This window comes from Caloenas nicobarica, chromosome 11, assembly GCF_036013445.1.
Source record: "Caloenas nicobarica isolate bCalNic1 chromosome 11, bCalNic1.hap1, whole genome shotgun sequence".
NCBI lineage: Eukaryota > Metazoa > Chordata > Aves > Columbiformes > Columbidae > Caloenas > Caloenas nicobarica.
This window is the reverse complement of record NC_088255.1, coordinates 3,317,178-3,389,266: the sequence shown is the minus strand read 5'-3', so window position 1 is coordinate 3,389,266 and position 72,089 is coordinate 3,317,178. Positions and strand designations below refer to the sequence as shown.

Here is a 72,089-nt window from a genome sequence, read left to right as displayed (position 1 = left end):
GATTGGAATTGAAAACGCTCCTGATAGAAGCGTCTAAAATCATAGACTTCAAATTCCTCATGCCGACCTCAGAAAGGAGCACAGACGTACCCGCAGCCAGCGAGGGCAGATCTGATCTGCCGCTGCGGCTCAGAACAGGCTGGGGAGGGAGGGAAGATCACAGATTTTTCTGGAAATGGGCGCAGGAGAAACTTCGATGCTTCTCAAATACAGAGGAAAAATGAAACCATCTTTTAATGGTTAGTTCGTGGGTGTTATGGACCATGTTCATGGCCTGCTGCTTTCACTATACAGCGTAAGAGAAAGGGCAAGTGCTGCACTGGAGAGGGGCAGCACGAGGGGCAAAGGATGGCAGAAGAAAAGGAACCTAGATGAAGGATATTGCGTTAGTGCTGTGATATTTCCATGTTCTCCTGGAGGAATTTTCTCTTGCTGTGCTGCAGAAATCCCGACAGCAATTCAACAAGAAAAATGCAAATAAGGTCACTTCTTCCCTCCAGGACTGCAGGATGCCTGGAGAGAAGTCCGTGTCCTTGCTCGTCAGGAGTATTAGTTCAGCTACATGTGCTTTTATTCTAAAATAACACTATGTTGCTATGGGGTTTTGGCTTGTTTGGGGTTTTTTTGGTTTGGTTTTTTTTTTTGATTGTTTTAAGCCTGATTATTTCTGTTTTGTTCTGCTCAGGCCACAATAGCATTACAATTAACCACTGAAATCACTCAGCTCGCACTGTTGGCGGGTTCTGTGCACTCGGGCGCAGCCCCCTCGGCCTCACCTTGGCCTGGACACACGCGCAGGCAGCAGCTCCCGCTGCCACCACCCTCCGTACTCACCACCACATCTGGCAGCCACCTCCGGACCCGCCTGGGAGCAGCAGAAGCGGGTGGCACTAAAACACTCGGACATTCGCATCTTGGTCCCTTTCGCTTCTAGGAAAGATTCCCACGGAAGAGGAAACTGAAGGCCATTGTACAGACACGGACAGACAGACGGCGTGAGGGGAGCAGCACCACCAGGAACCAAACTGATGGAGCTGAGATTGAGCTGCAGCGGCCACCAAAGATGCTGCTCTCAGCTCAGTGTTTGTGAGTCTACCAAACCACCACAAATTCACCAGTTTCACTGCAAGAAGAAAGGATTTGTATTCTAAAGGTGGTCTTTACGGTTTGTTTTTGGGGTTGTTGGTTGGTTTGGTTTGGTTTGTTAGTTTTGTTGTTTTGTTTGGGTTTTTTTTCTTTACACTTCTTTTCCAGCTTCTCACACTGCTCAGAATCATAATCTAGTAAAAAATCCAAACCAAACCAAACACCACCACCAAAACCAAACCCTGCCCCCCTCCAACCCCCCCCCCAAAAAAAAAAAACCCACCAAACAACCACAAACAGAAGACACCAACCCAAAAAAAAACCCCCTCTCACATGCTACAGATAGATACATACGGCCAGTTATTCCTCATGTCCAGAGAGGGCCCTGAAGGAACAGTGGCAACTTCTGCAGTACCTTCCGATCATCACCCTTGTCCTCACCGTTTCTTCCTCCCCTCTCCTGGCCCCACGGTGTGACAGCGGCAGGTGTCACTCAGATCTTCTCCAGGCAAAGCAGCCCCTCAGCACCCGCATGGACAGACGGTGATGACGAGGAAGATGAACAGCGGTGAAGATCTTCATGACAAGTGGCGCTGACTGAACAGAAAGATGTTTAGAACAGATAAGAATGGGGTGGGATGGAGTGGTTTACCTACATGCTATTTTACTTGTTTTTTCCAGTCTAAATATGCCCTACTGAAATTAAAAAAAAAAAAAAATTAGAGCACGAAGGGGAATTAAACAAGGTAAAGATAGTATTAGTCCCTCCACTAAGCTGAGTTTTCTTATGCAGCTGATCTAAGTATTGCTGCTTCTCATTCCTGCCTCTACATGTTCAGGCCAGTCAATAATTTTGCCACTCTTGCCTGCCGACAATTTCTGGACAAAGAGCGATTTTCCTCTATTTTCACAGCAATCCAATCGATTTTTAGGGCTACAGAGCTGGACCGTTGCATTTTGTTCTATCCTTCTGCCCAAAAAGGTAAATCACTAACTCAAGCAGCCCCACAGCTCCAGAGCTCGCTGTACAATGGGAGGTTACAGCAGAGGGAACCAGAAATCCCCAAGCGCTGACCCCCATGCATGTGGATAGATAGAGTCTCACACACACACACACTTTACAAGTGCATTCACTCAAGACTTGTCCTCTATTTTAAAATCTACAGATTGGAGTGGGAGAACATCCTTACACTATTTTGCACCCTAACATTATTTTTTCCCCCGGTTTGCAAATGGTCTCACATTAAAATTAGCAGCAAATATTCAGTTATTATTTTTGAATGTCAAACAGGCTGAAGTAATCTGGTGAGCTGTGAGTCATAAGTACATGATGGCGCTAAATGTGTCCAACACCGCCTCGGAGAAGGACGGGATGGATCAACCATTGTCACATGGAGAAAAATTAATGTGTTTTGCCAGCAATGGTGCTTCAGTCCTATTGGAATAGCTGCCTCATATGTCTCTTGAGATAAGTAGCTGAGAGGTGTTTATAAACATTTTCAAGTAACAGTGAGTAGAAAATAGCCAAATTGCACACGTTAAATTTGTGTTTGGAGTCTCCTCTACACATGATCAAACTGCACACCCACTTCGCACTGGAAGGGGAATAAACATGAACAGAACAAGCCACTGCCTTATTACATCAACGCAATTTCTGTTCATTATCATTATTCTAAAGCAACCTGGGAACATCTAAACAAGTCCAACATAAAAACACCCAAGCGGCTACTTTTAGTCCGCAAAAGGTTTTCCACATCCCTGCCACCACCTGATGCAAACACACAGCCGCTGTCACAGCCCAGACCAGCCTGTCCCTGAGTAGCTGTCCCCACACGCAATCAATCGACATTAACTGCGGCCGCTGCAGGCAGGACGGTGACCCCTGCTCAGCACCCGGCACCGCGGCAGGAGCGCTTAACCGCGGCAGAGCCGGGCTGTGCCAGAGCTTCTGCTGTCGCCAGGGCTGATTCCTGGGAACCAGCTGCAATTCCTGCTGCTGGGGCTCTGGCAACGTCCCACAGGGCTGCCCTGGAGCTTCACAGCCAAAACTTCTGTCCCAACACACTCAGTTCCTGAAGCAGGAAGCCACTAAGCATTTGCTGGTATATATAAAGCCACTTGGTATCGCAGGAATGGAAGCAGCTACCCTGGAATGACTGAGGAGCGTTTTGATGAAGATCTTCTATGAGTAAAACAATAAATCTCTCTCTGAATATAAGCCAGAGCGTCAGGTTGTGTTAGGGAATTCTTTCTAGGTCATTTCAGTTCACTGCTCTGCATCGCAAATGTTTCACTGAATGAATGACCAAAATAATTAATCAAAACACTGGAGAGAAACACCAACTTGCACTGTAGGCAACTAACTTTGCCCTAAAAGTGCCAGAGCTCAGCGGTTTTTAACCTGCTCTTTACCCGCTGTCGCACGCCAGCAACACACGACCTTTCCTGCTGATCCTTGCCTAGAGTTAGTCTTGGTCTAGGAGGGATAAGGCTGACCTTTCCCAGCCTGCTCGCTCCGGCTGTTGGCAAGCTGTATCGTGACAGAACTTGCCTGTCAGGATCTGCTTCAAAATTGCAAAATTAGGCTCGGATTTTGGTTAAAAACCACTCTACCTCCATCGTCCCACACTACTGCTGTTATGGTTGGACTCAATGATCCCGAGGGTCTTTTCCAACTGAAATGATTCTGTGATTCTACTCGTGGTAAAGGAATCCCTCCTTCTGTGCCACTTGTCACTGAGGACTCTGACCTTCCAACAACTGACCCCAAGGACCGATCAGGTCCAGTGTCCCCTGTGAAATAAGAAAGACCAAGTTGGGAACCAGCCAGAGAGGAAAGATTTGTTCTTGCACAGCTGATTCTTCACAGTTACAGCCTATTTGTGGGCAAGGTTTGCAGGGAGGTCACTGAGATCCATCCACACAGGTGTTCCACAGGGTGAAGTGGTGCCCACCGGGGAATTACTCCATCATCTATGTTGAATTGTTTCATTTCCATTTTTAACTTACAGAATAACCACCCGACATGTGGCTTTAACATTAAATATTACATTACACTGCGGGCACACCAAGGTAAGATTGCCAGTAATTAAGACATACCAACAACATGCACTGGGTTTTATTTCTGCCAGTGTCTCCATCAGCCAAGGCCACAAACCAAAAAGCATAGATTGGAATGTCTGCAGTTAAATGATAAAATGCAAGCTTATAAGCAGATGGTAAAAAAAACCCCAAGTCTAGAGAACATTAAGGTACCACTCTACTGGGTTTTGCTGTTGGAGAATTGTAATTGTATTCAGTTCTATCATTCAATGTTATTCAACTGTCAGCATGAAACACTGTGTGTGTGTTGCTTTTCAGTTTCTCACTTTCACAAAAAGCTTCCACAAATCTACACAGAAAGGTTTTTTTCCTAGTCCTACATACGATTTATCACTTAATATTCAATATTTTATTATATGTTATGGTTTTGGCTCATCTTTTTCCTAAGTCACAGGCTTCTCCAGGAGTTTCTGGTGTCTTATTTTGTATTTCCACATTGTGCTTTATATTATGAAACTGAATTCTCCAAGATTATGAAACCAGGGCTAGTGAATGGGTGTTATTTTTATTTACCACTGGCTTTTCAGGAAACATCTAACTTAAATTTTTCTAAGGTAAATTATTGCTATAGGAATAGCCTCATTGGCAGTGTACATTAACATAAATCAACAGAATGCTATCGCACCATCATCCCGCTGTGTCAAAATGTTATCCCTTTGCAAAGACCCTTTTGGCTCCAGGAATGCACATGCACGTGGCCTGCCCCGTCCGGCCTTTTACTGGCTCTTTTTTAGCATGCTTAGTAGCATAATTTCTGCAAAATCCACCTTTTCTCTTCTAACCCCGTGTGCTGCCAGATGCAGATTTCCTTTGGCAAAGCAGCCTCAGAACTGACCCGAGCTCCTCGCGCTGCCGGGGGTCAGCACAGGGAGGCGAGAGGAGGAGGAGGAGGAGAAAGAGGAGGAGGAGGCTGCAACTGCAGCCCACGGTACATTAACCAGGAAAGTTTGGAAATGTAAAACTCATTGGGCTGTCAGAACAATGTTCCGCCAGTGCTCTGCACGGACCAGCATTTTGTCAGTGCAAGTACAAATGCCAAAACGGGCTAAGTCTTCAAACAAACCATGTACATTTTTTTAGGGACTGATGTAAAAGAGGAGGGAAAATTCATTTTCCTTAAAATCACTAATAAACACATATGCTAGAAAGCTGGCTGACCCACAGCCTGTAGCTTGTAACTATGGGCCAGCTTGTCCCTCCCGTGAGGTGAGATTCACCGTCTCAGATCCACGGGACAATGTTCACCAGTTTCTGGCAGACGCTGCCCTCACAGGCCCTGGCAACATTCTCATGAATTTTAACTCGTGTGGTTGGATTAGAGCTCAATTAGTCATACATATTTTAACTTTGCAATCATTTCTTGTTACTAAGGCAGTTGTCTCTATCTGCTCAATGCAGTTTATCATTATTTCTTACTGTTACTGGAGCAGCCCTGAGGGCCTCGGTTCAGCCAAAATCTCATTATTTTGAACACTGCAGGAACATAAAACCAAGCGGAATACCTTTTGCATTACCTTCGCTTTCAAGACAGGGCAAAAGGTTAATTCACCAATCTCTATTTATCTATTTGTTGTTGCTATGAATAACAAATCCAAGTCCAAGGTGCGGCAGTGGCCAGCGGATTCCCACAGCCACACACATCCCAGTCCGCAGGAGGAAAGGTTAAGGTGACATTTAATTTCACAACATCTTGCCCAAGAAAACTCATCTTAAAAATGAAACCCTCACTTAAAACATTCAGTGTAGGTCAGTGATTAAACCCACTATCCACGATCGCCTGCTTCTCTAGATTAGACTCCAGGACAACGTTCCCTTAACTGCAGACATTGCAAGGAAAGCAGAGCTGGGAATCAACCCCCCGACTGCACCTCCTGGAAAACCACATCCTACCTGGAAAGGACAAGAAGACCCATAACATAGGAGGTGCTCAGCATCTATCAACAACGAGCTCCACCAGATCCAGCTTCCACGCCTGGTTTTCAGTGGAAACTTCCCCATAATTTTTCTTCTCCCTTCAAACTGTCACTTCTGGACAATCTTGCAATTTGCAGACAAGAAATCATCTTCACACACACCCTCCAAGAAATCTTGTAAAATCCACAGGATTTACGGTAACGGTGGGCGGTGAACACTCGGCACTAGGGCACTGCTCCCAGGCTCAGGGTAACGTGTCCTTTCCAGGACAGCTGTGAAGCACACCTGTGACAGCTGAACTTGGATCAGCTCCTTTTCCCTTCCTACGATCACTCTGAAAGGAGTATCAGTTCTTTCTGCAGAAGCAGCCATTTACCCACTAAGGCTGCCTGGCAGACTTTCTCAAAAAGCCACCAACCTCTGGCCTCTAAATTCAGCAATTAGTAGCGACTCTACAGTGACTCTACATTTTACAAACAACGCACAAAAAAATTGGCTTTAGGAAGAGCAACAGGAATTCTGCTAAAGGAAACAGCAGGTGTAGCCTGTCTGTTTGAATAATGTTGGTGTCCTCCAGCAAAGATGATTTACAGGTGGTCTTATTGATTAGATAACAGCTAAAATACTTCTCTCAACACCAAAGCCTAGTGTAACCACTCTATCCATTCCCTCTTCAAAAAATACAACATGAAAAGGTTTGGTAGCAGCAGAAGATACCTTAATTTTTAAGACAGATAATGCTTTGTTTCTGGGGAAGCTGAGAAACAGAAGAAAAGAAAGTATCCACACTAGAAGTTGTCAAGAAAGCTACGGTAAATAAATTAAGAGCATGTTGTTTTCCCATCAAACAGGCAACTAAAACTATTAACAAATGCTAAAACCCTTACTATGACTTCTAGCATGTTTTACGCTGTCTCCCATCTGTCACATGCCAGCTATACCTGACTGAGATGATTTTTAACATGTTTAATTTACTTTGCTGATGAACATTAAGCACAATCGCCTTGGGACACAAGCTTATGTTCAAAGAAACATTATATGGTCATTAAAAAAGTTAATAGGCTAAAGAAAGCCTTTTTAGAGTTGAAAGACATCCATTTAGGCTCCCTTTTTAGGGTCCAAGATTTGTTATTTTTTTTAGTAGCGTTTGAACTCTTTCTGTCCATAGCCCATCATAACTGCATTTATTTATTTTATTTGTTTTTAAAAACTGCTTGGCCATGCTTTTAATCACCAAGTGCAGGGAACAAAATTCAGCTGGTATAAACTTCCATACAAAGCTAACAGTAAAGCTACATGAAATGCAGGACATTAGATTTATATTAGCCAAGACACATGTGTATTGAAATTCTTGAAAGAATAGGCAGTAAAGAAAGGCAGACATCACATAACAGATCTCCAAACATCAGTTATACTTCCTAACATTTGTGAACCCATCTTGTTCGACTTCTTTATTTGCCTGCATGCCAGAGACCTGGCAAGGTTGAAAATCCCGGTGTCCCCTCCTGTGACGCTGTCACTCCCCGACACTGTCCACCCCCGTCACCTGCCGCAGAAGGATGCGGAGCAGCGATGCCAAAGGCAGCGGGAGAAGCGCTGCTGCACTCATGTCCAGACGATCTCACCGCCTTTCCCGCTGCAGGTGCAGGAGTTTTGGCCGGGCCTTTGCTGAGAGAACAAAGAAGTGATGTGTCTTCCTTCTCCCAAGGCTGAGCACATCCCCCTAGGCAGCCTGACGTAAATTGTAATTATTTAAGAGCTAAGAATGGCAGTATTTATGATTAAAAATGAAAGTTAGTTTGATACAGAAGAATGAGTATTAGATCACTTTGTACTTCTCACTAATTATTACATGATGAATGGGTGATTTGATTTCTAAAGAAGTCAAAACTACAGAGATTTTCTTATGCAAATATTTCCTAACACTTTAGAAATTAATTAGAATGAAAATATTGTGAATAAATTATTGCAGATGACATACTTTTCATGGTTAAAAACACATATTTTCTCTTGAAGAACAAGAGCAAAACATGCTTTGATCCACACGAACTGATTGCAAAGTTGAAAATGGCTTCAGGTACAAAGGAACCCTCTGACTGCCGAACATGCCAGTGGGACACGGCCTGTGACTAAGCTTTGCTCCCCGGCTCCCCGCTTTCACAGGGGTGTGTGTGAGAAGAAAAGATTGTGCTCTGAGGCAACTGTAGGTTCCAATGTTCCTTCAATAAAAGCAAACTGTTAAGGCCTTTCAAAAAAAAAAAAAAGGAAAAAAAAAAAGAGAACCTGCTAATGCTTTGCAAGGATCTCTACTGCGCACGGTATGATCCACTTAGACATCAGATCTAGTGACGCTTGGCTCCTCCACATCACCCAGAGAGTGTTGAGTGCGCCTGGCAATGCTCATCGTGAGAGCGGTTTCTATCTCTATTGCACTCTGAACGTGTGCTGGGGACAAAAATGGCCCGGTAGTCTGCAGATGTGATGGAGCAGTGGGATCTTCCTCTCCACTTAGAAATGAGGAGCATTGTGAAACTGTTAATTAAAAAGTGTATTCGCAATTTCAAGCGCTGTCTAATAGAGCACAGTGTCGCTCTGGGGATACGAAATATCTTACTCATGTTCAAAGAAAAGAGGCTAAAGGAAAAATGCCGTTACAGATTGGAGAGAAAGAGGCAGGGCTTAGTTTAGAAGTTCGTGGCAACGTTTCTCTTGGCAAAGCTGAAATCAGCAATTTTCACCTGTGCTAAACAGAGCTGCTGAGGGGAGAGCAAGGAGCAGCAATTCAAACGGGCCTTCAACCAAAAATCACCCCGTGCGGGGTAAGAGTTCTTTCTCTGCTAAATGAAAAGATCCATTGTGTGGGCAGGTGATGACAGCTAAATACAAACACAGGGGAGTACCACCTCTTAAAAAAACACTTGAAAAACAAGAAAGCAATCGCGTAGGAGGAAAATCTGCTCAAGGATTCTACTGTCTAGCAGTAACACCGAGGAAGAGTTACTCATTCATATAAACAATCTGGTACCTAGAGACCACATGCAAGCAATATTCTGTTACGGGTTTCCTTAGGATGAATTTTGTCTAATTAAAGAAGATCGCTCTGACTTTTTTTTCCTTGATCCACCTTTCCTCCGAATTTCAAAAGAAACAGTTTTGTTTCCTTCTGGTCTCGGTTCACACCAAAAGCAGTGGCATGTGACAGGACATTGCTCACTCAAATATACAGGTAGGAGCCAAGGGCTTGCTTGAGGTTTCTGGGCCATTTCCTTGTTGGAATCGACACACGGATGTTCCAATTTTGATTGCTAACGGTGAGACCACACTGTTTGATGCATCTTCTTCAAGTGTGAACACCCCTAAAACATATGTACAAATGCAGCATGCACATGAGGAATATGAGGAATGTGTACCTGCAAAATGCCTAGGTACAAAAAGCCTCTGTTAGATCTGATTTAAAAGAAACTTGTGAAAATACACTGGCAGTCTTGCCCATCTAACTTGTGGTCATTTCCAGCAGCAGGAAGAGGGCTTAGGAACTGCATTTTTGGGTCGTTAGCTGTGCTAGAAACAGGCCGTAAGCTTTGCACAGGGTTTGCAAGGCCTCAGAGCTGCACTCTGGCTGGGATGCTCTGGCTGAACTTCTGTTGACCTGCCCCCAGCTTTGTTTTACTTGGTTTAAATGTGACAGCAATTTCTCCAAACAACCAGTTATCTATGGATAATCTGTTTAACTTTTGTTATCTTTGTATGCTCTAAGCATAGTTTTACAGAGACAGCAGTAACAAGCAGTAATTCTATGTAAAATGGGATTTTTAATGACTGTAACACCATGTAATGTAGAGAAACATAGGCCTGGTACAGCAGCAGAGACATTGAGAACTGAACATGGGATGAGGCAGGCAAGAACACAGACATGGGATGGTAGGTGTGGGGCACAAGACGCCCCCTAGGCCATCGACAGCTCATCAATGGTGAGTTAGAGAAATGCAGACTTAGAGATGGACAAAAATGATTTTAAGGAAAACAGAGAACAAAGAAATACCAGTTAAAATATGTGAAAGGCACCATATATAGCAAATTCAGATGTAATGTGGAGCTACAGAGAAAGGGAGAGAAAGGGAGAGAGGGAGGGCGAGAGGGAGGAGAGGAAAGGGGAGGAAAGGGGAGGAAAGGGGAGGAAAGGGGAGGAAAGGGGAGGAAAGGGGAGGAAAGGGGAGGAAAGGGGAGGAAAGGGGAGGAAAGGGGAGGAAAGGGGAGGAAAGGGGAGGAAAGGGGAGGAAAGGGGAGGAAAGGAAGGAAAGAAGGAAGAAAGGAAGAAAGGAAGAAAACATATAAAAAATTACCTCGAATGACTCCTAGAATGAAGAAGAAATCATCAAGATCAACCCCATCTAGACTACTAATGAATCTTGAATTAGATCATTAAGATTTCAACTACACCAAGAGTACATTCCTGGCTTTCTAGACAAGGTATGTTTCCTTTGTGGCCATCAACAAGATTGACAGTGCAACAGTTCCACCAGCTCCCTCTCACCACTGCAAAATTGCAAACCAAGGCCAGCACTTCACAGGTATGGACGTCCCCAAGGATCACGTTATGCTTTGTGACCCCCTGCTCAGTTCCCAGGACAGCACGGTAACCACAACCTGTCACTGCCTGAGGGACATGGATGAAAAGTTCCTTCCCTCAAAGCGCAGTGAGCAGACAAAGGACCAAGATATTCCTTTCCATGCTCACCCTTCCTAATGAAAAATGAGGGGTGCCTGGATTTATTATTTCAAAATGTATTACACATTCCAATGGGATTAAGTTCAGAACAAATTTGGGGGGTTGAAGGGTGGGAATTTAAGGAAAGTATAGATCTTTTCACACCACAGTCCTCTCCAGATACTACGTGAATCCATTGCCCATAAAGTACATTTAACTAGCCCCTGCAACATCATAAGTTACTTCATTAATCTGAGAGTCATCTTGTTTTGCCTACCAATCAAGCTAATAAACACATCATATGAGCTTTGCAGCTGGGACAAATTTGAGGTCTTGGGAACCAGCTGGAGTTGAAAGCCAAACACTACAAAAGGTTCCTTAGAGTATACGGCTCCATCAGTTTCGTCCCAGAGTTTAAAAGGAGTCCAAAGGGTAAAGAATTTCCATTTCCTCGTAATTTCTCCCAGACTGCTACAGATGGTTACTATATGCAGTTGCATTCATCTCATGCTCTTGCATGGGAACAGAGAATTGTGCTTTGACCATCAGATATTTTCTGGAATTCCAGTCAGCCATATAATATTTTCCCCCAGTCCTTTCTGCCTTAGATCAAAGATAAGAGGCTGAATTAAAATACCTGCTGAGTAAGGTATTATAATCAGCTCCAGCAGCACATCTAGGCTTCAGAATTTGAGAGATACAAAGGTATATTCCACAACAATATTTTGGTGCAAGCTTTCTCAGATGCACCAGTGATATTGCTTTACAGTTTTCCACAACAAGCGCTTGCCCAGAGCTCAAACAAGGTGTAGCTCTAATACACCAAGGAGCAGCCACTCGTCTATTATCTTGGCTCTATCTGCCTCTCCATCAAAAGCCGTCACGTTTTTCATAAATTAGCTACTCTTTTTTCCTAGAGGAGCCGCAGTTATTCAGATAGATAACATTGCTTTGCTCTGTTGCACTGCATTTCATATTCATACAGCTGAGCAATGCACAATACAAATAAGAAACATAAAACCAATTTTCTGAGAACGGTCAAAACTACTGAGGTGCTTAAGGATCAACTTTAGATATACAAGCCAGATTTCTGTCTATATGAATAGGTGTTTTGCACGAGCTTCTGAGAGCAAATATGAAACGAGGCCATCACTAAAGTGAAGCAGTGGCAATTAATTTCGCTTACATAAATATTTTCTTCGCTGCTTCTTCAAAGCACCTCCCTCTTCTCATTGAAGTGTGGTCACGAGGACTTGGGATCCCGCTTCTCTTCAGAAATTCTTTTTGTTTCTCTTCAGAGACTTTTACTTGCTGGGCTTGACACTGAGAAAGTAGAAATAACCAGCTGGCATTGTGCTTTATGCTGGATCTGTAAAACTACATTAATTTAACTCCATTTGAAAGAAAACTCAGGTTTGAAATTAGCATTCATATACAGGAAAGCACAGACTACTTTCAAAAGTTCATGAACCCTATTAAAATATGAAATTTTTAAACTCCTAACAAAACATGGCACAAGCAAGTATAACAGGGAAGTCTAAGGCTCCCTGGTTCATTCATGCGATGTCACAGAGCACGTAGTAATGTTTTGTGTAAAATACTCAGCTTATGGTGACCTGATGCAAGGGTACATGGAGGAAGCCACTGCAGCTACGTGACTCTTCAGACATTGTCTGAATTCCACTAATGTTTTTATACTTGTTAACATTCATTTTTTTCAACAATATTTCCCTATGCTTTTGAAAACATCAACTCGATACTTTCAGAGCACATGACTGAGACCACAATAATTACCCATTGTGCTACCCTATACAGAAATTCTTGTAGTGCACCCATACAGGACTAATCCAGTGTACAGAAGACCCATCTCCTTGCCAAATCCACTGTGCATAATGGCGCAACACTGCGAACTCAGAAATCTATCACAGCATCACAGAAAAAATTAGGCTGGACAGGACATCTACAGAACAGTTAGTCCAGCTTTCTCAAGGCAGGGCTGACTGCAAAGTTAGATCATTGCCTGGGTCTTACCTAGTTTTGAACATCCCCAAGGATGGAGATGCCACAACACTGGATGACGGGCTCCAGGGTCACCCACTCTCGTGGTGAAGACTCAAGCAGATACCAGGACAAGCTTAACCTTAAATTTCACAACTTACTTAAAGCTTTCAGACTTTGGGCTGGTGTTCCTAATTACACAGACTAGCTGCTCAGCTACACAGACTGAGGCAATGTCCCACCAGAATATAGTCCATTTATATAGAATCATAGAATCATTTTGGTTAGAAAAGACCCTCAGGATCATTGAGTCCAACCATTAACCTAGCACTGGCACTAAATCACGTCCCTAAGAACCTCATCTACACGTCTTTTAAACTCCTCCAGGGATGGTGACTCCAGCACTGCCCTGGGCAGCCTGTTCCAATGCCCGACAGCCCTTTGGGGAAGAAATTGTTCCTCATATCCAGTCTCAACCTAGCATAACTTGAGGCCATTTCTTCTGGTCCTGGTGCTTGTTTCTGGGGAGCAGAGCCCGACCCCCCCTGGCTCCAAGCTCCTTTCAGGCAGGTCAGAGATCAGAAGGTCTCCCCTCAGCTCCTGTTCTCCAGCTGAACCCCCAGCTCCCTCAGCCGCTCCCATCACACTTGTGCTCCAGCCCCTTCCCCAGCTCCGTTCCCTTCTCTCAACTCGCTCCAGCACCTCAAGGTCTTCCTTGGCACGAGGGGCCCAAAACTGCCCCCAGGATTTGTGGTTTGGCCTCCCCAGTGCCCAGCACAGGACGGTCACTGCCCTGGGCCTGCTGGCCACACCAGTGCTGGTACCAGCCAGGATGCTGGTGGCCTCTTGGCCACCTGGGCACACGCTGGCTCACGTTCAGCTGCTGTCGATCAATACCCCCGGGTTCTTTTCTGACAGGCAGCTTTCCAGCTGCTCTTCCCTGAGCCTGGAGCCTTCATGGGGTTGTTGTGACCCAAGTGCAGGACCTGGCACTTGGCCTTGTTGAACCTCAGACAATGTGGTACATTTAAAGCCAGTTTTCCCCATTACAAAGCTCGCTACCATTGCAGTCAGTGTAAAGTAGACTATGGAATGAATTTCATGGAAAATAATTTTACAAAGCATCATCTGGGACCTGCCGCTCAGGTCCCAGGGCCTTAGTTTGACAGCAGGGTTCCTTTCCTCCCCACAGGAACAGGTTTCTGCTTCAGCTGCAAAGCTTACACCCAACACACTGAACCGTCTGTATCTGCACCACATCATTGCTCCGCACCTGAGCAGCATGTCCAAGCGATATGCCAGAAAGATGACTTTAAATCATTTGTGCTGTGAGTTTCTCTGTGCCCTGAGCACCCATTCTTTGTGCAATAGCCCTGGAATTACACCCATAAACAGACTGTGTTTGCTTGTGCTGGTATCCAGGGCAGCAAAAGTGCCTGTTGTAAAAAATCTTGTTTTCTATTCAGTTTGCTGCTTTTGCCAAATCTGCAAAATTCAGACATAAAAAAAAAAAAAATCATTCTCACTGTCATTTGTGGTCTTTGCTCATGAAGACATAACTCCACACAGTTCACAAAAATTAAGGTTTTCACATTATCAGAATTTGTCTGGGTGTTGAAAGGAAAGCAATTTGGCAATTCAGGAGCACCTCAGCAGAAGTGAAACCATGGAGTCAAGCATTAAAAAGCACAACCTTCATTTAAACTAAAAGGAAATTTCCTAAAAATTTCCTAGAATGCTTAAGACACGAAGGATACTGCCCATGTAACTGATCTCTAAAGGATGATAAATTCCACCTGATCACAGACCACAGGCAGCTTTCATGTGGAATTTATAAAATCTACTGACTTACGGCTTATGTTCATGCCTTTGGTTTCAAACCAAATCATGCTATTTTCCCTGACGACCCTTTTGTTTTAGGTAGAAACCTTAATATGACAACATGACATGTATTTAAATAAATGACAGATTTAATTAATCCAAGATAGGTTTATGAACAGAGCAGATCACACTTTTTAGCTCTCATTATTTGATCAGTCAACTTAATCTCAAATAATAACCCTGGCAGCTTCTTACTGCATCTCTTTTCATCTTTAAAAAAAAAAAAAAAAATTACAAGCCTTTTGTATTTTACACCCTCTTCTGCTAAGTAAATCATAAATACATTGGAGAGTAATTTCTAATCCTTCCTTACCAATCTTTACTCTCACTGCTCCCATTTTGTCACTGATTTTCTTCTTCCCCTCTAAAAGAAACCAAAATCCAAACCCCAGCAATGGAAATTTTTGTTCTTATCACAAATGAACATTTTTCAGAAAGTCTTTCAGAGCAAAATACACTAAGTGTTCTTCACCTTGCAAGCCTTCTGGCACGGAGCTGACAAGGTACATACACGGGGTTTTTCGCTGAGATGAGCCTCCAAGCAACTCAACGTCATTGCCAGCAAAGCTTAAGGACACACCAAGGTCAAAACAAAGAAAAAAACTCCAAGCAAAATAGTACCAGTGAGGTCTCTTTGTTAAAGGATTTAACTGTAGACACACAATTCTAAAACCTGGACTAAAATAAAATATATCTGGATATTATCAGATGCAGTATGCCCTCTGAGAAAAAAAATCTGTGCTTAATTATTTAAAATGAAAAAGGCAGTTTAGATAAAGCAGAGCATGACATCACTCATCTAAATCTTACAATAATATCAGCTTCAACTTAAAAAACATGATATTTTTAAATAGAACATACTGGGGATTAAGCTGGTAATTATTTCTGAAAACACACTAGTTGAATTTAAATCTAAATTGTTTATATGTAAATCTGGAAAAAATATCTTAACAAACATTTGCAACATTAGATGCAGAAAGCCCAGAGTTCGTGACTGTGCCCTTATGCACGTGCTGCTTCGTGATTTGTGTTGAGATAACAGTTTGCAAAAAAACCCCAAAAATCTGCTCTGGTACTCACCACAGCTCTCCCAGAGCAGGAGGGAGCTTCTTATATCCCACCATCTTCGTGTCCAAGTATTCCAGCACCAAAGCAGAGGTAGAGCTGCCTCAGTAAAGTCTAGATTTATCATTTAGCACAATATCATCCTAATCTTCCTTTCCCTGTAGTTGTGAGACATTATTCACAATGTTGGAATTCCACCCCCACCCTCCACACCAAAAAAGTACAATGGAAGCAACTCCAGCAGTTGTCTTCTCAGGATGTGGAGCTTTGCACAAAATTATATTCTTTGAAATATTTTGGTGTGGATTTTGCCTCATTTTGGGGCCATCTACCCAAACACTAGCCTCTCTGTTTAGAAGCCCTTCTAAGCTTCTCACAAAAGCTAGCACAGAGCTTTCCACACGCGAAGACGACTTTAAAATAACATGCAGCCCATCTTTATAATTGCAGGACTATTTCAATATTTATGCATAGCAATGGACACTGCTTTGTTACGTCTCATATCATGGAATCATAGGATGGTTTGGGTTGAAGGGACCTTCCCAGCTCCCCCAGTGCCACCCCTGCCCTGAGTAGGGACATCTGCACCAGCTCAGGTTGCTCAGAGCCCTGTCCAGCCTGGCCTGGGATGTCTCCAGGGATGGGGCATCCACCACCTCTCTGGGCAACCTGGGCCAGTGTGTTATCCACCCTCATTGCAAAAAATTTCTTCCTCATCTCTAGCCTGAACCTCCCCTCTTTTAGTCTAAACCCATCACCCTTAGAGCAGCACAAACGTTACATACCCGTAGCTTGTCATCGGTCTTCATTAGCTCATCCACACCCAGCTACTGCTGTGCTGTCACTCCAGGGACTGACACTTCTGAGGGCAAAGGAGAATTGGGACTCACTGGCTTCTGCAGTCCCTCAGGAATTGCAGTTTCTCTCCATTTCCACACGAGTCAGCAACCCAAGACACTGATTACACTCTATATTTTAAAGATGCAGGGTGAAAGGCTCTCTCCACTCCACATGGCAGAGTCCATTGAACCACAGTTGTTGGCACCTACACAGTACACATAATGAATCTATGATTTAGGAGGACCTGTAAGAATATCCACTGGGCACTTCAAATACCCAAAGTCACAAATTCCCCCAGGACCCAATAACAAAGGTAAGGTTTCCACATGCCCTTTGCAGAGCTGCCAGCAGAAGGTTCTTTGGCTCAGATCACCAGAATTACAGAGGTGCCCAATCTCTATTGGAATCAAGGAGAATCAGGAAACTAGATATTTTTGTGGATCTAAATCTTAAAAATCCAGTGGGAGAAAAACTCGTCTGGCTGCTTACTGGGCAGTGATCCCTGGATAAAATACCTGATACTAGCAAGTTACAACTTTCCTCTGTATTTGATATAATATTTTGGTGTCAGTTCACTTCAGATTTGATTCACAAAGCCACCATGCGAATCTGCTTTAGGAATCATTGCCTCCCCATTTCCCACCTGAACACTGGAGTTCAGCAAGGACTTGGGGATCCAAGGCTGGAGTACCTCCGCTCCGGAGCACACACCCCTGGCATCTCACATTGCTCAACCTTGTTACGTTTTCCAGACTTACTAGAAAAAGACAAGCATTTATTCTGACATTTTCTGGCAGGCCAGAAAGTAATGTGGCAAAAGCCATGGGCTGGTTAAGTATTTTGATCTCGGCACTAGGTCATCTTGCTTTACATCCCTGACATGCACAGCCAGAGCTAATTGTTAATCTGCTCAGTGCTCTATCACAAGCTCTGCCTGCATTAAGCATTTTGCATACAAATATTATTTGCAGCCTCTTCTTCCATCTCTCATTTCTGTGTATTGAAGTAGAGGATCTCTATATTCAGCATTTAAAAATGGACACGAATTGCAAACAGCGCTGTATGGGCTGTGCTTCATGGACTGCACTGCCCACATAGCCCGTTGACAAGAATCCGTTTTACAACTATTTTTTCAGAGTTTTTCATACAGTCAGTGGCATTCTGTGAAATCAGAGGCCAACTTAAATCTAGTGTTTTTCCTTGCACTTGCAGAAAAAAAATTAAGTAGATAGAATTTGTTGCTTTGAGTCTGTTTCAGATGGCCTCGGATGTGATTCTACAGTTAAAGGTACCTGATGATAAGACGCCTGGAACAGATACCTTCCCTGGCTGTTCTCCTAGAATTCGTAAGAGGTGAGCCAAATTTTTCATCTGCCCAGAGAATCTGGCAGAGTGACACACCATCCCTCTTCTTAGCTCTTAACACAAACCAGAACGGATGGATGAAAATAATTTCACAAAAACCAGACTTTTAATATGAGACTTAAAAAGCTCCATCTCCTCTAACGTGTGCAGCCATTAGAAGGACTTGTTCCAAAGTACATCAGTCCATGTTTTGATGAGAGGCATCTCCTTCCCTCATTACCCCGATTCATTCCAGACTTTGCAGAGTTCGACCCAAGCAACTTAACCTTTTGCATTCCAGCAACCAAAATTTCCTCCAGTGCATTTTATTCACTCTGGGGATCCTGGATTTTTATGATTTCCAGATGACCGCACTCCTTTGCCACAATAATAAATCAGCTGAGACATCCTGCTCAGCAAGAAAGGTAGAGAAGGCACTTGTTTGGGAAAGAAATGCAGAAGAAAAGAGCTTCAGCAAAAGATTTCCTGCCTCATTTCTAAAACGAGCAATTGAAATAAGGGCCATATATATTCATGCTCCCTCCTCTTCCCCTGCTGTTACTTCTCTGCGCAGGTTGTTCACCTCCAGTTGCTAAGCAACGTGCTTGTCTTACATGCTCTACATCCTAGTGCACGGAAAAAAAAGGGGAAAAAAAAGATGCTGCAGGGGCAAAATTATGCTGACAAGTAGGGAGCGTAAACTTTTTCCTCTCCTCCCTCCCTTTTCTCCCATGCTCAATGTCTTTCACACTACATTACATCTCATCTCACCGTTCTCCAGTACAGCAAGCAGCACAATCCTTGGTTAACCGGAGCATACTCCCAGGATGACTATTAAAAAAAAGCAGAAGAAAGGAGATCAGTTCATGAACCATATTCTTTTCTGCTGAAAGTATTGAGATTTCCTCCGAACAAACAGCAAGACTCCCAAAGAAATGTTGCCGCTACAGATGTTTAAATCCTGCACATGCCACAGCAATCTAGGACAGGTTATAGACACACAACATTATGTATTCTGCAGCAATGCAAAATCCATTGTCTTTACTTTTCTTATTATCAAAGGCTTTAAAATTTGACCATAAAGTGTAACTCCTCCAGGCTGCAATTTATTTCTAATGCAAAGTCTTAGTGCTGCCTGAACGTCTTTTTTCTCCTGTTATCCACCCACACAGACTATGAACATTTTGAAGAAATAATAAAAATAAAATTCACTCAAGCTATTCAGCAAATTTGAAGTTAATATTTTTATACGCTACACTATTCCTACGCAATCGAATTATTTGAGAGGAATCTCACCTTACTACATTTTGAAAAGCATAAGTTTACAACCTTATACATAGAGATACGCTTGTTTACAGCAAAAACTGTAACTCTAGTAGGTCAACTGCAATGTTCTGCTTTCCTTTATCCATACTGATTCCCACCCTTTTTGGTCAACAGCTACTCTCAACCCTCAGCATTTCCCGTGAACCCCCATAGTGTCAAGGTTTCATAAAACACACCATACAACGCAATATAGTCCTGTACTTTAGTTCGTACCTTAGTTTATAGCACAATACTTTTCCTTGCCTCATAGACCAACAGTGGTAAACTCATCCCAGTTCTGGTTCTGAGCCTCAGTTTACCATCAGCAAAATAGACAGAGTCCTTTACTTCCCTACTTTATCTATTTAAATATACAGTGTTCAGCACAGATGGTGACTTTCGCTACTCCAACAACAGCTACACTTCCAACAGATAATACATACTCACCATCCAAACTATTTATAAAAGAGTCAAATTTGGTGACAAGTTTCTGCCAAATCAAAAAGAAGACGCGGAAGACCCAGACATTTCATTTCAGAATGAAACCAAGTGCGCATACTTCTGAAACAAAGCATCAGAGACAAATTTATCTAATTCAAACTGTAATTTTCTAATTCAACGGAAAGATTTTCTAATCTTCTGAAAATTCAAGGCCAAGGAATTCATGGTCGAATGAAACCTTTTGTTTGGCTCTAAATGATTTCCTGAAGAAAGTAGAAGAGGGCACAGCACAGCCATGGCAGTCAATATACCAATGGATGTGTGTGATGCTGCAAGGATTAGACACAATTACTAATGCAGAATTTGAAACAAAAGACACGTCCCACACTCTGAGCCCTTCCCTATGACCCAGCATGACCATGGCACACACTCTATTGGCCTTGGTTCTTCCTACAACTAACTGTAAGATTTCCCCGCTCCCATGGCATCATCACATCAAAACAGAGTAAATATTACCTTGTATTGATTCATAGTATTTAAAATAAGTATCTAAGTAATAGGAAATAATGTTGTGCAGAAAATGCACAACTGTGGCTGAATCATAGCAGACATTTGATTTTATGTGTGACATGAACAATGGGGAAAACAGAAAAAGATTTAGGGTGTTTTGCCCACAGTCATAAAAATAACATATTTTGTTTTCAGTTCCAGATAGTGGTCTCAGCCTGCAGGCCCAGAGAAACATTCAGCTCTGCAGTAGTCATTGTTCTTCAGTACAACACTATTCTGTTTCACCTGCTCATTCAGTGAGAGAGTAACATAAATCTTACCTAAGAGGACAGAAATAGGCATTCAGTTCTGACAGTTTAGTGGTTAAAATTGATGTTTTCAGGAAAAATGTATTTTCACAGCCAGTCTTTCAAAACAGGAGTGCAATCCATTGTGCACTCTTGTTAGAATGCTCTTTAAAAGCGTCAAAAGAGCTCGGTGGAGAAACAAGACCTTTAGAGCTGATTTAAGGTGATTAGAGGATTAGTGGGTTTAGGTTGAGAGAACTGTGAAATACAAACATCAGATTTTGAGGAGGCAAAAGTATATCTTAAAACTATCAGCCATATGAGCATAATGAAAAATTAAAATCTTTCTGAACTATTCTATAAATTCTTTGAGAGACGTGTTCCTCGCACAGACCTCTTACTAGCAATGAAAGAAACTTAGAAGGCAAAACTGCTCACTGCTGAATTCCTTAGGTAAAGCCACTCCTATAGCATCTGACCTCTACAAGACTTTCCTATAGGGGTACATCTTCTGTAAGAACCATGCCGGAAATAAATTATCCAAAAGGAGACAAGCAGGGCTGCTGTCATTATCCACATCACAAGATAGTTGTTTTACATACCAAAGAAGTCAAGTGAGAAGGTGTCTTCTCTCTTGTATTCCATTTAAAAAAAAAATAAAATAAATAAAGGACGGCACCTTTGCTCACATCTGAAATTGCCTCCTCGCCGTTTAATTCTATGGCACTGTCCATTTTAACCATGTCTTGCTTAGCCAAGCACCTATTGTGCTCAGAATCTGCAATATCTAATTGAAGCCAAGAGTTCTTGTACCCACCAATCCATAGTTGCTGGGCACAAGCCAGTAAGCCAAACAGAAACAGAAGAAAACCAGTACCAACCAAGCCTTCCAAACCGCAGACCTGCAGTTTCACACCTGGGAAAAGCAGTGGAGGGCACAGCGGGACGCTCTGAGCGCAGGGTGCGGGGAGGCGTGCTCGCGGCAGCACCCAACGACCATCTCGTTAGCAAGTGGTTCTGCTGCTCCAGCGCTTGCAGCCAGCACCAGGAGACTGGAGACAAGAATAGAAAAGGTATCTAAAAAACCTTTTGTTTTTTTTTTTAGCAGGGAAAAAAAGCAGTAGCGGGTCAAAGTCTGCCGTGCAGGACACACAGATGTGGGTGCTGCATAGTGCTACAACCCTAACCCTGCTGTTTGAATGTCAGCCTCCCAGCCCATTCCAGCTGTAACCAATTCTGCTTCTAAAGCCAAAGTCCCTTCAGTCACCCAAGATGCCAAACGTGGGGCCGCGCAGCAGCAGGGCTCAGAAAAGCACAGGTAATGCACACAGCCAGGCAATGCTCATTACTTAAGTACATTGGGGTTTAAGATCAGAATTGTCAGGACCTTTGAGGTTAAGCCTTTAACGAGCTAAGATTATTACTATACTCAGACAATTTTAGTGCAGGGATATATTTGAATTCTCTATCGTAGAATCATAGAATTATTTTGGTTGGAAGAGACTCTCAGGATCATCAAGTCCAACCATAACCTAACCTAACTCTAGCACTAAACCATGTCCTTAAGAACCTCGTCTAAATGCCTTTTAAACCCCTTCAGGGATGGTGACTCCACCACTGCCCTGGGCAGCCTGTTCCAGTGCCCGACAGCCCTTTCCGGGAAGAATTTTTCCCTAATATCCAATCTACACCTCCCCTGGCACAACTTGAGGCCATTTCCTCTTGTCTTATCACTTGCTACTTGAGAGAAGAGACCAACACCCTTCACGCTATTTTACTGTTGTATCCATTAATGGATTTACTGCATTACACAGGGACAAAGAGTGACAGACTGTGTGCATATATGTATTAAAAAAAGACATATATTGTCTCGTAAGGACTGCCAAGCAATGAATGGAGACAAGGCAAAACTTTCACCAGAAAGCTTGCTAACAGAAGAATACCCAGATATAACATGGAAGGTAAAAATGCTCTAAAAATAATTAAAGCTTGGCAAGATCACCAAGACAATTAGCTGGCAAAATACCCACTGGCCTTTGACATACCAGTCTGTGTTTTTTAAGATTCTCTTTTAGCTCGTCTTCTTACCTTCCCTGTACTCACATTCCAGTGTAAGGAAAATGAAAAAGTATGGGATGCTGCTAAGCAGCTTGTCAGCACGTGTGTGTCTCTCCTGTCCTACAACCTGGCAATGCTGACCAAGGCACAAAGACAATGAAGAAAAAAAAACCTTTGGAACAAAATCTGGTAACAATCAACACAAGCTCCAAGCATTAACATGCTTTCCTCTCCAGACGGTATTTTAAATCAGAGCTTTCATTGTTCCAGTGAGAGACGGCACAGCCCAGTCAAGGCTGGGTAACGGTGGTGTAGTACCTAATGGGCAAGGGTTCACTGATGACACTTGATTTAACACCAGCTATTAATACATTATGGCATTTTCTATCACGGGCGTCATAAAAAGGTCAGATTCCATTACTGCAACTTGGACATACGAGGACAGGCTCAACCCTTAAGCAACACTAATTTTCTACTACTCCCAGCCAGCTCACTCCACGTGCAGCTCCCTTCTGCCAGGGTCCGCGCCCAGGCACGTTGACGTCCCCAGCCTCGCAGGTCTGAAAGCAACAGCAAGATGGAGACGTCGGGATCACTCACCCACCAGGAGTCACCCACAGACGAGATTGTTCTGACAGCATTTTCTTCTTTCTTTAACCCCTTTTTCTGTAAATAAACACTTGCAATCATGGTACATCTCGTATTTCCAGAGTAGGTCCAGATGATCTAGATATCAAGGTCAGGCAAACTGCTCCTTAGGACTGCTGGTTATCACAGACTCCTCTTACGTATAGGATTGTTGAATGGCTCCTGATTTTGTTATATTGATCTGAAAATTGTTTAGACGACCAATTCTCGGCCTAACAGTTGTGTACTCTGTGTTTTTTAATCTCCTCATTTACTATGAGCCGTTCAGCTGGTCATTTAAATCCCACTGTATTAGTCTTGTTCTCTTGGTGGAATGCTAGCTTTCAAACAGCAACCTGAAATACTCAAAAATGGTTGAAATTAATAGGTTTTTAGGGCTATTATACATACTAAATTTAACAAAACATAATCGATCGTGAGTAGCAAGTATGTCTTAATATGCAAATCAGATAACTGTAGAACAGAAATTCAATTCAACCCTTCCATGCATATAAATATCCACTAATTCTTTTATATTTAATTAAGCTATTCCATTTGTCGATAAATATAATTTATACCTCTTTTGACACTTTCCATATTCTTCTGTGAGCTCCACAGTTTTCTTCTCAGCTCATTCCTATTCATTGATTAACTAATTTCAGTTTCCCACTTTGATTCTCTGTGATGAGGTCCCGCTGAGAAAAGACAATTTTGTACATACACTGGACTAAATAACAGAGCCAAGAAATTGTGGTGTTTTTTTAATATTTAGAGAGCAACTGGAAAACCAAGAACCCACTAAAGCGAAATAAAGCACTCAGATGTTGATATGCACTAAGTTGCAATTAATTTCATCCATTTCTGTTGGTAAATGTATTGGTTCTTCAGCCAGCATGGCAGCCACATCTATTTCCTAGAGCATCACTACAAAGCTACTTTTCCCCCTCCAACCCAGCCCCCAGAACAGGGATCCGAACCAGCCCCTGGGCAGCAGCAGAGTGGAACCGTGGCAGCTTTCCCTCTTCAGGGGCAGCGATGAACTGGGACAGGCTCGCACCATCTCTGGCATTTCAGTGCAAAACTCAGGATCCGGATGGCACTGCTCCCTCTGCGCTCGCGAGTGACACCCAGCAAAATTATCGTCTCCACCCTGCACGAGAAGGACGGTCCTCCCTCAGCCCTGCCTGAAGCAGCTTCATTTTCATCACTGCTGAACCCCTTGCAGAAATAGTTGAGCACCACTGCCTCTTAGGAAACTAAAACAAATGGATAACAAACAAGCATTAAGCAAACTAATTACTCAGAAAGACTGGCTAACGAGTTCCATACATCGTCAAGTTCATCAAGTAGCTAATATATTTAGAGTTGAAAAAGCAACCCACAATAAAGGATTGTTTCACGCAATGCAGTGGCACATGGAACTTAAGCACTGTGCTGAGGCCAGGCATTCATTCTCTAGCAAACTAAAATCCATAGGCAGATTTTTTTTTTTCCTAAAGATGTCCTGGTTTGAACTCTTCAAAAGAGGAGGAGAAGGGCTCGGCAGTTCCATACCAGCTCAACCAGACATAAAGAAAGCGGCATGTGCCACTTTGAAGGGCGACGCTGGGAGAAGGGCTGGGCACTCGGCTGCTGCAAAGGGAGACGTGACAGCACTTCATTTCTCCTGGCCCGGGTGCTCTGCCCTCCTCTGTCAATGACACTCAGCCAGGCAATGAAAGGGAAAAAACCACAAGCAAACAAACTGCCTATTCGACTCTAAAAAGACATTACACTGGTGAGATGGCAGCTGCACCAACAGGTGAAAATGAGCTCCATTTGCTGCATTAAAGCTCTAATTTAATTTGGCAGAAAATCACTTGCAAATCAAGCAAATGTGACACAAGAATTTTCCCTTGTGTTTGGACATGTCCAGAAACTACAGCCACAGCTGTTTTGTTTGCCATACATTGCTCTAATGCAGCATCAGTGAAAAATAAAATACATTTGCCATTGCTACTCTAGCTTCCCCTTAAGACTTATTTTGAATTTTTTTTTCCATTCACGCTCAATCTCATAACAGTAATCCTGATCAGCATCTTCACTACAAAATCTGAAATTACTGCATGATCTTCCTGTACAACACAAACTCCATGTTCTTTACAAGCTGTTATTTCATTTTAAGCAGTGCTCATTTGCAAAGACTCCAATTTGCATGACCTGTGACTATAGTACACTGGGAAACGCTGCCACAACCGCTGTCCTCTGCTCATGTTTAAGGAATGATTTTTGAAGTGAAGGCTCACAAAGGATTCTTGTAGCTTCTCAGGTTTCAGTAAAATCCTTGACACCTGACGGAGTCTGACACTGAGATGTACACATGACATGCAAACTGACTGATGTCCCCCAAATGACACACCAGATACAAGCTGTAGCAAGATGATTTTAAAACCTAGGGCAGATTTACCCATAAGTATTGATTTTATATGTATTTACATTTAAAATAAATGTGTTTTAAATATCAACCCTCATCTGGATTCTTCTAGTTTGTGTGTTACCTTGTCTTTGAACTCTCTTCCGTACTGCTCTTGCTTAGCTCAATGCTGGAAGTTGACCTCTTCTTGCAATGAGAAACAAGGTCTTGGGCAAGGGAAGTACAAAATAAATGGACCAAAGTAAAATCTGATGGATTGCTTGAGTTATAACATCAAACTGCTAATGCAAACGTTATTCCTTATAGATCACTTTACTTCCCTAAACTTCCTCCACATGAAACTAGCCTTTGTATGTCATAGCATTATATTCACTGACAATTTACACATTCTAAAATACAATTCCAACCTGAGTCTTCTCAGGGATGGTTTAATTCTTCCAGAGAAACTGTGAAAGTGTTAAATTCTTTTCTTCAGATAGATGCTATGTCCTCCTTCCATGACACTAGAAAAACAACTTGGAGCTACATGTCGCTGATGTGCATGCACGAGGGTTGAGCTACTAAGCAGCCTCTTCAAACTGGGTATTGTTGAATGCTGCTAACTGGGCAGTTCCTCCAAAAATTTTTAATAAAAAGGGAAGAGAGGGCAGGAAATACATCACTGTTATGCAGAGAGTCCTACATAATTCCCCACAGGCAATGCAGCAAACTTGAAAAAGCTTCAAGGGGAGCATCCCCCAGGTCAGGTCTATATTCTATTGAAATCGCAATTTTAATCATGCTAAAGAAAAAAGCATTGAAGGAGTTCTATGAACAGGAATCTTCAGAAAGCTTAGCTCTCCAGAGGACACTCTGCTCAATTCCCTCTGCAGGATTTAACAGAAATGAATTTGGAACCTCCTTACAGGACCACAACAGCTCCTTGTGTAGCCAGCAGAATTTCTCAGCTGGGAACCTTTGAGTTAAAGCAGCAGCTCTGTAATACAGCATCGCAAGACTGGATCTTCTGGATCTCAGGAGAGACACTAACAATTAAATCCATTCTATGTGTGTAAAAAAATTTAATCAGCAGTACCACTGCTGATGCACACTGATCAGGCTCCTGTCTCAAAGACTTCGCTATTTACATGGGGAACAGCAGTTTTCCTCTAATACCACATGGACTTTGTTCCTACAGGCCAGATTCTTGTTCTGAACAACTTTGTTTGAGTTGTCTTGTTCCCGTGATATAAAAGCTGGTGTAAGCGGCTACTCATAATAGGGTTTTCCCTGGCAGCATGATGATGGGAAAACAGGCACGATCCCTTCCAGCCCAAGCTGTTCTATGATTCTGTGATTCTCCTGTCCTTTTAGGGCCCTTGGAGTTAGTGGCAATGTGTTCGGAGAGACAAGCAAACACAGCCAGTGCTCCCTCGCACCTCCGTGGGGGCCGTTTGAGCCATCACTGCGCGGCATCAACTGCTGTGCTGGAGAAAAACCAGTTTTCTAACAGTTCTGGGCGTTATTACGCAACAGGCTTCTACACTCTGATAGCCATGATAATCATCATATACACCCAGGAGAAGTGGAGTTGTTTATGAGCTGTGGAAGGTAATTGCAGCATCATAATTGTTCTTTCTCTAAATCTGCTCTGAACAATGAAGACACTAATGGTGTCTCATTAACCTAATCTTTCCTTTATGCCTTTGTTATGTTTTTTGGCAGATCATGCTTACTTTACTTACTCAATTGACCCTCTTTCTATCACATACAGACAGCTTCTTGCTTGCCACCACATTATCAGTTCTTGGAAAACCACTGTTGAACCATATGGAAAAAAACCTTCTAATTAATTGGTCAAAAACCCTAGTAAGTTGGAGAGTCAGACTACCACAAAAATCTGACCCATTTTTTTTCTGGGTTACTAGTCAAACAAAGTTCCCTAATTATATTTGAATTAGCGTCTCTCTCTCTACCTATGAAGATGCATATGCATAAATCTAAGGTGTGCTCACAGGTAGGCACAGACTAGAATATTCACTCCAAAGTTTTAAGGGATTGAATTGACACAGTGAACAAGCAAAAGACAGAAAATGGCCTGGAAATCAGTTATGGGGAGTAAATAGGTAACTGAGTGCTTACTTACAGGTACAATTCAGTGAAGTGTGAAATAACTAATTTACAGAAACTTTGAATTATTAGCTGATGCCACAGTTGGTAGCTTAGGTAAAAAAACTTTAAAAACTCCAGCTGGTTCTCAGTTGACGCAGAGTCAGTAAGTTTCTACCGATAATTAGATAAATTGAAGCAATTCACTTCACCAGTAATTAGATAAAGAACAATTTAGTTTGTTTTAGTTTTTAGCCTTTTTTTAATTGCTGTTTTAGAGCAACTACTCAAAATCAGACTGATAACATGTGATCTCCTTCTGTAGAAAGCCCATAATGCTGATACAACAAAGTTGTTTAATCCATGATGATTTAAGGGTTTAAGGAAAGCAAGGATTTTAGGGAGAGGTGCAATACGTACTTTTTTGTTTGTTTTTAGACCAATAGAGTTGAGATAAAGCAAAATGCTCATTTTGTACTTCTAAAGCCTTCTTTAAGACTGTCATAAAGAAGTCTTCCAAGTTAAATGCAAATTGAGAACGGTTGCTGAAACCGGTAACAGCCAAAACAATTAACGCTCTTCTTATAAAACAACCCCCTTATTTTCCTACTGAAAAGAAGACGGTAAGGCACATGTGATGCAGCTACTAAATGAGGGTTGGGGTTATTCGTTGGTCTCAACTAGGTCTTCAAATAAAAGATAATCAATTTCCCCAGGAACCACCAGAGACAGTTTCTCTTCTCCTATACTTACAAAGCTAGGAAATAAAAGAAAAAAAAAATCTTACTGGTTGTTAATTCTTTCAGGATTACTGCATGAAACCTAAAAGGCTGAAGTGTCCTGCAAGATGTCGCTCTTTCTGCTGTTCAGTCCCAGGCCTGCTGCATGAGTTTCATGAGATTTTCTTCTCTTAGTGCTATTTAATGGATAGATTCTTTCAGTAAACTACTTTTACATGCTCTTCCAACTTCCACATCATTCTAAGCATGTCTCAGACTATTTCCATCTTTTTTCTGGATAGTTTTGGACTCTGACAAGTCCTGGCATATACAATAAATTTATTTCCTGTAATATTGGAAATTTTCCTGAAGCAACTACTTCCAAAGGCATTCAGTTGTCTGTCTGTATCTTTGGTGAATTCTTATCTTATTATATTAAGGTAGAAATACATGTGAGCTGCTGTCAGGGAACAGCAAAGTTGAGCCTCCCTTTAAATTGCGGATTTTCAATGGCCAGAGTCTATTTAGCTGCTGAACTGATTTGCCACTTGTGTACCGTACTGCTGCCGAGCAGAACCCTGTGAATTGAAAGGAGAATTGTCCTCCTGGGAAGCTTTACCTTGTAAAGTACTGCTGCACTTCAGGCTTTAGAGATCTGAATAGATTTCTCCCCACCCACCCCCCGCAAGTGATTATAATTATCATTTTCCAAGTGCTTAATAATATTGCTGCTCACTGTATTTTGTTTAAGCTGTGACGATAAGAGCTACGTTGTCCGAAAAATCTGTCTGCTGGCAATTCCCAGGAGGGTCACGCAAAGCAGGGACGGAACATTCCTCCCCTGGGCCTCGTGTGGAGTCCATTCAACGCCCAGACGGGACAAGTGAGAAGATTCCTACGCCAATTCCTACGTCAACATCAGTACAGGCCGAATATGTGTTTTAACTGGGAAAGCCGCCCCTTTATATACAAACCCCGATGAAATCTGATTTTGTTGTCATTCCCTAACTTCTCAGAATGTCCCAGAATTAATGGCAGCAGATATTGTCAAAACTTCTTGATGTCTACAAAGGTCATTACAAAACTTCTTTTGCCATCCAAAAATGTTTTGATTATGCTTCTCAAAGGAAAATAAATGTTCTACAAGCATTCTGGACCGAAATCCAGCCTGTTTTGCTCCCTTGGCTTCACCTGACTCTCTTCTTCCCCTGCTCCTCAAGCAAAGGCTTCCATTTCATCTGCTACCAGATACCACGTTCTGCCATTTTTCATGGCATACAAAACGCCTTTTTTGACAAATGAAAATGACAAGAGACCACAAAATATCACCTAGTCATAATTACCCAATTAAACACAAAAGCAATATACTCGATACATTACTTTCAATCACCTATAAATAGTACTTAATTATTTGTGAAACTAAATTATTATCATGCAATGATTACTTTACAGCATATACCTCAATGCCTTAAATTCCCCCTGGCCAAACCATATTAATTTATCATTTGTCTTCACCTGTAAATGTATCACCTTACCTTCTTAGACGGATAGTTATTCTAGAGGTAGGCTTGCTTATAACCCAGTTTATATATACCAACGAATTCCTGAAAGAGGACTGAGAAAGTAGGTGAGACACATGATTTCTCGATTAAGGTATAAAACCAGAGTTCAGGAAACCTGCCGTCTACTCTTCCTCCTATAGGATCTCCAGGCAGGAGCTTGTACGTACTCATGATTGTACACACGGTCAGCACAGGCACAACAGCACAGCTACACCTATATGTACCCATAGCAATGAGAAATCCAATCTACTTTTACTACAAAACAAAAGCATAGTATAAGTTATGTAAAACCCAGCCATTATTTGAACATCTCAATAAAACCAAAACCAAACTAAAAGAGTGCAATTTGACAACTAACAAAGGGTAAAACACGTTTAATTTCAAACGGGCAAGAAAGATCTGGACAGAGTTTTACTATTATTTCTAGCTACAGTCTCCTACTATTTGCTAGTTTTGTAACTGCATTACAACCCATCCAACAATCGCCTCAGGTAGTCTCCAATAACTACAGAGAAGAAGGATGCTTTAAGCAAAAAATTGGAAGTGCTTGTAAATTGAAATGATATATGAGAGCTTGTGATCCGCGTTCTTACCTTTCCTGCTATCTTTTCTAAGGCAAGAGAAGCAAAAGTGCTCCTGCTCCTCCTCTAGTTGTCCTTCCCCACTGGTTTTTTTGCATTATGTTTTATTATGTTCAATGTTTTCAATTCTTTTTCAATTTCCTATGACTCTTAATTACATTTCTACTGTGCTAGAGTAAGTCTCTTCATCCTAAAAAAGATTCTAGAGGAGAGAATCCCAGGAAACTCTGCCAAGCACATTCTTAAAAGCAGAATATGCAGACGAACCCTTTGGGTTGTTGCACTCTAAGGGAGTCTCAGGAGTGGGGATGTGCTGCCCTGTACTAAGACACAAGAATCAGTCTGAGGATCAACATCACCAAGCACCAGGTCCTAACCAGAATGTTTCAGGGAGTAGTAGAAGAGAGATTGATGACTGGCATTGTGTAATTATATTTATATATGTTCTTTCCCCAGAAACCCATGTGCACATACTACAATGGTTTTCAGATCTCCAGTAGGATGATGTTCAAGTAATTTGCATGGACGAATAACCACCGCACACAACTTCAGGCTTTCAGAACTATCAGGTTCGTTCAATTTTTTCTTTTCTCTGGTCCTCAGACCTCAACTTTATGGCCTTCATTTTCAAAAAGCCTCCAAGCACCTAATTAGTCATACAACGTAATCAGCCACAATTTCAAAAAAGCCACACATGCTTAAGTCCTGAGCTTCTGAAAATCAACCCATCAGCTTCACGCTATCAGCCACTGAGTCCTTAGGATTTTTTTTTCTAAAATCTAGTCCTTATTTTAGTAGCAAAATACTAATATCATTGGACAACAGATCTACTGTGATCTTTCAGGTATTTGTGCAAATGTGTGCATGAACTTTATGATATCTAGGTACGGTTTTATTCTACCTACATCTTCTTTCATACCATTAACTTTAAAGACTGAACTTAAAACTCTCTGCTGAAGCACCAGAGTTAAAGCTGTGTGCAATAATCGCTCCTGGGCTAACATAAATGTATGCTTGTCAACAGACAAAGTATGGAGACGTTTGGAGAGAGAAAGACCAATAATTAGACTTTAACTAAGAGTGCAGAATATGTGAAAAAAAACAAGACATCTGCTTGAAGCAAAGAAGGAACATAATAATGAGAAGTCTTCTGTGAGAGAGGGATAATCAGAAAGCTAAAAAAAAAAAAAGAGGATTATATTGCTCTACTAGATTTTAACGTCACTTCAGAAGAATTCATTGTAACCTAAGAACCAAATACCATATACTAGTCGACTGATAAATCCTGGTTTGCTTTGATAAGGAAGACGTGTCACTGCAGTATCTGTTTCTTGAAAAAAAATGGCTAAATTAAGAAAGTTACAAAAGACACGGTATTATTTTTTTCTAGTTAATGAGCTATGGAGTGATGCAGTAGCACTGATTCAGTGCCCACTTCTGGGTAACAGAGAAGGAAACTTCTTTGAGTATACTAGGACTGCACAGAAATGCACACTGCATGGCTCCAAACAGGAACAAAAAGCAAATTCACATCTAAATGGAATGTTTGCTGTGCACTATATCACTACAAAAAACATATGCAGAGTGCTCCCTTGCAAAATAAGAAGTAAGTTCACCAGTAAGGCAGGTGAACCATTTACTGCACAGCAGGTCTACAGTGTAATAAAAAAATCCAAAGATGGATATTTCACAAACAACTGCATTTTGCAGTATTTATACAGGAAAAAGACCAACTGCTATTGCTCATGTGGGGTGTAACAAGAGGATGCTCGAGGTTTGGATGGCTTAGCCGCAGAAGCCAGATGAGATGTGGTGGGTGATGACTTCATGCTGGTCCTGAGGTATCGTGGAGACAGAACAAACAGCCTGGTTGACGTCCGATAACACAGACGCGTCTCGTCGCAGAACACCCCTGCAGAGCTAATAGTCCACTATTGCTTCATTAGACTGGATCTCTGTGGAGAAGGAATTGCTGCCTGTGAGATTTATCAGTGCTAGACAGCCACCACTGGATGTGCTTGAAATTAATGTATCAATGCAGGGCAGATTAATTAGTAGTTTGGGGCTTCAGCTGGGAAAAGGAGGTTGACCTCACTGGAGCCAGTTAGAATTTGCTGTTCTGCTGGGAGGGCAACATGATGTGACAGATCAGGAAAAGCTCAGGCCCTGGGGAAGCAGATCTCGGACACGCTCCTGAACTTGCCAGTGGTCATTCAAAACAAACAAACGAACAGAATCAGGACAACTGTATTCTGTTTATCTGTCTCCCACCTACACAGGTTACACTAATCCATTTCCACTTTGTATTCCCTGTCTATCAAACAAGAATAATTCCTACCCACTGGTGAATAGGAAACTTTAATTAACATTTATAAACCACCGCCTAATATGCATGTGGAATTAAGCAGAGAAAGAGCTAATACTGAAGAGAATATACAATTCAAAACAAAGCTGAATGTAAAATGTAGGGCATATATACATGAATCTCATTTTCCACTTCTGCGTGGTACAATTTAAAGTACATTTTTGGCCTGCTATTTGTGTGGAGGAGGACAATGCAGCTTTAGATAAATATGAGGTTTTAATATAGGTATCTGTGACACCAGTTGTCCTGTTATCCAAGAGAGAATAACAGTGGCCCTCTCCCATCTTCCACGTCATTCTCTTTCTCCATCTTCTGTTTCCGTGCCACTTTTTCTGTTTATTTTTCCCACAGTCCGTATGGTATATCTGCTTGACCAGCTCCGAGAGCTTTGCCCAAGTCCACCCCGTTCCAGAGGGCCGGGCCAAATGGATGTGACTGTTTCTGGTGACCTCCTGGGAGAAACACGCACGAGGACTCACCAGCCTTCCCGGTTCTGACCATGAGCGCGTCGGGATGGATACAAACCACAAAATCAAAGGCACTAAATGTGGGATGCGAGTCGCTCACTGTTGCTTAGCAACACGACACTGATGTCACACAAATCGTGACCTTCGCATCAGCGTCAACACCGTTCAGGCAGATATCTGCAAACAGATCATCGGATATGGCAGAAAACAAACAAAACCCCACGCAGCCATTTTATGCTGCTCGAACGTGCACTGGAGATGCTCTAATGCCACTTACGGGCAAAGAGCACGTTTGCCTCTTGATAAGCTCTAAGACTGCAAATGGTAATTAAAGGAATAATCTTCTTAAATTAATAAATTCTGGCCTCAAAGAAAGAAACAGCAGCTAGAATGAAATAATTAGGCCATGACTCAATCAGATTTGCATGGCAGATATTAGAGTCCTATTGAGAAGGAAACTTGGACAAGGTAGACAATAAACTGTCGCCTTATGGATCAAGCCTAGTTTTTTCTATTACTCATATTCTATAATTTTACCCTTTAATTATGTTTATGAACATATAAAGTTACAAAGTGCAAACATTTTTTATTTTCTGTCAAGAGAATTTCATAGCCTCTTTCCTTCATTAAATAGCAATACTCAAAAGCATTTGAGATATAAAATCCAAACTAAACGTTTGAGATATAAAATCCAAATTAAATTTCTTAGTAAGACAAAAAAGCTTAAATATTTCATATCATATGTTCTACATATATAATGTTCCATTTTAAAAAATCACATTAGATTTTCTCTTTTTTCTCTTTAGCTGAAAATAACATTTCATTCAATGTCAAGTTTTTATTTGGCGTGAAAAAGAAAACAGGAGGCCAAATTTCATCCTTTATTGCAGACATCTGAGTGTGGAAAACACTTGAAAAAGTTGTAAAAAAAATTCTGCTCAAGGCACCCACCCAACCAGAGTGTTCTTGTCATTAGGCCAAAGCAATTCCAGGATGCTGCTGAACAGACCTTAACACAACAAGCTGTGGAAGATTCATGAATGTAAAATGCTCTCCACCTCTGTGTTTTTTCTAAATCAAACCCCTACCTTTCTTCTCCATAACCTTCAGGGATGTATACCAAAAACTGAAAGTCTGTCCTCTTCCCACTGACCTGCGCCCACTCATAGTTAAAAAAAAAAAAGAAAAAAAAAGAAAAAAAATACAGTTCCTGGTTCCCTAAATACTAAAAAACTAAGCCAAAGCCACTAGCCCAAGCTAATCCTAAGCTTCAGTGTAGCCATCTGCAGCCAAAAACTTACAGCAAAAAAAATGGTCTTTCATTCTTCTTTTGACAAGTCCTGGTGCTGATACAGATATTAGTGTACCTCGCTGCAGAGTTTACACATGGAACCTAAATGATCCCTTCTGGCCTTGGTGTCATGGAGGCACCCCAAAATAAGTTTAGGCGGACAACAAGGTCCAAAACAAACTTTATTCTGGCTGGAAAAGTACCGCAAATAAACCGTTTAGAAACAGGGTTTATACAATTAGCACTCCGATAACATAAGATACAGGTTCAGATATTAGGTTAGGAGATTATTTGGGGTGCAGCGAAATAAGAATAATGAGGATCCACAGCGTGCATACACGCACTCACAAGAAAGCAAACCAGAGCCCTCTCTGCCCCGTTTTGCCCATAAAAGATAAACATTTGCCTGTCTCAGGCAAGGAAGTTACACTTGCCTGTCTCGGCAAGGACTTATTAAAGCATATATCCAGTAATTTATCACTCACCCACACGCGGAGGGGAGGTGCTCCCCATCCCGGGAAGTTACCTCAGACGGCTTCTCCGTCTAAGGGGAGGAACTCGGGCAGCACGGCAGAGCCGCAGCTCCGAGGAGACCACACACAGGGGGTCTCCGGCAGGAACCCCATTTACAGTCTGCTCAGATCTGGCTGTGGCCATTCCAGAAGCTTCTCGGCTTCTCTACAGCCCACCCCCTCGAGCGTGGGGGCATTCGAGAAGCTTCTTGGCTTCTCTGGGCTGTGGGCGCTCTTGGCCCCTCCTCTGCTAACGACCCTGCCCAGCGACTCTGGGTCTCCACAAAGAGCCGTCAGCTGCCCCACTGAAGGCCCCAGTTCTGAGAGGAGGATGTGCAACTGCCACACCAGTTCTCAGGGCGTAGCGGGGGGAAATGCAACTGCCACACTTGGTATTTCTCCTAGTTTTCCAATCCATGTAGTATCTGACACTAAAGTAATCCGATAAATGCTTCCTTACATATTTATTTCCCAGCCTTAAATACTGTCCCAGCACAAGTCTTCCGTTAGACATACTTCAACTATGCAAAAGCAGCAAATTAAGAATCCATCTCCAATAAAGCGCGTGGCAGAAGTCAACTATTTAGTTGCTGTAATATATAAAAAGGAAAAATTGGAGCGCCTGCTCCATAGCTAGCACACAGGCTTCAGCAGATACTAATGACTAAATGGCAATTCTTTAGTGGTAGCTAGAGTCTGCCAAATGTAAAAAGCTAGCCCAAGGATGGCAGCTTAGGAGAAAAGGAGCTCTGCATGACAGTCTTGCAACAGGAAAAATACTATAAACTTGATGTATATTTCTATTAGAATAATTATTTGAGCATAATGGTTTTATGGGATTTTCATGGAGCCTACTGCCAAAAAGACACATTAAGGTTTGCCAGACTATCATAATAAGTCTCTAATTTGCATGTTTCACTTTAACCTTTTGTAAAAGTCCCTGTTGAACAACTTCCTCTGAATCTTTCAGAAAAAAAAAAAAATCTGATCAAATAAAGGGAGGTTCTACACCAAAAATCTGAATCATGTTTTCAAAGGAAAAAAGCCCACAAGAGGCAATTAGACTGTACACAGCCTAGTCACAAAGGTAAAAATGAGTGTTGCCAATACCAACAGTTCTACGGTGGCTCACATAGCACCTGGTGGGTTTCGGAAAGTTCAGGTTTCTGAAGTCAGGATTCTAATAAAAGCAAATTACCTTGAAACAAGGTTTTGCTTCACGCCAGTGATGTGGAGCGAGCCTGAAAATGTCATCTGAGCATATCTTGATGGCTTAAACCCAGGAATAAGTAAAAAATATGATCATTTTAATAAGAACCTCAGGATTGATTCTGAAGTCATGTTATTAACAATTGGAATTGGAAACTGTTAAGCTATTTTTTATATACTATTCATATGAATATAAAGGTTTACATATCACTGCTGCCTTACTCAAAACACTACAGAAAGGAAACCTGACTGTGCACTGAAAAGCACCTTTCAGAGGCCTTATACTTTTATGGTTAGCTACTGTACCTCAGACAATCAGCTCATACCAACAGTTCTGGCTCTTCATAAATCTCAGGAAAATTAAGTTTGCTGACAGCATAATTTGTGGGCCTGGCTTCCTACTGCTGCTATCTCCTCCTTTCTGACCCCACTGCCTATCTGAGCTGCCTGCTTAATTGCTGATTTTCTATTCTGTGGCTCTTTCCGATTAATTCATCTCTGTTACCTTCTATGTCACCCTGGCTTAATGTCCTGGAGACTGATCTTACCCCTGAAGGTCTGGCATCCCTTCTTATAACTTCATGAGTTCTATGACACTCTGATTGTTTTTCCTTCCTCACCTTTCCCTATTCATTACATCTTCTTGCAGCCTTGGATTCTGCAGGTAGTCAGAGTAGCCTTACTGCTTTTATTATCACATCACTGCCCTCACAAGCGTCCATTGCATACTGAAACAGGTAGAAGCCAGTATCAGTGAGGAATTTATCCAAAAGCACTACTGGTATTAAACACACTGCTGCTGCAAGACTGAAAACACACACAGTCTCTTGCCTCGACAGTAAAATTCTAAATAAGACAAGAACAAACTCTGGAGGATTGTACAGTCTCTGATCAAATTTAAAACAGATTGCTGTGATAAATACTGGAGGCAGTTATGGGACTTTAAATCATCAAACCATCAAAGCGATCTAAAAATAACCAACTGCAGCTTGCAGCCACTTGATTTCAATTTATAGTTTAAATAAAGAGGCTTCCAAATATTTCCAGGTTGCATGTTTGATTTCCTCCTTTTTACACTATTGTAGTTCTTGTGAGGTTTTTATACCAGAAAAAAGGAACACTGCCCACCTGTTATTTTTTCTAAAGGACCAGTAAAATGAGAGCTTCAGATGTTTGAAACTACAGAAAGTCAGGGCTTGTTCTGCTGTAGCAGTCAGAGATTTGAGGAAAGGGGCAGGGAAAAAGGATTCTTCCATTCTCTGCTAGCTGCCTTTTTTTTTCCTACAACGGCTCAGCTTTGCAGTGGGAAGTGCTGGGCTTTGACAACAGGACATTACAGATTTTTGAGTTCTGCTTCAACAGCTCCAGCATTTTAAAAGGGAAGACAAGCAGTGGTCAAAGCGCACAGGCTGCTGTCCCACACAGCTCTGCTGAGTCCTAGGGCACATCTACATTAACAACCCGCAGAAGCAACTGGGTTACTAGTGAATAATGCATAAGCATCCACACCAATAAAACAAATAATATGAGTTCACAGCCTCTGTCCCTAGCACACTAAACCACCATCAACTAATCCTACTGAGGAAAATATTTTACCTCATATACAGAAGTTCCACTATTTGTAAAGCAGTTTGTCCACTACTTGCTTTTTAAGAAAGAAAGAAAATCTTTGAACAGCATCTCCCTGCAGGCCCACCTAAGTGTTCTTTTCATTTTCCCCAGAGCTACAGTGTTATAACAAAGCTGATGCCAGGTAGACACTGCAGAATGCCAGCAAAGATTTTGGATGCAACAGATGGAATGTGATGCATTCCAAAGTTTTTTGCATGTTCTATATTGCACATAATGCATCCCATGGGTACTGCTTTTTATTCTTTTTAGCAACAGGGTAGGGTTTTCCTCATCACTTATTCCCGACAGTGATGTTTTCCAAGCTAACGTGTGTCTCATCTGTCATAATCAGAGAGTAGAACTTGCTCAACCCAGTTGCCTGCCCTTGAACAGGAACGGCAGCCACAGCCTCATCAGGAATTCAGCTGAAGAACTGAACATCTCTCTTATCAGTACTCTTGACAGCTACTGATCAGCCGGCTTGTTCCCTTGTTGTCTACAGCACAGCTCTTGGTATTGGATTATTTTTTCTTCCCTGTACTATCAAGTACAAAGAACTTCTTTCTGAGCTTTCAGTTGTGCCTTTTGGTATCCTGCTGGCTGGGGGTCAGTCACTGAAACAGGCTCCCCAGGGAAGTGGTCACAGCACAAAACCTGTCAGAGTTCACAGAGCGTCTGGACGATGCTCTCAGTCATATGGTTTAGCTTTAGGAAGTCCTGTGAGGAGCAGGGAGTTGGGCTCAATGACCCTTATAAGAGCCCCTTCCAACCTAAGATATTCTATGATTCATTCCATGCCAGAAGGCAGACACTTGGGTAGATCACAGGTCGCTGTGATTCTGCTGTGCGCAGTGTTACGAACGCACCGACCCAGGAGTCCTCAGATTTGAGTTTTGCCATAATGGCTAAACACACCACTTGTGCCGACAGCTGTCACACACAGACCTCAGTTTTGTTTCCAGTATTTTCACAATTTGCCATTTAAGAGAGACTATCCTATTTAACACTTCTTGGTGGGATATAGAGCCTTCCTGTCACCCTAGGATTTTCACACTCAGAAAGCAAGAGCAAGTGGCTGAAAAGGTTACCTAGAATCTTAACAGCTTTGGACTGATCACTGTTGTGCTGGTGACTCTCCTCCTTGCTCCTGCAAGTTTTCAAAGAAGCTGGGTTCAGACTGCCACTTGCTCATTCTATATTCAGTAAAGAAACTGATTTACGCCCCAGCTAAAATACTGCAACCCCTTTCTACAGACCTTTAAGTCAATCCTTTAGTGTGGATTCTTTTCCACACTTCAGCAATTCCGCAAGAACTTCTACATCTTCCAGTTAAGGCAGTACCAAAGCCATCAATTCTCTGGTTTTTTTCTGGAATATAGCACAGCATATCTGTTGCAACATTCAAGTCAGAACATCTCCCTAGAGTGGTATACCCATCATTGTCCTATACCTTCCCAATTTATTATCATCATTTTACCAACTCTGCTCTTCCCTTTGCGTGCAGAACTCATACTAATGCAGTATGTCACATTGCACAGCTGTGGTTTTGTACGCTTAGTATCTGCACAAATAAGAAATGTACCAAGAAGGCAGTGAATCGGGACACAGCTGCGGGGCCGACATCGATGTGGTTCGTATCCACCATCCTGTCAGGGACTGCAGGAACATTAAGGACACGGCTCACATTAACAGCAGTGGACAAGCCATTTTCCAGTGGCTCCTTAAGCCATCCATCATTGCGCTGTTTGTGTCATAACGCAATCAAACCTGATCTTACCAAGATTTTTAGCCCTCTGAATTATTAGAATCTCTAACACATGCAAATTGTACATTGGATAGCAAGTGTTGGGGCTGGGATTTTTCTTTTTTAAAGGTGAGGGTGAATGAACACAACCCCAGGGCATAGTTGCAATAGATGTCTAAGTACAGGCAAATCTGACTTTGCCTTCAGCTGCACCTGCCTTTATGTGTTCCAAAAATACCTTGATTTGACAAGTCCATCCCAAAAGCTTTGCCTCAAGGAAAAACAGTCTTCCAAGAACTCCAAATTCTGACACGAACTCCTAGAAATTACGTCTTCAGGAATGATCCTTCTGGGAGTAGCGGCGAGGGGACGGCACTTGCATTAGGTCTGGCCCATCAGCAAGAGCAAGACAGGAACAGTGAGAACTTTGTTTCTCGGGTCTAGCAAGCGTGTTGCTCCAGCAAGCAGAAGGACTGAAATATTTGTCATTTTCTTCTTGGTTTTCTCCCTCACCCCACCTTTTAGACTTTAAAAATTCAAGTTCTCATTTGTGCAATGCTTACATCTGTGTAAATATCTCTGCTAATTACTTATTAGTGTCTAAACAGAGCCCATTAGCTCTACAAAGTGCTGTCAGGCACCGAGATAACGCACTTCAGAAGAGGCTGATTAATGGAGAAGTTATACTTGTTTTTTTCAGACAGGTAAGTTACAGACTAGTTGTTTAGGTTACTGCCTCATTCATGATACCACAAGACATTCGACCAGTCAGAATATATGACATGGATGTGCTGAACAATGCCTACTTTTGTAGTGTCTGACAATTATAATGCTCCACCAAAGAACGCAACAGTGATTTCTGTACAATATTGTGGGCCTAGTGCAGAGTCTGCTGGGACAGATTCACTTCAGAATCAAACTTTCAATGGCCAGATGGATTGGAACAGGTCAGACTCCACAACTATAAAATATCAAATTAACATATACCACTTAGAAAGATTCTTCTGAGCAACTGAAGCATGGATCTCCATCAGGAAAAAAAAATTAGAAAGGAAGGAAAGAAGGAAAGAAGGAAAAAGAAGGGGAGAGGGAAGGAAAGGGGAAAAGAAAAAGGAAAGGGGAAAAGAAAAAGGAAAGGGGAAAAGAAAAAGGAAAGGGGAAAAGAAAAAGGAAAGGGAAAGAGAAAGGGAAAGAGAAAGGGAAAGGGAAAGGGAAAGGGAAAGGGAAAGGGAAAGGGAAAGGGAAAGGGAAAGGGAAAGGGAAAGGAAAGAGAAAGGAAAAAGGGAAAGGAAGCAAAAAAATGTATTATCCAGACAAAAGGTTTAATATAGTATGCAAGAATGAGAACTCTGTCTCATAACTGTTAATTGGAGATGAAAATGTAGAAAAATGTATTTGAAGGACAAAATTAGTGGCAAGACTAATCCTTCCTGAAAGTCTTTTTCCTGATGCTCTAGCTGTCATTTTCTGGGTCATATTTCCCTCTCCTCTTCAGTAGCTCTTCCCCAACAGCACCATTTTTGGAGAGGATACAAGATTTTTAAAAGCTATATTTGACTTACAGAAGAACAAAAGTAGCTACGCATCCTTGAAAATGTGCCACTCATTTGGATACAGGTTTGTTTTCAGGTCCCCATTTGCAGCAGCAGCATAAGTGCCTGTGACCCAAAGCAGTCTCCGTCTCAGCCCCGAGGTGCTCAAGCGCTCAACTGGAAAAACACCAAGTAGCAATTCTTTGCCTTCCTTTATGAAAAAGATTGTGATTTCAACCCATTTAAAAATGTGCCCTGTTAAAAACTGTCTCCAGAAACAGCATGTAGAGTTGTTCCCAGTGGAAAGCTAAACATACGTGTCAGAGAAAATCAGTCTACGGGACGAAGTGTCTCCTGCTGGAGGAAGTCATCGTGACACAGAAGGACTCGGCCAAGCTGCTTCATGCCATTTGTGCATTCACTTGCAGTGAGTGATGTAACCCACTTGGGTGCAGTGAAAGAGAAATGAAGGGGCTGGAGGAATATTACACTTGAAAAAAACGGTTTTATGGATGGAAGTTGTACAGTAATTTACCGAGTCTTCACAAATGGAAAGAAAAGAGTAAAGTGAAAACCATGGAAAAGTTCCCCCAGAACTTTCTTCAGGGCAAATAACAGGTTGCTGATTGTCCAAAGGTGTTTGGCTGTTCTTCTGAGGGAAAAGTCATCCTAGCACGGGTGGTGAAAGAAAGTGTAGGTGAATTGGGGAAGCTGCTCGAGCTCAGATGCTGCCACTTACCATGAGGCACTTTGGATCTGCAGCTGGATGCAGCAGTGAACTACAACAAAGGCGGCGATGGCGGAGACTGGAGGGGTCAGACCAGGGACTCAGAGACAGGACTGTGTCCTGTCGGCAAGACGCTGTCAGGTACCAAGCACTTTAGGAATCTGCCCCTTCAGCAAGTGTCTGAGTAGAAGCTGAGGCCTCTGGAAAATAAGGTCTTTGGGGTCCAAATTCAAAGGAGCAGGAACTTGTTCTGCTGTTGCACACCAGGTGGCTGCCACTTCAGAACAAACATAAAATATCCATGAATTTCAGGTACTACTGGCAAATCTGTGCCCAAACGCTTACACACTGTCCTACAGAGACTTGGGGCACACTTCAAATTATTATTGGACTTGCATTCACCCTTTTGCTTGTTCTTATGTTTGCATGCCCCAGTTTTGTTTGCATCCATAGTCCCCAAAGGATCACTCTGTACACAGTGAATACACCTGGAGGAACTGAATTTTTCTGGCAGCAAGCAGGCAGACATCATAAAAAGGTAACGTTTCATAATTATTATTTAATTGCTACTTTCAATTCTAGTCCTCTCCCGACTGTAGAAGTGATTCTTATCCAACCAGGCAGCACGCAACTCCTCTAGCCAATTACTGTTCACCAATAGACTTGATTATCAAATAGAGATCATCAGATGCTCTTTGGGTAGCATTCATCCCCATGGAAAAAGAGCAAGCCCATCACAGCTGAAACAGAGGCAAAATTCAAGCAAGTTATTTGCTGCTGATGGGTTCTACAACAATTTGGTCAAATCCAGTACCCACTTTTGCCTTTGAAGTTAGGACTCTAGTAACACTGACACAGATTCATGAAGTCACGCACAAGGAAGGAAGAGGAAAAATAAATGCCAACACCTTCCCCCACATCTTTGCAAAGGCACTTTCCAACACCAAGATGATCAAAACCAAATCCCTAGCGAAGCCACAGTCTGCCAAAAGAGTACCTAGCCCCAAGGCTCTCAGTGATTAATAATTACATATTTTATGGAAAGTGGAATGGCTTTACCAAGAGAGACTAGCCTGTTGGCTAAGGCACTTCCAAGGAAGCTAAGAGATACTGACTGGTTGACATGCCTTCAGACAGAAATAGGAGCTGAACCCACATCTCCTACATCACAGAAAAGATGAACCAAGAGTTAGATTAGTCCAAAAATATGAGGGGAAAAAATTAGAGATGAAGAACTACTACTCAGTTTTGTAAATTATATTGAAATCTACCTTGTTCATTTCCTTTCCTTGTTCCTCCTCAGATGGAAATGGAAATGGTCATTTCAGTATTTCATTGCGGGGGAGGATTAATTCCCTCCCTCCAGTGTTTTCGATTCAGCTCTGAACTGTGGAAAAAAAAAAAAATCAACAATTATTCACACACTATGCTTATAGATGAAGGCCAACACTGCTGCTGGGTGGGAACTGCACTCAGCTCAGAGGATACAACACCAAAGCATTCCTGGATGACACATTAACCCAATAAAGCGTTATTTTAGAGGCAGGAATCACCCCATGGAGATGGAACATCCCAACAATAGGTCTGCATTCTTTTAGCGTTTAAAGGCTAGATGAAGTGACTTTCATTAACAAAACCAAGGTGCGTTGAGCTGCCATCAAGCTCAGCAGCTGCTAGAGGGTCCCCAGCCCTGTCCCTCCCCACCACCAAGGCAGCATTTTCTTCAGCCGTGCGCTGCACACTAACTGCAAACACCGCCATTCCTTCCACCTCACTATTATGGGCTGTCTTTCTGCTCTCTGCCACGTCTGTTGTGCAAGACTACAAGCTACAGGCAAGTCACAGCAGCAGTACTGGATACCCCCCCGCAAGAAATTCTGTATTTCACAAACAAACGATTTGTACCATTTTGAAATGGGAGAGGCGATGGCAGAACAGAGAGAGGTTCTGGCAGAACAGCCCTGGAGGAGAGTGGGCTCCTCTGATCAGAACTTGGCACCCCTGCAGTCCTGCCCACAGGACACTTTGTCCAGCCTCACCGCAATCCAGGAAAGCCAAGGTCTCCCCGTCTTTCTTCCAGTGAAGAAGAGCGAATTAAGTGCTTTTTCAGAACCTCAGAGATGTTTTACTGCAAGGCTGAGTAGCAAATCTGTTGACCCTAACGATAACACTCCTCTGGTGATGGGCATGCGGGGAGGGAAAAGGGACTGAAAGGTCCAGGACCAAAATACACTTCACCCTCACGTTGATCAGGGTATGTACGGCAGCAGCACGGAGGAGTGACCTGCAGACACATTAGTGTCAGCTCTTCAGGGACACCAATTAATTTGAAAGGAAAATGGATTTCCTGAAACATCTTAAGTGCTGGTATATTATATTTGAAATGAAGCAAGCCAACATTCACTTCTTTGCTAGCTGCTAACACTGGGTTAGCAGGTAGGCCTCACATACACACGTGGTGTAACAAATGATGACCCTACCCTAAAATACCAGCATTTACAGCAGTATTCACACACAGGACCGTATGAAACAGCACAGTCAGACTGTCAGGACTACATGCATATCATAAGGCCATATTAACATATTATTTGTATGGCTAACCTTTTGCTATCCAACAAATATAAAGTCACCAGATTAGGCCTTATTTTCCAATCATTAATTTTCTTAAAACTCTTTAAAAATCATTCTTATTTTTCTGTAAGAATATGTTTCTTTAAAAATAGGCACTTACTTATTCTCAGGCATCAGTTCACTCCCTAGAAATACCACACCACGTCACCCACTAGTCAGGACTGCAAACTGATGTCTTTTTATTCCAGTATATTAAGGAAACCCAGTAATCTAGAAGATAACATTTCATGTCTCTTCCTGTATGCTTTCAATCTTCAGAGGTAATTCTGCACCTTCTAAGAGGTATCTCTCGAGTGACAAAGGGGTAATTTTATGAATAAATAAGTGACAAGGTCCAAAAAGAGCTCAAAAGACCCCATCACAGCCAAATTTAACCGCTGAATCTTTCCATTAAAACATTCTTTCAGTTTTTGGAAACAGAAGGTCACATTTTGTTCTCAGTTAACCAGTATTAACTTGCAGAAGAGGCATCTATGGTAGGAGATTTTTTTTTTTTCTTTTTTTCTTTTTTTTCCTTTTTTTTTTCCATTTTTTCCTCCTTTTCTTACCTTCCCCTTATGTACTCAGAAGCCAAACAAATTTCAGGAATCTGGAAGGAAAGATAAGAGACTTGCCTCTCCAGATTGACACACCCAGATACGATTCAATTGCAGTTCAAATCTACATTTCCTTGGGGAAATTATTAGCCAGGTGAGTTAACTGATCTAAAAAACCTCCAACTCCCCCCAAAAAACCCACACACAAACCACCAAACCTATTCAGATAACTTAGTAATTTGGTTTTTAATGGCAATCGTATCCCTCACAACAGCTACGCCAACAGCACAGCAACCAACACGGAGGGACAGCAGTCAAAGGAACAGCCTCCTAAGCCCGGCTTTGCTGCCAAGCGCTGCTTTGCATAGAATGATAGCTTGGAACAGTCAGACACAACACAACCAGTTATGTAGCACTGACACCTCGCTTTTCCACCGAAATGCATACCCTGGAAGTGCATTCAACACGTGATTTACATTGCCCAGAACATCTATCGTCGCACAAAGGCACCCATCAGCACGCACTCTTTGCGACATCTCGTTAGTCACCCTATCAGCCAGCCACTAGAGATTTTCATCAGGGGTTGCAGAATTCCCAAGGTATTATCCACGGGGGCCTGCAAATACAACTGGACTGCCAGCTGCAAGATAGCACAGTCTCCATCCAGCATTTGACGCAGGAGTGAAGGGACCTCACTGCTGCTCTTGGCACCGATGGTGTCACTGTGTGAAACCCAAAGCCATTCTGAGCCAGACCGCCCTGCCCAGACATCACCTGCAGCCCCAGTTTGCCTCCCGTGTGAGCTGGGATTTCACTGGTTTCACTGCAAGTGACGACAAAAGCAGATAAAGCAAACTTTCCTCAAGAGCCTCGCTGTTCAGATTTAAACATCACTATCATATTGAAATATAAAGGTGCAGATTCTGCTAGAGCTCCACTAAGTCCACAAAGTTATGTTCTTTATCTAAAATAACAACTTTCCCTAAATACTTTCAAGATGAATGCCTTCTAAAAAAGATCAGGAGGAGGCAGGAACTGCTGATGGAGCCCAGTTTTGATTCGACATTAGTGGAATCTAAAGCAAAAGAGAGAAGTTTCAGAAAGAGGATTGATTCATTAAGTTTTAATGCAAAACTGTCAGAAGCCAGTTTTGGAATATAATTTCCTGCTGCTTTACTCATCTAGTAAAGTTCAATAATTGCAAATGTAAATCTAGTTTGTCTTAGTAATATTGTTGTGATATTGGTATAAGCAGCTCTCTTTAAATAAATTAATTAACCAAGTAAAATTAAAATCCTTCCCCTAAACCAGGAAGATATGCCAGATATTTTAACATATCGGTTTGCAACACAGAGCATGATTGCCAAGAGAAACAGTCCCAAACATCTTCTGTTAAATCAGCCTAATTTATTCATTTATTCTATGAAAGGCACACACAGTGTAGGACCTGCCCGACCTCCAGTGCAGCAGAGACTATATACACCAACCGGTTACATCCATGTAGAACCCCAAAATTTCCATGCCTGATACCTAATTTGTATTCATCTGGATTCAGTGTCTCTCTATTGACTTAAACATTTTTCAGTAAAGAGTCTTAATATTGTCTCCTTTACATCATTGTAAATTCTTTTCTCTGCAGCATTTTATATCAGAGTAAATTACAGGATTAGCACTGAAACCCAGAGGTTTGGGTTTTTTTATTTTGCATGCATGCTTGAAGTTACTGCAGTCCAGGTGATCCTGTGTGCTTCAGCAGGCAATGAGTTTGTAAAATAAGGTATATGTTTTTTGGCAGGGTCAGAGCCACAGAATTCCTTAGCAGTAGAAGCAGAACACACATTTTCCGTGATCTTGCATGAAATGTAAATATTTCTGGTTTTTGCACTTTGCTGAATAATAGCTCCTTTTTTTATTTTTTTATTTTTTTTTTTATTTTTTTCTTTTTTTTTAAACTGGATGAGATAGCATGTGCATGAAGAAAGATGTGGACATTAGGATATAATAATCAAGCTACAATAGGAGAAAAAAAGTTAATCTGAAGGAGCGGATTTCCTCTAGGCAATTTTGGAAGCTGAAAGACTATTTGCAATGTCAGTTCTTGAACAGCCAAAGCCTTTCAGCTCAGCATTATCGAGATATATTTTAATCAAGAAGAAATAAGTGACCAAAAAATAAATCTGAAAATTAAGCAATAGCAGTGGATCTAAAAGTAAGACTATTTCAGGAAGGTTAATTAATTTCAGTTTGCTAGGTGTCTTTCAGCATGAACTTATGGGTTTTAGAGGTCTTTTGATAAATGCACGAAAGGCTTTATTTTAGGTAAAGCAGCCTGGTAAATATAGCGGGCATATTTTTGTGGTTCTATTTATGATCACTTAATTAAAAAGTAATAATGCGTGTTACTTGTAATTAATAAGTATTATCTTTATTATTCTGAAGTTCAGGGTGAAATTAAACGGAAAGGTAGATGACAGAATCAAATTGACTGTACTCCGTTTCTAGACCACACTGTGGACACCCCAAGACAAAGCACAGGGCTGGCTCGGCACCTTTGGACAGGAGCGGCCTGTTCCACGGCACGAAAACACGCATTTGACATTATACTCATGCTCACATAAAGCCAGTTTGGTACAGAACGCTCAAACTCACAGCAGAAGTCGTAGCAGAAATTATGCAGAACGAGCCACTGTGAACGTTTCCTCTATTCGTATCTCAGATTTGAAAACTAGCCCCCTTAAAAATTCATTTGTCTTCTCAAAATGAAATACAAAATTTAGAAAACTAAGTACTAACCTGTAACTCTGAATCCTTTTAAAAATTATTTCATAGGCTAGGATCACTACAGAAGACAAAAAATATTATGGTGCATTTTATATCCATACTATAAGAAGACAAATGACAATTGTTGTTTTGATGTATGTGTAAAATACAACATAAGCATTATGCAACAGAAGTTATCTAGTTAGTGAGAGGTGTGAAACCATGTAAGTAACTTTATCACATGGGTGAGCTTACTAGTGTCTTTTGGTAGATGCAGGTACTAAGTAACTGTAATTCTCTCACTTTAATTTGAATATTAAAATCGGTCAGATATGCCATTCATCTCTGCTCAGTTTTCAGAAAGATTCAACAGAGGAAAATGATCCAGTAGGAGATATCAACAAGTTAATGACAGGAAATCCCAAGGCACCACTACTTTCTATTTCTTTACCTCAGTTACAAACACCACCTTGTTGAATTTCTTCAATGCTTGTAACATTAGCAGAGTTTTGCTCTCAACCCAAGCTGTATATTATTGAGTAACAGAGGATTTTGTTATCACAGAGAATAGTATGATGGAGCAGATAAACATAAAAGGAGGCACATGCTAGTAAAGAGCCTTTGATATTCAGCAGGTTCTCAAATTTTTCTGAGACAGAAATACTTAAAAAAAAAAAAAAAAAGGAAGAGGAAATAAATTTACAAAAAGCACTGTTAACCAGTGCTCTCCACACTGTATAATTATCTGAAGCAAATAATAATTCTGTCATTGCTTGAATTAAAGCAATGATGAGTGCATGCAACTACAATACACAACGTGAGAGCTGCAGAAAGAGTTGGAGCAACCTTTGATTGAAGGAACGGGTAATGGATGCTCCATCTCGTTTTTAAAAGTAGTTCTCCACCGCAACTGTCATGTATCTTTGAGGTTCAGTGGCATATATGAAACTAGCTAGAGGATCCCCTCCGATTCCCTAGTAGAAATAGCAAGTTGTGTTAGATTTTTTCAAAAACATCTCTACAAGTCTTGGCTTGTCTCAGCTTTCAACAGGGCTCCATATGGCTCGACATTCCTGCAACTGCCAAGCAAAATACATTCATCAAAACCACTGTAACTCTACAGTCAAAACACTGCATCGAAATGATGGTAACACTGGAAAATGAATTGTGCTTATGAAGTTTTATGTTCAATATGCAGCACAAGAAACCCTACAGAAGCTTTAGCAGTTGCTTACACATGAAAGAAGAGATGTTAAAATATATTAAATATCTTCAATTCACTTCACCAAGAGCAAGGAGGCAAACCAGGGCTAAGACTCCTGAGAATATGAAGCTTATGTTGGAAGAGCTAGTAATCCAGGAGCTGAAATTCATTATTTTTTCCCATAAACTTTCCTTTTCAAAAAACTTCTAACACCTTTTTTTAAATAAATACAAATCCCACAAGCAACATAGCCACTGGTCTAGTTTTCATATGCCTTGGGGAAGTCCAACTCTTTTTCTGAAGACTTCAAAATCTACAAGGTACAAAACTGTTAAAAAAAATTAGTAGACAGAAAAATTCAGCCAGGAAGAAGGGGGGGTCCTATATCCAGAAACTCTAGGAGTGCAAGACTAATATATACAACAGAGATCTTATTCATCATATAGTGCTGTGGAAGCAGGTAGACAGAAAACTATCCGCCGTCCTTGTCTTGCTATGGAATATACTGGTCCAACTGGGTCTGTTCAGGGCCTGATCTCTATGCCAGGCCATATTCCCTTTGCCTTACCCGCACAGAAAGGCAAAGTCTTCCCTCAGGCATTTGGAAGAAATAAAGTACATGGAGTAGAAGGAGCAATTAGATACATCTGTTGAGTGTTTTCCTCTCTCTTTGTGCTAAATGGGAAAATGCTGCTTGCATTTGTAAAGCTGTAACACTTGTACCATTTCAAATGTCTTTTCTTTTGCCAAGTGAACTCTCAAAAATTAGATATTATTGTAGAAAGCACTGCCTAATGAGCCAGTGTCATTTAGAATATTCAGATTTATATTACTACCATCCAGTTTTCAAGCCCTAAAAATGCCATTAATAGGCTTCAGAAATACACGAGATGGTCACAAGGACAATAGACCTGGGTTACAGCTGTTCCTGCAGCTGCCAGAAGCTTCGCATGCTCCCGAGATGACAGTGATTGATAGGCAAATTACATTGCCAGTGCTTTTCTGTGGCAGGCTCATTATTAGACACAATGCCTTGGTTGCTCTTGGGAATTTGCTCCATTTAGCTGTTCCCAAGACAAATTCTCCCACCTCCAGAAAATAAGTTCAGATAGTAGAATAAGTATATATATGTATATATATATCAGAAATAAACACTTGATGTGGTGTGAACAATGCAACCAATAATATTTGACAACGAACGAACGAAATATGAGGAGTTGCAACCATTTATATAATTAAAGAATTTATTTGTAGCTTGGCAAAACTTTTCATGAGACACCTTTTTGCATTGCTATGGTTTCACCTTCTAAATAGGACTTTAATTATGTTCACAGTACATTTAACAGTGGGGCTTTTTTGTAATAGATTCTTACATTCACACTAATATTCCAAATATCCTTAGTCAATGTTTCTCATTGCACATATAACGGAAACAAAATTCTGTTCTCATACCACCAATCAAGACCAATACAGACTTCAGCCAGGCTGATGATCAATATGCACTCGTGCAACTAAGAAGCTGATCAAAGAAATATAACATTTTCACAGCATCCTCCCTTCAGATTTTTCCATGTGTACAGTCATAAAGACTGTGTTTGGTATTTACAGATCGCTAGTTTCAGGTTATTTGTAACATCAGTAAATCCTCACTGTGCAGCTGTGACATAAACACTGTAGGAATAGCAAGTAGTGACACCTACAGAGATTTCCTAATTATTTTCATGCCAGCTGTTTAGTGATTTCTTCATTTTATTTCTCTTGTCTGAAATTAAACAAATTGAGCCTTTGCTTAGGAAGGTTTCTTTAAAAAAGTTTCTGATTTTCTTTTCTCCTCAGGAACAGAGATCAGAATTAGCAAATTCTGCCTCTTAGGAAAAAAAAAAAGGCAGGGGGGGAGAGGACGGAAGGAGCAGAAATTTTCCCGCAACCATAGAATCATTTTGGTTCGAAGGGACCTTCAAGATCATTGAGTCCAACCATTAACCTGGCACTAAACCATGTCTTTAAGAACCTCATGTCTGTGTCTGCCCAACACCTCCAGGGATGGTGACTCCACCACTGCCCTGGGCAGCCTGTTCCAATGCCCAACAGCCCTTTGGGGAAGAAATTGTTCCCAAGATCCAATCTGAACCTCTCCTGGTGCAACTTGAGGCAGTTTCCTCTCATCCCATCACTTGTTCCTGGGGAGCAGAGCCCGACCCCCCCTGGCTCCAAGCTCCTTTCAGGCAGTTCAGAGATCAGAAGGTCTCCCCTCAGCTCCTGTTCTCCAGCTGAACCCCCAGCTCCCTCAGCCGCTCCCATCACACTTGTGCTCCAGCCCCTTCCCCAGCTCCGTTCCCTTCTCTCAACTCACTCCAGCACCTCAAGGTCTTCCTTGGCACGAGGGGCCCAAAACTGCCCCCAGGATTTGTGGTTTGGCCTCCCCAGTGCCCAGCACAGGGACGGTCGCTGCCCTGGGCCTGCTGGCCACACCAGTGCTGGTACCAGCCAGGATGCTGGTGGCCTCTTGGCCACCTGGGCACACGCTGGCTCATGTTCAGCTGCTGTCGATCAATACCCCCGGGTTCTTTTCTGACAGGCAGCTTTCCAGCTGCTCTGGTTTGGAGAAATGACCTACAATTGTTATATTGCTCTGGAGCAGAAACCCAGCACTAGTGTGCACATGACGAACTTTGCCTTCTGGGTGACCGCAGATTCTGGTATCACCATTACCCATACCAAGAATATTTCCGTAGGTTAGAAGCCTGTACTGTTGCTCAAACTAGGAAGCAACTGGTCCCAACTCTGCTGGGGGGAAAAAAAAAAATATATATATATATATATATATATATATATATATATATATTTGGCAGAAAAACTTACACAAAGACATAGCACTGTCACAAGCACTACTTCAGCATGGAAAAAGTTTTCTGATCCTGCCTCTTCCATTTCTCCGTCTCATCTAGCACTACAAACAAGTTTGCCAGTGCTTCCCCTACACCTCGCGTCTCCCACATCTACAGCCAAAATGCAGTTACGGCTTAGGTACACTGCCAAGAAGAACAGATAAAACAAAACGGTCTCTGTATTACCTTGGCACCAAGGAAGGGATGCACACAGGCTCCAGGTAACCTGACCTTAAAAATGACAGTTCATAGCACAGCAAGCAACATCTAAACAAGAGTAACATTCTGTAAATGCTGTAGCACTTTGATCTGGACAAGCAGGAAAAACAAACAAATAAAACAAAACACACACACAAACCAAAACCAACCAACCAACCAAAAACAACGAAACAAAAAACCCCACCGAGAACAAAACAAACAGATTAAAATAAATCCGAAGGAATAACAGTCCTCTGATCTCCATTAGTCAAACTATAATTAGAACTTAGAAGTAGTCTTCTCTTCCTTGCTTCATAATTGCAGTAATCTTTGAAAATCCTATTGAAATGTCTTCAAAAGTTTCTCTTTGCAGTGTGAATGCTTGCGAACTTTAAATGGAAATATAAAGGGACCTAATTTCCCACCAAGTAAACAAAAAGGCCCCCATAAACCTACGATATTTTACCAAGTATATTATTGCTGCAAAGGACACAGATGTAGATGTATGTGGATAAATATGACGAAGTTTCTAGATACAGTATCTGTCAATCACTTAAAACAATTTTAAAAAAAGACAAATCACAAAATCAGTGTTATTATCCTTCATGTTATACCTTTTCTTTTTCTATTCTTTTCCTGCTCCAAACACCTCTGATTTCAAACACAACTATCGCCTTGGTGTCACAGCAGGTAGCAAATGAAAATTGTACCACTCGCCCTTGCTTTTCTTTCAGTTCCCTGCTCAGTATCTCAGTAACTGCCCAAGTGCTGAGAGAGGCAAATGAAAGCAGCCCCTGGCACATGTACGTTGGATCGTGCTCAGCACACATGAGATTTTTAAGATAATTTAGCTGTCCAAACCTCCCCGTCTCTACTGAGACTCATAATTCAGCCATATTTGAGGAGATTATTGCAAGGATGTGGAAAGCCCCTGGCATTAAGGCAGCATTTTAAAGGAACTACAAGTTCTTGCACCAAAGCATTAAGATGCTGTAACTTCTCTGTGAAAACAGTCGTACAATTATTTTATGCAGACAATATATTTCCCTCAGTGGAAGTCAGACTTGCAAATGAGTCAATTACCCTATTTTACTTGAGTCCATATTCTACAGGAAATTGCAGCCTCAAGCTTTTTCTTTTTTCTTTTGTTTCTTTTCCCTACTAAATTCGAAGTGATCAACTTGCGATGGAAAACATGGAACCAGCTCGAGTATATAGAGCATTTTCTACTACATATTACTCTTAGCGGCCAGGTAACATACTGATCTGTTTGCTTTAGCACTTGTTTCATTCCTCTGTATTTCCCCCACCAACCTGAATCAGTTTTATCTGGACCTACCTCACTGCTGTTTCTCCAGTTGTGCCACCACTTCTGCAGAAGTGCCCTGCAGGCACCAGCTCAGGGATCACAGCCACTCTTGGCAGCTTGCTGTCTTTCCAAGTTGAGATTTAGTGACAAAAAGTTTTTTCCTAAATCGGTCTTTGACACACTACTATGCACAGAGGGGGGCAAGAAAAATCTGCTGTTTGTTTGAATGAAAGAGAAAAAAATACTTCCATTTTAGAGAGAGAAACAATGTCTAAATCTGAACCAAAGACTCCAGACACTGAATATGTTTCTATCAAACTGGCTGACATCTCTGCCAGATTACATCAGGTTACATAGTACTAAACCATCAGGACTGAGGAAAACAGAATGTCAGAAAAGCCATTTGCAGAAAGAAATTAAAAACAATCAACAAAATCTAACTTGCTGCTGGTGGTGCGTGTTTATCAAAGCAGCTCTATTGGATACCTCTTCTTCAGCAAAATACAGCGCAGAGGAGTGCTAAGAAATGCTGAAGAGACAGCATGCTTGGGACAGAAAAACATCGCACGTGAGGGCTCCAGTGACCTGATCTAACATCAGTTCTTGCAGTGAGTCAGCAGCTGTTCTGGGTTCTACTGTAGAAGACAGGAGTTCCCAAGTGAGCTTTAAATGAGGACGTCGGTGTCTCAATGCCCTCCCGTATTACAGAACATCGCATGTGGTTGGAACACAACCTCAGCCTGTAAGCTGTTACCAACACCTTACAGACCTGGCCCTTTCAAAAGTATGAGCTAAGTGAGGATTTATTCAATGAAACATATTTTTATAATGCATAAACATTTGACAGAAGTGTTTGGATGCTGGCCAACTGAAGTAGAGCAAGATGGCATCTGAGAAACAGGATGGGAGGCACAGCGTTATCAACCATCAAATACAGTGCATGGTCCAGCACGAGCAGAGGGTCTGCACTCTGCCAGCTCTCCAGACTTGAAAGCTTTCAACGATAAATACATTGAAAATTAATCTTAGGCTTGCAGATCAAAGTCAGGAATAAAATGCCGTAAGATTCAAAGCATCAAGTAAGAAAGAAAGAACCCAGTGTTTATTTGCAAAGTGTCTTTTGGCGTCCTGCAGAGCTAGACTGGATTTTTAATTTTTTTCTTTAAACGTCTGTAACCGGTAATTTTGTGCATACAAAGGCTTAGACAGTCATTCCAGACAGTTTTGGAAAACCTGTCAAGTTTTACTGTCTGGAGATTTTTGAAAAAACAATGGCTGTAGAATGATCTTCATAGATCTTTCATATCTCTCTTTCTCCATAGCAATCAAGTATATTATACTTTAAAGATTCATAAATTACAGATTTCTCACATGTACTTATTGCCACCTAGTCCTCCAGTTTATAATCTCTGTTGCCTCTTTCTTTTTTTGGATTCTTACATTATGTCTGTGCTCACTGATACAGTTTCCATTCTTCAGTGAGTACAGTCATGATGTGAAGCAATCTGTTATAGAATAGCAAGAAATAAAAGAAAAAAAAGAAGAAAAAGAAAAAAGGCACATCTTGTTCCCCATTACATTCTAGATTATTTCACAAAAGTAAATGCAGCCAGCAGAAACAGAGAGAGGGGAAGCAAAATTCGTGGTTTGCAACCATGTTTGCAGTAGGTCAGCATGGCTCAGAACCATAGCTCAGGATTTCTGAAACACCATTTCCAAGCTCTCCATTGTGGCACCTCTGCTAACTCAGACTTCTGCCATAACTCAGTTTGTAACTGTACAGTTAGAGTTTATATCTGGTTAAGAGAAAGGAATCTTGGAAAAGTCAAGCTTTCAATGCTTTTATGGTGCAGCATAAATCTTAAATCATCCCGACTGTTTACTTCGAGGGAGAAAGGAATTCTGTCCTTGACTAAGATAAGATTAGCCTTAAATTAATTAGACAAGAACTATTTTAATGAAGAACAAGGCTCTTGGTGCTTTATCTGGAAGCTGCATTGTGACTGCCAGGGTTGGTACGTGCGTGTTTGTGCACAACCAGCGGTGACTTCCAGCAGCAGGACACCCACCGGGGACCCATCGTCAGGAGCCGGGCTGGGTGGCTCACATTTCATCTTTGGAAATAAACCCACTATGTCCAGTTACTGGCTTTGCTGAGAGCATTGGTAAAGAGGTCCTCTCTTCAGAACTAAAGTACCTATTAATTAACCTCATAATCTACTCGGTCAGTTAGTTATGTGCCCTCTTAACTCTTGCCTCGCCCTTCATGTCCAGTCTCCCACGTTTATCATGCAAATGAGCATTGGTCAGATGGAATAACAAACCTTTTCATTCTATCTCCACTGCAATTCACTTTTTCCCTCCACACTGACCATTTTCAGATAAACCAAACAAAATGGGTTCCTGAGCAACCACTGACTTAGCACAAAGCTTGATAAAAGTCCATAGAAATTCTGGCTGATGGCAGAGCAGGACTACAAAGACCGCGATTTTTCTAAGGTTCTGACATGCAGGTCCAAAACCCCAATGAAGTGAGGTATTTACATAAAATGTAATAAAGCTATGAACTCCTCTCTGCAAGATATTCAGTAGTTAAAAAAACCAAACCAAACCAAACAAACCAACCAAACAACTCCAAACCCCCCCCCCCCACAAACATGAACAACCAACAAATAAATCTGTGGAAGAAGTTATTTCAAAAGAGGAGACCTATCTTGTTTACCTAATTCTTACATTCTTTCCTAATCATCTGCCACTGGCCCCTCCTGGAGATACAGTATTAAGTTAAATGCTCCCTTTGTCTCACCCAATGAAACATGTTGTAAGTTCCAGTCATAAATTATACATTCAAAATTTAAACAGGAATAGTTCTATTAACCTATATCTTTTTCACTCAAAAAATCAATCTTTTCTGACAAACAACACTTGTCACGTTCCGTGATGTAAAGGAGTGGCTTAGGATTGAATGTACCTGTGTGATATGAAGCATAAATATTCACTGTAGCAAAATTCATATCCACCAATGACTGGATTGTTTGTCACAGCAAGAAGTGGGCGCTGAGATCTGTGCTTTCCAGATTGCTAAACTCACAGAGAACTGTCCACAACCAACAATGACATAAAGCAACTGAGGTCAAAGTGTAACAAATATATTATTTTCACGCACACAGGGCATCATGTATGACTGTGTTCAAGAAGAGATTACTTCATATCCGAGGCTTATTAGTTGAACAAAAAGCTGTGAAATGTGCTCTGATCTAATAGTAATATTATTTATTTGCCAGTTGCCATAGTTGGCTGAATCAGTACCTGGATTACAAAGTGCAACACCCAGAGCTGCTTGCAGGTGAACAGAGCAGCCACAGGTGTTTCAGGTGTCTCATTTCAATTTTCATTCTAACTCTAAGAAAACACCTCACCAATGTCATCTTCACAATTAAAATTAATGTGCTGGTATATAGTTATATCACAGTCAACATTACGTATAAACTTTTGCTTCTTTTTTACAGCTTGGTACATTTTAAAATACACACCAAACCAACCAACCAAAACCCACAACAACACCACCACCACCACCAGAAAACCTTGCTCAGATTTGGAGTCTAACATCCATAATCTTAAAAGAAGGTGCTTCTTAAGTGAGCTTGGATACAGTGGAAGTTACTCAATTCTTGTAGGCACCAAATGACTTACATCCATTTTCTTAGCATCTAACACACTGAAGTTCAGAATCAAAGAGGTTCCTAAGCACAACTGGAAGATCAATAAATAGGGAGAGCAAAGAAATTTGGTTCTGTTTAATACAATATAGTGTTTTCCTCCTCTTCAGATTCCAGAAAGCCACATACAGAAAGGCAGATGTGTCCCTCCTCTATCAATAAAAGAGCGTTTTCATTTCCTGTTTTATTATTTCCTCGTGTTTTGGTTTTCGGTCAAACATTGCCATCCAGTGGCAGGAAGAATGCCAACTAAAACATCCTGTCCTTTTTTCCAATACCATCTGGCCTCAAAATGGCATCAGCAAATTAATAATTTTGTTTCCCGCTACCTTGTCCACTTCTAATTTTACATGAGACAAGAGAAAAATTATGCAGGCATAAAAACTCCTAGCTAGAAACACCTCAGCAGAGATGAGGTGTCACCACCGCTGGGGACAAGGGCCATCCCCACCGAGCCCCCGGCTGTCCCCTCGCAGAAGATGGACAGGGACGGTGACAGCGTGGTGACCCTGGGGGAGTTCCTGGACATGTGCCAGAAGGTGATGAGCACCAGGGGGGGGATTGGTGTCATTGTCACGCCCCTCCCTACCACCTTTGCTCATCATCCTGCCCCAAAATGACAGACTGGGGGTGGTGGCAGAGCCGGGGGACAATGCCTGCAGTGACCTGTCCCCCTGCCCGGGCAGGATGGGAACATCATGAGCTCCATGTGGATCTTCCAGAATGTCATTTAGCACCTGGGACCTCCCACCAGCATCCTTGGGGGGGACGGATTTTCTACTATTTCCACCAAAACAAGACGTTCCAAGAAAGAAGAACTGAATCCAAGGGCCCTGCCCAGCACCTGGTGAGGATGCTGGAGCCGTTTTGGGGACAGAACCCCCACACAATGAGGGTCCCCCTGTTCCAGGGACCCCAGGGCCCTTCCCTGGGCCAGCCCTTGGGGATGGGTGTTTCTGCCACACAAAGATCCATATTTCTGCATGAGGAGAGAGGGTTTATCTTCTAAATAAAACACCTGGCGACAATTTAGGGCCAGTAGGTGCTGCCCAGGGGACGGTGCCCAGGGCCACAGATGGTGGCCCCAGCCCCGGGGTGGCAGGGACAGCGGTGGTTTTGCTCACCAATCCAGTGTGACGCAGTTGGGAGGAGGATTTGGGTCATTTCTGCTTTTTTTCTCCTCACAAACGGGTCGCCTTTAAAATTCCTGAGCTTTAAAATTCCTGGAAGTTTTGCAAGAGTTGGTACCTTTTACTAAATCCTGTACTTATTATCACTGTTAAGAAAAGATCACAGGGACAGAAGAATTTGCATCTGATCTCTCACAACAGGGCTTGTGATCACAGTGCCACACTCAGAAACGTCCTCAGAAATAGCCAAGGTAGAAACTATTATAGCCATAAAATATATATTTTTGGTGGTTTTAAATTTTATATATATATTTATACTTATTATACATAAGATCTTTTGGAGTAGTGAGATCTACTGTTTCAGCCCAATAATTCAAGCTTCATTACTACCTCATCTATCCTAGCATGTACCTCTTGTTTAACAATCTGAATGCAGTTTAGAATCCTTAAAATTATTCATTACACATTTATTACAATTATTCATGATTTTCACTATATGAAAAAAGTGCTGATCAGCCACAAATGGAAAGCTTATTTCTTAAGCAGGATAAGATTAAATTCCTTCTATATCACAATAAATTTACTGGGGCATGTAACTGCTAAAATAAACAGTGTTTGATTTTCCTTAGAAGGAAATCATTTTAGAAATAGCTGAGAGAAGGGATAGTAAGTGTTCAGGTTAAGCAGTAAGGGTTTTGTTGCTTTCTTTCCATCTTTCATGAAACCTCTATATACATTGCACATCCCAGCTCTGCATCATTTTTGTTGGCTGTTATTTTAGTTCACAAAAAAAAGAATCATCATAAACTGAACTAGAATTCCACATGTTGCACACACTCTCCTGTATTGTTAGTAGTCTGTAGCTGTAGTATGGAACCCTTGTTTGACAGCAATTTATCACAATATTTGTAGAAAAATGACCTCCAAATAACAAGGCTAAAAATACATGTTCAAGAACCAAACACAGTGAGAAGTGGTTTTATGCATTAAAATGAAAACGAGTTTCTCAGAAGAACACTGGCAGAGGTCGGTGCTGTCTCACTGAAGCTCACACTTACACGCTGCAGAACCCCGAGTGAGACAAATGATTTAACGCACACACACGAAAAGGACAGAGAAGTATAATGTTACTTTTGGGGAGAGCAGAGGAAGGGAAGAAAGGGAAAGACATGACCATGCATCCCACTGAGTGCTTCAAAAACGCTTCCTTTCTTTCACAACAGCCCATCCATAGCCTGCAACCGCTCACACACCTGGCAGCCCAGCATCGCCAGCTGCTGTCCTCAAAATCTACATCTCCACGAGTATGAACAGGGCAGGCAAAGCTTTGGAACCAGCTGCAAACAGATTTGGAATGGGTGACTTAAGCGATAAGGTAAAAATCACCCAGTCAATGACACATTTCAGTTGTTTTTTCACAGTTCCAGACCCACTAAATACATATAGACAGCTTAAAAATACTTTTTTAGAAGGTCGGGTGGGTTTTTTGTTTGGCTGGTTTGGTTTTGGTGTGGGTTTTTTGCCAGCAGAGGCTGCTATTTCCTTTTAGTTCAGAAAACACATGCAATGGTTGCATATACACTAAAATACAGAGAATCAAGTGTTGTGGAAATTGCTTGTTCTAATTAAATTAGTAATACTTGGAAGTTAAGCAAACAAGTAGTTCATGCTAAATCCTTCTATAGCATTTAAGGCGTATGAGTTTGTTCTAACTACCAGATCAAGATGCAATAAAAACACGAGGATTGTTTATAGAGCCAAAAAACCCAACTTCCCACATTTCACTTCTTTCTTTTTAATGACAGAACATAGACAGTTTTGGGAGAGAGGAATTCCTAACAGGCTTTCAGTGCTTTAACAAGCTTTAACAATCTTTAGGTAAAAAACATGAAAGCTAACAGGGAAAGGACCCTTTAGCTTCCCTATACAGGAATATCCGAGCTAAACTGGAATCCACATTACTATACTTTTAAGAGAACTTCCTTTCATTAACAAACTCCTTGAAGATTCAATTAACTTTATTTGTTCTTTTCAACTCCTGACAGATTTGTACAGCAAAGGACTGTTAGGATACAGGGTAAAACCAGCAGCAAACACAAGTGAAGTGAACCACAACAGGATGACAAGCAATGAAAGTGACAGTTGTGAGGATAAGGCCTTTCGACTATTTTTTTCTTGCTTTCTTTCTAAGATCTGTCTGGCTTCTCTGTTCCCATTAGGCCTTTTACAGTGTGTGTACTGACAGCAGATTCTCTGTATCAGTGCAGCAAAGATAATCATATCCTCCAGCCTGCGAAATGAGCATCCCGCCAGGGACACCTGTCACCGCTTCTGTCACAGAGGATGCGCCTGGTGATGTCCTGCAGACTGGTCCTGTTTCTCAGCAGCCTGGACACCCATCAGCCCCACTCTTACCTCCTCTTGAAACGTTTACATTGTTCACCTGATCACTAGGAATATTAATTGTTTGAAATGGAAAAAAGTTGCGTTTCTATGTGTGTTTATGGCAAACACATAGAGCACCTCCCACTAAAAGTGATACTGGCTGAAGTCTGCAGCAATCAGTGTTCAGTGAAGAAAAAGAGTATTTCTGTTCACTAGAGTGACATACGGGAGGTAACTCCACTGCTTGTGCAGAGAGGGACGGCAGTTCATGTACACAGAATGGCACAGAATCATTATCGGTTTTCCCAGACTGCTTTCTTGGTCTTAGAATTGATTATGGGGCAGGGGGGGAGAAGAAGGCGGGGGTAAAAAGCCACAGCAAAATGCACTTCAGAAAATTGTCAACGCTTAGAAGATAAAACCTTAAGAAAAGCCAAATGTTGAGAACATTTCTTATGATCTAAAGATTAGATAGAGATGAAACAGAGAGTAATTACCACACTGGGCACACAGAAAATGTCGAATGTGCTAGCAAAACTTGAACAGGAAGGCATTTTAAATGGGGGGTGGGGGTGCTGTGGTGGTGAACACGACACACGGGACACAGGGGTGAAGAGTTCCCCAGGACTTAGATCATAAACTACGCCCATAAGATACAAGTGTATTTTGCAGGCATCAGATGAGCAGTTCAAAATACTTGGAGTGAGCAGCTGCAAATGATCAATACTGTATTTATTATGTATGGTCTGTGTTCAGATTATCATATAAATCAACCATAATTGAGATTTTCAAGATTAGAATAACAATGTCATTATTACTTTCCAATTCAAGACAGGCACTGTTGCCTGTAGAACAACCAAGCACCCAGCTACATGGGAATCATGAGCTGTTTAACTTTCAGGACTATCGAACAAAAGGAATCCCACCGCACTGGCGGAAGCAGCCGGTGCACTGGAGCACAGCGCCGCCTGCTCAGAGATCTCAACCGCTGGAGAACGAGTTGATGAAAACCTTATGAAGCCAAGGAACATAAATGCTGAGTCTTGCACCTGGCATGCAGTAGCATCCCACAACAGCTGTGCAGAAAAGGCCCTGGCGCCCATCAAATGACAAGATGAGCATAAGGCAGCACCATGTCTGTGAGGCAAAAAAGGCTCACCACGTACGGGCCAGCATTAGCAAGGGTGTAGCTACTCGAATAAGTGAAGAGATTATTATCCTCTGTTCTGCACTTGTGTGTGATCGCATCTGGAGTATTGTGTCCAGCTTGGGCTTCCTACTACACAAGTAACATTGAAAACCCACACTGAGTTCAGGGGAGTGCTGCTACACATGAGATGCTTGAGATAATTAAGGCCTGGAGATGATTAGAGGACTGAAGTACAAGGCTCAGTGTGCTGCATTTATTTAATGTAAAGATGAGAAGCTTAATGAAAGATCCAACTACTATTGACAACTATCTAACAAGTCGTTAAAGAGAAGATAGAGCCAGGCCCTTCTCTGAGATGCTCTACAAAAGGGTAAAAGGCAACAAAAATAAGGTGCAGCAAAGGAAATCTCAATTACACACAAGGAAGAATATTCTTCATAATGAGAGTGTTCAAACACTGAAACAAGCTGCCAGAGATATAGTGGGATTTTGTCATTAAACATATTCAAAACTTGACCGGACAAGAACCTGGTCTAACTTCAAAGTTAGATCTAAATTTTACATTGGCGCTATTGAGAAAGGGATCAGACCAAATGACCAGTCAAGATCTCTTCCAATCTTAATTATTATATGAGTCTACGATATTTAGCTTTCACATTCACTGTGTGAACCTTAAGTGCTCAATGGCAGCACCCAGCAGAGCTGTTAGAAGCTAATTCCTGGAAAATCTTGGACAGCTTAGAAAGAAATAAAAAACCAGAGATCTTTTTACAGCTTCTCAGAATGAAAAGGAAATGGCCTGCTTTATCAGTGTGATTTTATATTATATTACACTTAATGAATTACATTTTGGATGATCAATGCACTTTGTGTAAACTGCAGAAGCAAATCGGAAGCCATCAGGAAGAAACTAGAGAATTTGGCAGGTATTCTTCAGACTTCTGGCACATGAGCAGGAGGCTGAAAGATTACAGAATAAGCATCCAGCTGGATGTTGATGGTAAACTTCTTAAAAGCAACGTGCGAAGTTAGGTGGCAAGATAATTACCAATGTAAGTTTCGAACTTGACATTTCAAATTTTGAAATAGGTGATCTCAGTGACTGGAAAGTAGGATTATAGCCATATATTATTGTAGGACTAATAACAATAACGTAATGGATTAATTCCTTATCATTTTTGTTTCAGATACTCTCCCTATACTCACACACAGGTCATTATATGGACCTGTTTTCTGCTCTAAGTTTTCAGAAATATGTCAAATTGAACATTGTTAAGTATAAAAGCACCTAAACAAGGTCTCTCTTGGTAAAATCCTCATAGGAACAAAGATCTGGGTTAGGTTTTTTTACGTAAGTAGTACTACCCACTACATAACTAATAACCATCAACCTGCTCATTGATCTTATCAAGCGAAAAAGCAACTTTGTCCCTCCTCATTAGCATTTTGCACAAATGTAACTGTGTCAGGGCCTTTAAAATAACAACAAAGTCTGACAGCCTTTGACCTAATTCAGAAAAGAAGACTTGCTCTAATCTCAGGAAATGTGTTACGAAAATCTTTAAGAGGCAGAGGTCTGATATCGCTCTCCTGGCTTGAAATTCTGGAACAGTGGTGACAAACCAAATTTCTGGTGGAAGTAGTAGATGAAAAGCCAGCAGAAGGCCATGGCTCTCGGATGAGCGAGAGTGGTAATGCTGCCTGAAGCCGCTGCTACTGCATCCTGGGGTGCAGCTCCCACTGATCTGCTGAGGAATTTCAGAGTTCGGATTATCAGCAAGTTCCAGCTCTATCACATCTCAATTGCCAGTTGCGTAACATATATCCCTACAAAGGTTAAGAAGACATTAAAGATTACGAGATACTTGCAGCTCAATAGCCCATATCTTTGCCATCACTGCTCCAGAATTTCAAGCCAGGAGAGCGATATCAGTTTATTGTTCTTACAGTGACAAGTTTTAATATCTCAAGCTCATAGGCCTACTAAGAGTTAAAGAGTATAAGACTGATCCAGTAAGCTCACAATTCACTTGAGTGTAAAGCTAAGTTCTCCTTTATCATCAAAAGGCGTAACAACCTCTGAAAGAAGCCATGTGAACAGAAACATTTGCCATGTAACTTGGCAAAATCAGCCTCTGAAGCAGTTTTTGGATCACTCCATAAAGAAGTGAATTACTAAGCCGTCACAACTAATTTTCCATAAGAGACTATATCAAAGATCAACAAATTTCTTTATAAACTGCACCATGAGGTATTGCTATTTCTTGAACTTGAAAGAATAAAGTTGCCAAGAGGAAGAATATGCCATTGTAAACAAGTATCAGATGGTAGAGTGATTGCTCCAATGCCCTGTTCAATCACACGTAACCATGAACACAGGAAAACACAGTCAAACAAGAAAAAGATGATATGCAGCTACATTAAACAAAGGTCATGATCTCAATTCTATTTTTCCCCCAAAAGTTTCCTAGGACAAACCAGAAAGAAAATAAAGTTCTTCATTTTTAGAAACCAGCATTTAGGTACCAGCAATTAGCACAAGCTCTTCTTCATGGTTTTCCACATCATGAGCCAGATTCTTTCATCATTATTCATGCTACCATCCAACATCACGAAAATATTGCTTTTAACTGTGAACACTCCCAGCTGAACTACCTATCCAAAATTCACAGCAGTGGGACCTGGATTTGTTATTTCACATACTGGAAGGAGTTTCAAAGATAATTAACCTCATTACTTCTACTTCCTTCCTTCTTGATCCAGTGGTGTAGGGACGGTTCAAATTTCCTGTTTGTACCTCATCATAAGGGGAGGTCTGTCATCCTGTATGGTGTCCATTCGGTCACGGTTTAGGTTAGGAGGTAAAGAAGATGGGGAAGGAAACAGCAGCAAGGTGAAAATGTGCTATATCCATGTATCTATGCTTTTCCCCCTTAACTTCCCAAGAGTAACAATAAGAAACAAATATGTGATTCCTTGTCTAAATCCTGAACTGTCTTATCTAAAGAGGATTAAAAAAAAAATCCTTCTTTTTCTCTCACACTTATTTTTAATACGCATTTTTCAAATTAGAGACATGCTTTAAAAAAGTATATATGTATGTAGGTATATATGTATTTAATGCATGAGACTACTTTGAAACAGTATATGGCTGAAAAAAAGAATTCTCCTTCCTACCTGCATACTGCTTATGCCTGGATTTAGAAAGCAACAGTTTCCTCTAACAAATTAAAGATGAGATTCTAGTTTATAAAGAAAGAAGTTAAAACCTACGCTTTGCAACTTCACAGTGTATTAACTGTTCTGTTCTAAGTGACTGTACGAGCATTAAACATATAACTTTTTGTCTACAAAAACTATGACTATATGTAATGTAATTCTGTCAATATTTTCTAACAAGCAGTTTCTCTGTCAACTTGTAAAAATTATCAGAACACTTAAATACTTCCTGTCTTTGTCCCAATAATTCAAAATACAACAGTTGCACACACACAAAAAAGCAGGTGATAACTCTAATGGGGTTATAAAAGACAAACCGCAGTTCCAAATGTGCAAACAAGTGATATTTAGCAAGTGCATGATTGCTTTTTCTTCTCAGATTCTCCGTATGCAAGCTTAAAAGACTAAATAACCCCAAAGTGTTTCCTGGGAAATGCTCTTAATTTTTCATTTCAATGACAAGTCTCTTGTCCTGCCCCACCCACCACAATAATTGTCGTTCAATTTAAGACAACTCGTTTCCCTCAAATGAGGTGCAAAAACACTTTAAAAAGTGAATAAAAAAATCTTTCTTTTATAATCAAGATACAATCCTAATAAAAAGTGCTATTAGGTGTTATTCAGCATCGGGACAGTCAGGTTGCCCTTTTCGCACCACCTCACACCTATGAGCACAAGTTCTGTTCACATTTTCTGCTCAGAACTTGTACAGACACTTCCTCTTCAAACTGGCTCATCAAATCTCTCTAGTAACTTTTTGGAGACATTTAATTACTGATTTGAGCTATAGATGACACCAACAGAGCACATTGACAGATAAACCTTACCAAGTCTCCTATATCTCAGCAGTGTTGTGTCAGGCAAACAATGGCAATTTTCTTGACCATATTGCTTTTTCTTCCCTCTCCTCCATACAGAAGTCTGCTTGCTTTCCCTTTCTCTTGCATTCCCCTTCCTTTGCTGTAGAGACAGTTGTCCCGAGGGCTTTACAAAAGGTCCCTCTCCGGAAGGCTCCTTCACCTCTGCATGTCGCACTTTGCCCCAGCTGCAACACACCCTACAATTTAATCCTGTCCAGGGGTGCGGTTATATCTTTATTAACCTCTTACTGTCAAAAGCAGCATGTAAATGCAATGTTTTAGGATCCAACTACCCTTCCTCCGATCTCGCTTCCTGTGGGTATTCTGGTATTTTAGAAACCGAAGTGGCTGCTGCCCAGCCGGGCGAGAAGGAAACACAAAAGAAGGATTTAGCAGCACTCTGGCAGTTAGTGCTGCTGCTGCTGCCCGAGCTCTTCCAGCCCCCCGGCTCCTGCTGATAAGCAGCACTTAACAGTTTCCTTATTTCTGCCACTGCAAAACAATGAGTCCTGAACCATCTACTCCTGCTGAAAGTACAAGAAGTCCACGAAAAAAATGGGCAGAGGCACCCTGTCTGCCCATCCCACAACCACCACACACACCTTCACCATCTGCGGGAGATTCTTCCTAAGAAAGAGATGCCAATTTTAGGGAAAATACAGACATTTTTTTCTCAAACCACTATTCCTTACTGTGCTGATTACTCTAAAAAATTAGTCCTCTTTTTTCTTTTGCTGTTTATTACTCTCCCCCAAATGAATTCACTTTTGTACTGAAATACAGAATATTCTATAAGGGTTTTTTGTATTATTTACCTTTTTTTTTTGCTAAAATTAATTAGGTAGAGTAACATTTGTGTCTCCAGAGCTACAGGCCAGCAGTTTCTGAAAATGAAACCAACACTATTGAAATAGGGTTCTTTCTGTATTTTTTCTTTCAGGTTTCATTCAGTTTTAATGCAACTACATACCCATACCTACAGTGAGCACAGGGTCAGCTATGTGACATGACTGTGACAGCTTCAGGACAACGTCCTGACAGAGCCCACAGCCTAATCAGCAGGATGGCGTAAACGAGCAGCGTGGAAGCTGGAAGCACAAGGAGACTAAGAACGTGTCTAGATACCCCCATAAGTCAGCTGAAGGCAGTTGGCAGCCCCTAAAGGTGCTCCTGTGCAGAACTGTTCTACCATCAGTATCAAAAATCTTTATGCCAAATTACAGAAGGATTTGAGAAAGAGGAAATCAGTAGGCTGCCACAGAAATCATTCAGGGAAGAAAATCAAGGTTAATCTTACTGTCTCCATGAAGTCAGCTCTATTTACACAAGCAGGATGCAAAACAAATACCCTAAATAGGTGGACAGTTCTAAACTTCATCAATGTGGTAGCCTGAGGGCAAATACATAGTACACTCTAGCTCCAATGTACTATCAATTAGCTAAAAGACTAAGTTCCCTACACAGTTTGGGAGTTGTCTAATATAAATCACTCTCGTAAGACATGGAAAATGAAATAAAAGAGCTCTGTAAGATGTTCTCAGGAGAGCACAAACACATCTTTCTGAATATGTTGCAGAACAGACTCATGGATAATCAGCAACCCTATGACAAGCAAGGACTGAGAAATTTTGAGGGTCACTGAACACCAGACATCACGGTCTCTTCCAACCAAAATGATTCTATTATTACTTTCATGATCCAAAGCCAAAAATGGAGGTTTAGTGAATTAAGCTTAGCTCCTGGCTTCTTTTGTAAAGCATTCTAGTCTGATTAGACTTCAGCTCTCATGCAGAGAGTTCATTTACAACGCCCTATGCCCCTCCTAGAAACAGCCACAAATATTTGTTTACTGGCAACCTTACCATTTTTCTAAAACTATTTTACTGGAAAACAATTTTACTCTTCCCTTTTCTTCTAAAGCTACTTTTTTCTGGACAATGCTTCCTCATCTTCAGCTCCTTATACAGAAAAGCCAACACACGATTTTCAGGCAGTATGACAACTTAGTTCCATTTCCCAGCCAGACTGCAGAAAACATCCTGAAAATAAGGCAATGTGGCATGAAGCCAAATGCACTGACTTTATTTCCTGACCAAAATCAAAAGCATTGCACAGGCTACAAGCACTTGCTGTTAATGCTGTCAGTAAGGAGATCAACACTTATCAGGAGTAAAAATCATTCCTTGTTTCCTCCAACTTTATTCCTTTTGAAATTCTTTCACATTCCACTTAAGTGAAAATACTTGTAAAACCACAAATCAAACAAGTACCTTCTTCAGGTTATGTTGCAATTTATGTTAAAATGTTTAATTCCATTAACACTTTTGTTAGAATACTTCTAGTATTACAGAAAGCCAGCCTCCAAGGCAACTGAGATAGCCTGATTCTAGCAGTGTAACTGCTTCTGTATATCTCATCCTAAGTAAATCTGTAGATACAAAGATGCGATTCAGTTGTAAAGCTGTACTCATCCACGCTGGTGAGAATCACAGCAAAAACATCATCTGGTGTTACCATCCTCATCATCTTAAATTTTCTGCCTGAAACAAGATTCCTATAGAAATTATTCAAAATGCAGAGCGGAAAGATTGATTTTATACAGTAAAATACATTTTACTCAACAGCATGAGTGAAATATATTTTAGTATAAAAATACACACACTGCCATCAGTGAGAAACCCCCACACACATCTACCTGCTCTGTTACCTTGTGCACATCCATCCCGGCAGGCTCTCGGGCACGCAGAAGCTCTACTGCCTGCTCTGCACGGCCGCGCGTGTGCTTCGCCTCGCAAGAGCAGGAAAACTGGCTCACGTCATGTACACAGAATGGAAACCGACTTTGTGAATGCTGAGTATGGATCACCTTGTGCAGAACCAGGAACCGCGAAGTTCTTTAATAATATTTTTCTGCTTTAACAGCTTTTTTCCTCCCCCTCCCCCCCCCAAAAAAAAAAAAAAAGGGCAAATTAATTTGTAGGCGGAGATGTCTAACACAATCTTAAATTGTAGACATCTACTGAAGAGTAGCTTAGTAACACCCTCATTGTGATGATATACTTTCAGATAACTCATAATTCAGATACAGGCCAACAGATTGTTTGGGTTTCTATGATGAATATTACCTTCCTTAAACAAAAGCTAAAAGGCTGGAATTCAAAGCTGCATTAGAGTCAATATGTCAATATGCATCTTAAAATTACATTGTTCAGAGCTTGAAACATTCCTTGAAATAAAAGGGCCTACCTTAACCAGCTCTATGGTTACACTTGCTCAGCTCTTCCAGCCACTCTCCAGGGCCAGCATCTCTCTAATGTACCTAAAAATGGTGTTTCTTATCCAACAACCAAGCTCCAAAATAATGCGTCCGTTGCTCATCATGTCCTGCCCACTGATTTCTTTCCTGCTTCAGGCTCAGTTGTTCTCTTCGAATTTGGCTTGGACAAGCCTGACCAGTCCTTTCCTCCTTCGCCCCAAGAGCTGAAGTCACCGCAACCTTCCCTGAGCTGCACAAAAAGGGGAGCCCACATTCACCTCTCCTTGGAAAGTCTAGAGCCTGGGGCCCATAACAGACCCCCCCCCCCCAAATGACACTTCCTTCCCAACACCTTTCTCCATGCAGCAGTTCATATTTCTTTGCTAGGAAACAGGTTCTTCCTCTACGTATCTATAACCATATTTTAAACACAAGTTTCTACAGCTTATCAGGACCATGAGGAATCTCCTATTCATCATCATGTTTAGCCCAGGAGTAAATAGGGCCAAGTTAACATTTGGTTACCTTTGCTGGATTTTGTCAAGGTTTAAGGCAAGGCAGCAATAAACCGTGGCAGACGCTCCCTGTTACCCTCTTTACGCTCCCTCCACCCTTTCCTTTAGATCGGAAAAGATGATAAGCAAGATAAAGGGGATGGCAGAGAGACTTAGACTTCAAGTTGGATGGGTTTAAAGGGTTTTGCTAATGCTATTAATAAATAGGGAATATATATACAAAATATACAAAACCAATCTCGAGTGCTGGATGTGGAGCTGGGTGTGCAGAGCCGGCACGGCTCCAGCAAGTGCAGGTCAGGCCCTGGAAGTCATGGGAAGTCACGGACTTCACAGCCGACTGGAAACGGGACGCAGGGCCTGAGGCCGTCCAGACCCCAGGCAGACAGGCAGGGTCCTCTCTAGGTGCCGGCCATGGTCTAAGAGAGCTTGACCCTCGTGATCACCCTCTTATACAGGGGGTATGACGATTATGGGATGGAATACTCAGTACCAATCAGTTTCAGTCACCTGTTCCATCCACCCCTCCTCAAACATACCCCTCTCACTTATGGGATGTGTGGAATTCTTGGCTGTCATAGCAATAAATCTAAACATGAGGCTTCTTCAGCATTCCGCTGGTCTTGACCTTGACGATATCAGCACCATACACAGTGTTTGAGAAAAACATGCAAGCTAAAACTCAGAAGTACAGCCCCCTAGAAGAACTTAACTGAAAGGAAAAATCGCTAAAAGAAAACTGGTCTTGCTTTTAACAAAACTAGGACAGATTTGGTTTTGACCAGTCATAAACAAATTAATCTAAGACATCGCAGGTTGACTTGAACAGAAGTTACAGCTACTAGTTAATTTTAACTCCTGGTACCATTTATTTATTTTCACCAGCCTTTATTTGTTTCTTTGTTTATTGGGGGGGGGAGGATGTTTGGGGTTTTTTGTTGTTAATTTGGCCTTACATTTCTGCAAAGATTGAATTGTTCAGTGCTATTACCACTCAAAGTCTCACCTGAGAACAGATTTACCTCCTGCACAATCTTCAGGAGATAAAAATAATTGTGGGAGCTGGCCTGACATTCCTGATCCTTTCCTTCTGAGGAGCGTACCTGTCCTCAAAGGTGATTTAAAGGGGAATGTCCACTCTTTTGTAAGATTAGCATCTGCTGCAAAGAATGCAGATAATTCAACGCCAGACATTAGTCACTGTACTGAGGTATACTATTAATAAAAGCCATATAATTTTTCTTAGACTTTGTAGAGAAAATACTTCACTATTCCTAACAATATCAAGATATTATATTCAAGAAAACTTCAAGTATGACTATGGAATGGCTAGCAATGCCACATAGATGATAATAAATAGCAGTACAGTGGTCACTGAAACAAGATAGCTTTATAAAGCTGCTTTGGCGGCAGATGGCTACAGCTTATGCTACTGAAGTTTCAGCCACCGCACCTTCAACACTCAAATCAGCAGTGGTATACAACATTTTTGCAAAGAGTAAAGTCTGGGTTTGTTTATCTTGCTGACAGCCTGTTATTTCCTTTTACTATCAAATGTTTTGTTCATTTGCTTAAAAAAATAAAAGAAAATAAAACCCCACAACAACACACAGCCCTGGGCTGTTTCTTCTTAACTTGAAATAAAGTCTTCAGCCACTCTTTTTATGGATTTGTCTCCTCATTAAAGCTGTTTGTTACAGAAACTGAAATGACCAGATTAATATTTTAAAGTAGATCTTCAGTTGTATAAATTCTACTAGCTAAAGTAATGTAAACCAATCTACTCTTCTCTTTCTGAATTACAGAGTAGACAGCAACTAATTTACATTAGAAGAGCCATAAAATGTGAGCCACAAGGAGTGTCTATGCCCGCTTCTCCCAGTAGTGTCCATCTGCGTCTGTGCAGAAGAGGCAGAGCTTGCACGACCAAAGCCGTGACCCTTGTTCAAGCAGCTCTACCTGAACCCAGGACCTGCCAGCCTGGAGATACAGGCAGGGCACATGGGGCTAATCTACAGAGGGGGGCACTGGGGAATTGCATGACATTAAAATACAATACCTAGTCCATATTAATTTTCCAGTCAGAAACACATACTGCAAGCAACGGTGTGACTGCAGAGCTGTGCCACACAAGGACAGAAAATTCCCACAGACCACTGAAGCAGGAGAGCAACTGAGTTCTATTTATGCATTCATCCAAATTCTTAGTCTTGCTGTATTCAAGACAGTTATACTTCACAAGCCACTTAAAAGAAGATTTTCCCTCTGCCCTCCAGCCAGTGCTGAATCAAATAGAGGGGAAGCAGCATCTCCTCTGCGTGGAGGAGGTGCCAGCACTGCCA

The 72,089-nt window shown here is 41.6% G+C and overlaps 1 long non-coding RNA gene across 1 annotated transcript; it reads right to left on the bottom strand.

Annotated features, from left to right (window-relative positions):
- Positions 1-16,545: 16,545 nt before the first annotated feature.
- Positions 16,546-66,143, bottom strand: LOC135993191 (uncharacterized). The gene is made up of 3 exons (XR_010606829.1): positions 65,944-66,143; positions 18,710-18,769; positions 16,546-16,799 (listed from the first exon to the last, which is right to left on the bottom strand). It is a non-coding gene; the product is annotated as an uncharacterized LOC135993191 (long non-coding RNA).
- Positions 66,144-72,089: the final 5,946 nt, after the last annotated feature.